The 61,266-nt window shown below is 46.3% G+C and overlaps 1 protein-coding gene across 1 annotated transcript; it reads right to left on the bottom strand.

Moving 5' to 3' along the window:
• Positions 1 to 46,464: 46,464 nt before the first annotated feature.
• On the bottom strand, positions 46,465 to 60,484 carry LOC140128085 (vascular cell adhesion protein 1-like). The gene is made up of 5 exons (XM_072149466.1): positions 60,165 to 60,484; positions 52,740 to 53,000; positions 52,142 to 52,453; positions 47,670 to 47,897; positions 46,465 to 47,587 (listed from the first exon to the last, which is right to left on the bottom strand). Exons 1-5 carry the CDS (start codon positions 60,211 to 60,213, stop codon positions 47,499 to 47,501), a joined length of 939 nt encoding a protein of 312 aa, XP_072005567.1. The 5' UTR covers positions 60,214 to 60,484; the 3' UTR covers positions 46,465 to 47,498.
• Positions 60,485 to 61,266: the final 782 nt, after the last annotated feature.

Below are 61,266 nucleotides of genomic sequence, written 5' to 3'. Positions count from 1 at the left end.
TGTCTTTTACCTCATCATTTTACCTCATGTCTTTTACCTCATGTCTTTTACCTCATCAGCCAGAGATTCCTGTCCATAAAATGGCCACCAATGGAGGGTCATGTGATGTCTATATGTACATGAGCAATTGCCCTGTCAAGACCTTGTGATAGTATTCATGATTATAAGATTAAGATCCTGGCCGGGCTATTGTTCACTGACAGAGATCACATGACCCTCCATCGGCGGCCATTTTATGGACAGGAATCTCTGGTTGATGAGGTAAAAGACATGAGGTAAAATGATGAGGTAAAAGACATGAGGTAAAAGACACGAGGTAAAATGATGAGGTAAAAGACACGAGGTAAAATGATGAGGTAAAAGACACGAGGTAAAAGACAGGAGGTAAAATGATGAGGTAAAAGACAGGAGGTAAAATGATGAGGTAAGAGACACAAGGTAAAATGATGAGGTAAAAGACACGAGGTAAATGATGAGGTAAAAGACATGAGGTAAAATGATGAGGTAAAAGACATGAGGTAAGAGGAGGAGGTAAAAGACATGAGGCTTCACTTGACATATCAAGAAATCAAAACAGAACTATTAATAGATGTATATTGTTAAATATCTCATATCCTACCCCCCACACATTACACCCACATAAACCTCAGTTGGCCTTACCATTGCTCCTGAGGTATCCCCTGTTTACTGTATCTATCTACTCTTTATGGATCACCTGTTGATTTGCACTTACATGGGCCATAGTATTGGGGGGTCGATGGCTGCCCAGGACAATTGGAGTCTAAGGACCTCAGATTGTTTTCCACCTGGCCATAGCTGATCTTATGGGTTTGGGCCTACCCCTTCATACTGTTACAATACCACGTTAATGCTGATTTATGTGCTATCCCTTGTAGTGATGGGAATTACGGCTCTTCTTAGTGAGCTGCATCACGATAAAGAGCCGGCTCTTCTGGCTCAAGAACGGCTCCTTATTATATATGTAATAGGGAGCCACCGGCTCACCACGCTGGTTAGGGGCACGGTTAAGTGAGCCACCGGCTCACCTCACGTCGTTCGCGATCAAGAGCCGACCCATTCGTGAACGACACATCACTAATACCTTGGGCTTGCCCTATTCCAAGATGGCAAACCTGTATCCTCGGAGTCTTACCATGACTGCCCAACAGTCTCTATGGTTGTGCGCTGTTCTATCTCCTATATATCTATACATCCATCCTCCCCCATTCCTGTACATTATCCAGATGCCTCGGTGACTATGTGCTGCCCCCGGCCTCCTCCTCGCTCCTTCTATAAACAGTGTGATCTCATGATCTATTCTCTGCTTTCACTTACTTTCACTTTCATTTCCGTGTACAATCATGAATTCCCGGAAGCCTCCGGAATGTCTCCATCTACTGCTGGTCTATGGGGAATGTTATACTGTGATTGTATATTGATAAAGTGCTGAGAATTTAGTTTAAGAGTCACTCCAACTTAGGAGGGGGTGAGGGATGCACTTTGTAATATTCAAGTCCCTGCAGGGATTTTCCCGCGTTAGGTAAGACGCCTCAGTCCTTTCTTCAAAGTGACCCTGATTTCCTGGAAGAGGAGAGAAGGCTCCATTGTGATGTATACAGACTGGGCAAACGCTGTGGACATAGGGAGGGGGGAGGGGGGTGTACTGCTAACTTTGGAAAACAATGAAAAAGGTTAAAAGAGAGACCAACAATTTTTGTTAATTCTGTTAACATAAAAAAAAACCACTTCCGCAGCCCCTACTCTGTGATCTGTGAGTAAAACCTGTACTAGGCTTCTGTAAAAAAAACTCTTGAACCAGAGGGAAAAGGGGCTGTCAAGCAATTAAATTATGAGATTCTGAGTGTGAGGACATGCCCCCAGTGCACTATGAGAAGGTGTACAAATCTATAATATAAATCCAGATTTCACAGTCCTGCTTCTACTAACAACATACACAAAGGTTTACAAATCTCTGTTAGGAAAGTACCGAACACTGTCGACGGAGAGCACAACAATATGAGGATACAAAGCTTATGTATTTGAAGAATCTACAATTCTAGGATATAAATCTGTATATACATCTCTCTTAGGAAAAACACTGTCTACAGTGAGCACAACAGTGTGAGGACACACAGTTATGCAGTTGAAAAAACTACCATTCTGAGAGATAAAAACATTTCACAGCCCTGCTGCTACTAACAGCATACACTAAGGTATATACAACCCTCTAAAGAAAATACCTAACACTGTCTGCAGAGAGCACAACAGTGTGGGGACAAACACCCTCTGCACTTGGAGAATCTACCATTCAGGGAGATAAATCTCACAAAAACTTCACAGTCCTGCTGCTACTAACAACACAAACACATCTATGAGTACACAGATCTCCAAGGAGAATACATTGCCTAGCTGTGCAATTGTAGTGGAGAAGCTTCCCCTTTAAACCTGTTACATGAAATAGCTGGAGGCACTGATGTGCCAGTAACAGCTGCGGCTCTGCTTGACCTCATCCCCAGCCGGACCAGGATTCTACATATCCGCTAAGATTACTAAGTATTCTGCTGTAATTCCCCCACCATATTGTGACTTATTCATATGACATGGCATAAACCAAAAATACCAGCTGTTCCGCTGGACCCAAGGTGAACGCTATGCTTGAGAAAGCCCATATCACTTCTCTTGCTGCTCGTAAAGTTGCCCTGTTCTCAAAGGCCTGTGGAGTCATCTACCCCGAGATATTGAAGATGGAGCCTCAACAAGTGAAAATAATGCAGAACATTCTCCTGATGAAAACAGAGTTCTCTGATTCTCATCTTGACTCACCAAAATTGGTGCTTGGCCAACACAGTACCAACACAGCCAAGTGGACCTTCTGGATGGGGGCATGCACCTGGTGGTCTCCAGAAAGAGATTTTTGGAAGCCCTCTATTTGAGGGTAGGGAGAGAAAATCTAGGGTTGCAGCATGTTCCTCAGCAGAGTTGTCAGCCAAGAAGGTCCATTGTCTTCAACGAAAAGTTGTCAATTCAGGTGGGTGAAAGACTGACCCCAACTTGGCTTGTTCTAAACACTCAGTCCTGTCCTATGGTCCGTCAACTCCTTCAGTAATTTTAACAGAAGGCAGCATTAGCAGCAAGGGTTTTGAGTCTAAGTATTTTTCTGACACCGAAACCGGTGGGAAAATGACCAGTTTAAGACCTCTCTTTTCTTGAGAAAACTCTTGTAAAGAGAACAGTCAAAATGGAGACCTTGCACATGATGGTGCTTCAGGAGATATACACTGTTGGTGCTTCAGGAGAAAGATGACTATGTAGCCAGCATAGATCTGTTGATGATTGAATCAATGAAGTCCCTTGAGCAGAAGCTCACACCAGGAGCCTACAGAGTAACCTAATATCAACTTGAGACAAGAGGCACAGGACACTAAGAGTATTTTCTTCTACCCTACAGAACTTGAGATGGTACATGAGTCCAGAGACTTTCATGAGACGGAGATCATTAGTTGCCCTTTGCCTAAAGATCTTCACGATGGACATTCTCTTTCTAATGGAGCTCAGAGTAGTAACACTGGTGCTCTCCAGTTGACAAGTTCTCCTGCAGACAAGTTCTCCAGCAAATTAGTAGCACAAGGGTTCTCCTACTGGCTTCAGAATGAAGGCTTAATATCATATTCAAAGTATCCCAGAAATTGATATTTGGGGAGTCCTCAACTCAACTCAACAGCAGATACTTGGTACTTCAGATGATAACAGCCAGGTAGAGTCTTCCATACCTTGATTTGATGACCACAGCCAAAAATGTGGATGTAGTAACCTTCTACTCCCTACATCACTAACACCAAGTCACAGTGATATATGGCCTACTGACCCACTGGTCTTTGGTAGACGAACACTAGAATGGAAGTTCTCTCACCAACACATGTAACTTATTATCAATACAGATGTACCACACCAGCCGCCCTCCTTACTTATCCAGTGTCACGGGTGACCCACGCGATCCATGCCTCAGATCCCGGGTGCACCCGTGCGCTGCCCGGCCCCGGTCTGGTATCATGGCGCGGGTGCCCCTGTGCTCCACCGCTGTTTGCTACTGCCGCTGCCCAGCTCCCCCAGGTCGGTACTTACCTGTCCCAGCTCCTGATGGCTCCAGTCCCTGGCTCCGGTCTTGCTCCTGCTCATCTTTATCCCCCGCGGTGGTCCAGGGAGTCCACTGACTTTAGTCCTAAGGGACTATTCCCATAGACTGTGACATCCAGCTTGTTCAGCTATTTTTTGCTCCTACGTTTGATAAAGGTCACACCGGCGGAAATGTCACACAATAGTAGAATTAATAACTTCTTCCAATATAAATACACTTCAGCATCCCAAGGATCGCCGGAGCTACAATTTATTTCCCATTTGTATTCATTACGTCATAGGAGGATCATAAAATTATTTACCAAAATTTTCTTTTCCTGGAGTTCATGGTCAACACAAACTTCACTCTATTTCTATTGTCTGACCTCTTAGTCTTCTTGTATAGACGCTGATTGGATAATTAATTGTAATATTACTAATATTTGTTATTCTCTTATATAGGGGGTAGTAGAATCACCATTGTTTGTTTTAAGGTCTTTGGGTTTTTAACCTTGTAAGAATTTGAAGGTAATTGAGACGTCCCAGGAACGACTCTATCTCGTCCCACAAGCCTTCATCTTCTCCATTGTGTTTCCTGCCTTATGAACTGAGGAAGGCGCTCACTTCCCTAGTCATGACCTTGTGAGTTCCTAGAGGAGCTGCAGTATACAGGATGGTCATGTAAACCATCATCCTTATACAATCATTGACATAACAAAAAATCCTGCACCGAGAAGGACTTGTTGGAATGGACTTTAATGATGATAACACTGCTGTAGGGTTACAATGGCCTCAGGTCTCTTATCCCCATTCCCAATGTTGCACTTCCAACAAGTGTTTGAGATAAGGTTAAGGTCTGCGAATTGTTGAAGCCATCCCTGAAACTCTACTTTATTGTCATTGAACCATTTCTTCACCTTGATCTATGTCCTGGTGGAACACTATGGGGCACATTTACTTCCCGTCGCTATCCCCGCTGTGCGTTGTCCGACGAGGATTCGGGTCTGCCACGATTCACTAAGATTGTGCGTCCAATTTCCTGCAGGTGTCGCTTCCCCGCTGAGGTCTGCCGGAGTTCACCTTCTGCTTCCCGGTGCATGTGAGTGCTGATCTTGCGACACAATTTGCTTTTTAAATTCTGCGGTTTGTCTGAATCAGTCGGGTTGTTCCGACGGCCAGGCCCTCCGATTTATGTCACATGCAAGCCGGCGCCGATGCGCCACAATCCGATCGCGTGTGCGCCAAAAACCCAGGGCAATTCAGGGCAAAAAAGAAGGGTCTGGGGACCCTTAGTAAAGGAGCCTCTATATTGTGCTTTTTATCATAGTACAGAGTGTACAAAAAAAGTATTTGTAGGATTCCCATATATAGCTCAGCTTTGAGACCATCATCGATCCTGGTCTAGTGTGCAACCCCTTTGGGTGTGAAGCAACCCCATATCATCAGGTTTCATCCACCGAACTTGAAAGGTCCTGGATTCCCCTAGATATTCTTTCAGACCCATTTGCACCCATAAAAGCCCAGTCTCCTGACTTTCATCTCACTCCAATCACTTATTTATAGTCTTCAAATTATCCTGCTGAAGGAGACCCGGCCATAAGAAAGGGAAATCACAAGTTCCCATTCACCAATAGATCCTCACAATGGATGTGTCCTCCTGTAGTTTCCCTCTTATCACTACTAGGGGTGACTGACTCCCCCCATGATCACACCAGCAGGGGGTAATTCATCACTTTGCAGCATAGGCGGGAGTGACGCTCTCGCCATAAGGCATAGGTGTCAAATACATTGACTACAGCCCAAATCTGGCCCGTGGCCTCATGTCATCTGGCCCATCCCCCTGGCAATATACTGCACTAGTCGGGAGCACAGCATGGGGCATTTCCCCCGCTCCCTTGAAGAGGCAGTAGTCTTTTTCTTCTGTAGTGCTGTGTGCAGTAGCTACACGTACTGGCTCTGAAGCCGGTAGACCTGATGATGTCATCGCATCACGTTTGCCGACTTCATCGCCGGTGCATACTGCCAGCGCACACAGGAGTAAGGAAGAATATTGCTGCTTTTTTGTAGGAACGGTGAACACTCTGTGAGGGCACTCTAGCTGCTGTGGAGGCAAACTGGCTGGCATGGGAGAACTCTGTGGGGATGCTCTGGCTGCTGTGGGGCAATCTTTGGGGGCATTCTGGCTGGTGTTGGGGGCACTATGATAATTGTGAAGGCACTGTGGCTGGTGTGGCGGGCATTCTGGCTGATGTGGGGGGCACTCTGGCTGATGTGGGGGCATTCTGGCTGATGTGGGGGGAACTCTGGCTACTGTATAGGGCCACTCTGGCTGCTGTGGGGCAATTTGTGGAGGGCACTCAGGCTGCTGTGGAGCAATCTGTGGAGGGCACTCTGGCTGCTGTGGAGCAATCTGTGGAGGGCACTCTGGCTGCTGTGGAGCAATCTGTAGAGGGCACTCTGGCTGCTGTGGAGCAATCTGTGGAGGGCACTCTGCCTGCTGTGGAGAAATCTGTGGAGGGCACTCTGGCTGCTGTGGAGCAATCTGTGGAGGGCACTCAGGCTGCTGTGGAGCCATCTGTGGAGGGCACTCAGGCTGCTGTGGAGCAATCTGTGGAGGGCACTCTGGCTGCTGTGGAGCAATCTGTGGAGGGCACTCTGGCTGCTGTGGAGAAATCTGTGGAGGGCACTCTGGCTGCTGTGGAGCAATCTGTGGAGGGCACTCTGGCTGCTGTGGAGCAATCTGTGAAGGGCACTCTGGCTGCTGTGGAGAAATCTGTGGAGGGCACTCTGGCTGCTGTGGAGCAATCTGTGGAGGGCACTCTGGCTGCTGTGGAGAAATCTGTGGAGGGCACTCAGGCTGCTGTGGAGCCATCTGTGGAGGGCACTCAGGCTGCTGTGGGGGGCACTTTGACTACCGGCTGCTGTAGGGGCACCTACTTGGCATGGCGGTATTTTTTAGCAAAATGTTCAGCATTGTGGTTACTCACAAATGTCTGATTGTAATGGTAATGCTGTATAAATATCACTATTCAACAGATGGAGTCCATACATTTATACAGTAATAAAATGACATTTATCCCTTTGAGGACAACCTCATCTCAACTACTCCTAAAGGCTAGATGAACAGCAATCAGGGGCGCCCCCCGATCATCAAGGGTCTGCAGGGAAATCTTCCCTACTAGATGATTGACCAATGAGGATCCTGTAACCAAATCATAAATTACTGGAAATTGTGGTGGCTAATTTCTGGGATACTAAAAAAAAATCTGCCCCCTGCTGTCAGGGAGGATAATTTTACTTCTTTAACTAAAGAGTTAAAATCTAAAGCCATTGAACCCTTTAAGAGTCTGGTGTGTGATCCCTGGTCTTGTAGTGATGGATGATGCTATGGAGGAAGAGGATGATGAAAGAAGAAGGAAACATATGGGCTTGGCTCCGGATCGTGTCTGAGATGCCAAGATGAACATGTGTTGCAAGTCCGAATTTTGGCAAAGAAATCAATAATCCCGACCGACCCCCTCGTCTACCCCCGCTCCCCCGCTGACCCGTAATACAGGCAGGAATTTCTAATATAATAACAAGAGGCTCCGCTCCCATGGAGAAGCTGTGGTCTAATAGAGACGTGTGGGTCCCTGGGGCTGTAGCCAACATGACAGGCTTAGATACACCGCTTCAATCTACAGTATCACAGATATTTCACATGAGCGGATAACATACAGTATCACATACGTAGTAATAGCTCCTACACATTAGCTCATCAGACTGTATAGCACATAACTTAGATACACCAGTATCCTACAAGTAAGGTGTATACCGGCTCTGTAGTATCATTCATAGTAAGCTTAGATACACCACCAGTATCCTACAAGTAAGGTGTATAGTGACTCTGTAGTATCATTCGTAGTAAGTTTAGATACACCACCAGTATCCTACAAGTAAGGTGTATAGCGGCTCTGTAGTATCATTCGTAGTAAGCTTAGATACACCAACAGTATCCTACAAGTAAGGTGTATAGCGGCTCTGTAGTATCATTCATAGTAAGCTTAGATACACCACCAGTATCCTACAAGTAAGGTGTATAGCGGCTCTGTAGTATCATTCGTAGTAAGCTTAGATACACCACCAGTATCCTACAAGTAAGGTGCATAGCGGCTCTGTAGTATCATTCATAGTAAGCTTAGATACACCACCAGTATCCTACAAGTAAGGTGCATAGCGGCTCTGTAGTATCATTCATAGTAAGCTTAGATACACCAACAGTATCCTACAAGTAAGATTCATACTGGCTCTGCATTATCACACGTGGTAGGCTTAGATACACCAATAGTATCCTACAAGTAAGATTTATTCTGGCTCTGTAGTATCTTTCATGGTAAGCTTAGATACACCACCAGCATCCTACAAGTAAGGATTATACCAGCTCTGTAGTATCACATGTGGTAAGCTTAGATACACCAATAGTATCCTACAAGTAAGATTCATTCTGTACTCTGATGTTTATTAAGTATAGACACAGGGGGGTAGACTCTTTAAATTTACTCAGTCTACAAATTAAACAATACTAGCGGCTGTCCAGCAATGACAATACATGATGTATGTGCCATCACCTCACAGTCTCCATTTTGATTTTGTCACCCTCATTTATTAGGACTGTCTCAAAATGGTGGCTGTCTCTTTCAGTGTAAGGACGGGGTCTATGACCGGGAGAGATCTGGCCTGAAGATGTCAGCAGCCATTACAGGTATAAGATACAGATTTTGCCTCAGGAGTCAGAACCTTCACATTTGGACTGGATTTTTTTGACAATATTTCCCACACTGAAGATTAACTTCCCATTTCCTCAGTATCTGGCCCATTTGCATCTTAAAAATGTATCTTTGGCCAAAGCTGTGAAGGCCTGTGACTCATGCAGGGTGATCCACAGCTTCCTAATGTCACTCTCTAAAATATCCCTGCTCTCTGCAAAATAACTATATACATCAGCAAGTCTCCCAGAGACACAGTCAGCAAAATGTTTCCTGGCAACAGTTTTTCCATGTAAAAAAGGATTACGGTATATTTATATAACTGGTGCTAGGACGACTGCAGGGATTAACAAACCCAAACCTTAAATCTGGTACTTGACCCTGTACCTTGATAAACCATCCAACCGTTTGGCACTTGACCTTGTACCTTGATCAACCATCCAACCGTTTGGTACTTGACCCTGTACCTTGATCAACCATCCAACCGTTTGGTACTTGACCTTGTACCTTGATAAACCATCCAACCGCCTGGTACTTGACCTTGTACTTTGATCAACCATCCATCCGTCTGGTACTTGACCTTGTACTTTGATCAACCATCCATCCGTCTGGTACTTGACCGTGTACCTAGACTAACCACCCAACCGTCCGGTACTTGACCTTGTACTTTGATAAACCTTCCATCCGCCTGGTACTTGACCTTGTACTTTGATCAACCATCCATCCGTCTGGTACTTGACCGTGTACCTAGACTAACCACCCAACCGTCTGGTACTTGACCGTGTACCTAGACTAACCACCCATCCGTCTGGTACTTGACCGTGTACCTAGACTAACCACCCAACCGTCTAGTACTTGACCGTGTACCTAGACTAACCACCCAACCGTCTGGTACTTGACCGTGTACCTAGACTAACCACCCAACCGTCTGGTACTTGACCGTGTACCTAGATTAACCACCCAACCGTTTGGTACTTGACCGTGTACCTAGATTAACCACCCAACCGTTTGGTACTTGACCGTGTACCTAGACTAACCACCCATCAACAGACCGGGAAACTAAATGTTTGGGTAATGTGGGAAGGCCACAGCGTTTATTAACAACTAAGATAAATTATTAAATAACGTTATAAATTAAAACATTTCCCAACTTGCTAGGCCCGCTTGGCATCTTCAAAATCTTGAGAACCAACTTCGCCCGAAATGGCGGCTGCGTCCCTGCAGCCGGCATGTGGGCATCTTCCAGCGCCTTAGGGCCTGTGTAACTTCCGCCACGGAGCAGCCTCCTCCCTCCTACCACCGGCTGCGACCCCCCACACGGACCAAGGCCATGGACCTCTCAGCCTGCTCCTGCAGGCCGGGAAGGAAAATATTCGAAAATATTCACCTCAATGGAATTGAGATGGACCCCGTCGCATAATAAGAGATGGCGGTTATCCCCCGCAGATTCTCATGCCTATACACCACTCCTCCCAGGGACACCATGTATTTTTGATAATCAGGACTTTCCTTGCTCTCTTTAAAGCAGCTGTGAATAGGATGCCTGACCCATTACCTACTCGAAGACATACCTGCAAAACCCACAAGACTTCCTTCAAGGGACTAGTTATCCGGGGTGAGATGTGCCTTTTTACGCAACACAGGATTATCCTTTACCGACTTTAAGTTACTGCATTTACCCAAAACCAGGGACCGAAACCGCAAAAGCTCGCAACTAGTTATGTAAAGTTTTGGACACTTCCATCTTTCTCTGCACTAAGACACCCGCCCTATCACAGGAGACGTACGTAACCGCCACAACCTCCTATATAGTGTCATTGACCGAGGGACCCTTGGGAAAAGACAGGTGGATTATTAATCTGAACTTTCCGGGCTCCTTTTGGTAACTAAGCCTGGCGGTTCTATAAGGGACCGGCCATCCTACCCGGGGAAACCTCTTCCCGACCTTCTCCAGTGCTAATACTGGATTGAAAGAAATTAAATTGCCGCATTTAACCAACATTGCGGTGGTCTGGTGGTTAACCTGATGCAGTGGATGGGGGGAGAAGTGCCTTTTGTGCTGCCCAGGATTATCCTACTGACATTAACCCCTTAACACCGAAGCCACTTTTCACCTTCCTGACACGGGCCATTTTTTTTTTTTTTTTTTTTTTTAAATCTGCCCAGTGTCACTATAAATGGTTATAACTATGAAACGCTTAAACATATCCAAGTGATTTAAAATTGTTTTCTCGTGACCCCTTGTATTTTATGTTAGCTGAAAATTTTTGGTGATTTGCATTTAATTAGGAGAAAATCAGATATTTGGTGAAAATTTGGAAAATTCTTGATTTTTCGGACTTCAAAATGTTCTACTTCATGGTTTTTTATGCATACTCTTATCTTTGAACGTTAGGTGCGATTTTCCACATTCTCATAAAAAACGCAAAATCCTGCTATTGAGGGACCTGCTCAGGTTACAGGTTACTTTGAGAGGTCTAAATAAAAGTAGAACCCCATAAATTACCCCATTATAGAAACTACACCCCTCAGTGTATGTGAAACAACTTTTATGAAGTTTGTAAACCCTTTAACTGTTTAACAGGGGTTAAAACAAAATAGGATGCAATATTTTTTTTTTTTTTGGGGTAAATTAATGTGTCTCTCAAAAATGTGCAAATTCTCAGTGGATAAAATACCAAAAACGCTCCAAAAAAAAAATTTGATCTCCAATACCTCCCGCGTATAACTATCCCCCATATGTGGTGGCGACCGCTGTATGGGCACCCGCCAGGGCATGGAAGGGAAGCTGCGCCATTCACAGCAGATTATGCATTGACACGAGTTACACTTTACAAATACTTCCTTTTAGTGGGTCATTAGCTTATTGATGGGACTGTATTAACTCTCGAATGTATGGTGAAAGAAAATCGTCAATTTTTGTTTCCTTTCCTTTGTATTTTTCGGGGGTCGTACACCGGACACTAAAAATACTATATTATTTTATTCTATAGGTCACTACGATTACGGTGATACCGAAGAGATTTTATGAAAAATTACATTTGACACGACAATACCAAATATGTGGGGGTTTTCGGCGATTTTATGTTTTGTTATTTTTTATTTAACTAATTTTTTTTTTTTTTTTTTTTTGAACACTTTAATTCTTTTTATTAAAATTGTTTTTATTAAATGTTTGTAAATTTTTTATTTTTTTATTTTTTTTTATCACTTTTACAGGTAAGCCTGATCAAGCGATCCACTGATCGCCTGTTAAAGCTATTCAACACCTTACACAATGTAATACAGATGAGATGCTGCGCATGCTCAGTGTGTTACAGCCGGGTCCTGCCAGAAGGCATGGACCCGGCTCCTGGAAGGAGGATCGCGCAGCCCCGGGGCTGCGATCCATAAAATGTGTTACTCCGTCCTGCGTTAGCTAAATTCCCTAAGCCCACAGGTGTATCCTGACTGCCTTCTAATTGTGTGAGTAGTGATCTAATGGACATGATGACCTCTGTGTTCTTGTATGAGGAGGTAATGGACGTGATGACCTCTGTGTTCTTGTGTGATGACCTCTGTGTTCTTGTGTGATGACCTCTGTGTTCTTGTGTGATGACCTCTGTGTTCTTGTGTGAGGAGGTAATGGCCGACCACGAGGGGAGGCCACTGAACTCACCGGATGAAGTCTTCGCTGGTGGAGCTGACGTGTCCTGATGAGAAGACTGTGCTTTGTCCTGTTCAGATGGTTGGTGATGTTCGGAAGCTGAAGTGATGCGTTGAGGTGGTTGCTTGATGATGTCAGAGCTGCGAGGTGGAGCTTGAGAGTCTTGGCTGCCATGACGGGATGACCTCTGGAACTGCAGTGGCTGTAGATGAGCTGAAGATCTGTCTGCAGATTCCTGGCGAGTTGTAGGATGCTCTGATGTCCACCTGGAGCGCTTGGTCAGGAGGTGAGGGAAGTCTCTGTGCCGTTGTCGGTAGTCTGTGACGTACGCGGGCGTGTGAGTGCGCCGCCCCGCGGCCACTGGAGCCCGGTGATGATGGGCTGCTGTAGTGTCTGCGACGTCCTCCGTGATGATGATGATGGCGGCTGCGGTCTGGTGAGAGGAGCTCAGAGCCAGTATCGGCCGGGACGCAGGCTGGAGATGACGCTGCTGGCGGCTGCTGTGTGGGTGGAGGGTATGTGACAGGGAGAGAGAGAGCCTGGGGCTGGCTGGGGACTAGGCCCGAGGCCTGGGGCTGTCTGGGGAGTAGGCCCGAGGCCTGGGATGGGGCCTGGGGAGTAGGCCCGAGGCCTGGGATGGGGCCTGGGGAGTAGGCCCGAGGCCTGGGATGGGGCCTGGGGAGTAGGCCCGAGGCCTGGGATGGGGCCTGGGGCTGTCTGGGGAGTAGGCCCGGGCCTAGGGCTGTCTGGGGAGTAGGCCCGAGGCCTGGGGCTGTGTGGGGAGTAGGCCCGAGGCCTGGGGCTGGCAGAGGGGTAGGCCCGAGGCCTACGGTCGGCTGAAGGGAAGGCCCGAGGCCTGGAGGCCGGCCCGGGGCTAGCTGGGGTACAGGCCCGAGGCCTGCCGAAGGCCCTGGCTTGGGTGCCGAGGAGGCCTGAAGCCTGCCTCGTGGAGAAAGGGTGTCCGGAGAGCTGCCGGAATAGCTGGGGGAGGGCCGGCCCCGCGACTAAGAGGAGCAGGAGGAGGATAGATGTCGGAGAGGGCGCCTGGGCTCGAAGTAGGCCCGAACCATAGCGTGGCCGGGCGGGAAGGCCGCAGGCTCCGGCTGGTGCCGGAAGAGAGCTGAACGGCGGGGGGAACGGAATCGCGTGCGCAGGGGGGGAGGAGCGGAATCGCGTGCGCGGGGGGGGGGGGGAAGCGGAATCGCGTGCGCGGGGGGGGGGGCGGGTGGGGTCCTCGCTGGCCGCGTGCTGAGGAGGCCGCGCCACGGGGCTGGAAGCCACTTCAGGCTGGGGCCTGGTCTGAAGGTTAGGGGACCGGAACAGGGCGCGGGGGGGGGGGGGCGGCGCTGGCTGAGCGGGCCGAAGAGCTGCGGTGCCGGGCAGGTGAGCGGGGACAGCGCTGGGGTGACTGGCAGGGGAACTGGCAGCAGCGCTGGGATGAAGGGTGGGGGAGCGGGCAGCAGCGCTCGGGTGCCTGGCAGGGGAGCTGGCAGCAGCGCTGGGATGAAGGGTAGAGGACCGGGCAGGAGCGCTGGGATGCTGGGCAGGGGATGCAACGCGCTTACCCTTTGCATTCTTCTCAGCAGGGATCCCACGACGATCCTCTGGGGCAGACGGTGTCCCACGTGGTCCAGGCGACGCCATCTTCTTCTGGCCCGGGCCGCGCTTCCTGGCTGGTGCAGGTGATGATCTTCTTCAGGGGACGTCCTCTATCTTCATCCAGCTGCTCCCGTGGAGGAGGTAAGGAGCACTGGGTGGGTGGTGGTGACAGGGTGGCGGGCCGCCGGGCGGGGGTGGTGGCTGTACCCTCCAGGGTGGAAGCCACTGCAGCGGGTTTCGATCCAGGGAGATGGGTGTCCTCTTCAGGGACGTCCGCTTCTTGAACCGACCCCGCAGCAGGGCGCTGCAGGAGGGTATCCAGCATGGCTGAACCCTGGTCACTTGCTGGATTACTTGTTCTTCTAGGGAAGCCATGCTGGGTATTTGCAGAGGTGTCTCTGACTTCTCGCCTCTTCGGTCCAGGGGGCAGAAGGAAAGAGGCCCCCCCACGTGCTCTCGGACTTTATAAAACCACCGGGCGGGTCCTTACCCGCCTCCAAACACCGCCTCCGGTGACCTCACACGGGAGGGGTAAAGGGGCAAGCCCCACCAGCCTACCAGAAGGCTTGAAACCACCCCCTACAGTCCTCCGCCCCTTCGCTATTTGCTTTGGGGCTTGTTAAGTCCCTCATTTTTTGTTGATGTCACACAGGTGCACGGCTCGTTATATCCCTGGTCATGTGATGTCACACAGGTGCACAGCTCGTTATATCCCTGGTCATGTGATGTCACACAGGTGCACAGCTCGTTATATCCCTGGTCATGTGATGTCACACAGGTGCACGGCTCGTTATATCCCTGGTCATGGGATGTCACACAGGTGCACAGCTCGTTATATCCCTGGTCATGTGATGTCACACAGGTGCACAGCTCATTATAACCCTGGTCATGTGATGTCACACAGGTGCACGGCTCATATATCTCTGGTCATGTGATGTCACACAGGTAGACGGTTTGTTATATCCCTGGTCACAGTCAGCAAAATGTTTCCTGGCAACAGTTTTTCCATGTAAAAAAGGATTACGGTATATTTATATAACTGGTGCTAGGACAGTCCCTCATTTTTTGTTGATGTCACACAGGTGCACGGCTCGTTATATCCCTGGTCATGTGATGTCACACAGGTGCACGGCTCGTTATATCCCTGGTCATGTGATGTCACACAGGTGCACGGCTCGTTATATCCCTGGTCATGTGATGTCACACAGGTGCACGGCTCGTTATATCCCTGGTCATGTGATGTCACACAGGTGCACGGCTCGTTATATCCCTGGTCATGTGATGTCACACAGGTGCACAGCTCATTATAACCCTGGTCATGTGATGTCACACAGGTGCACGGCTCGTTATATCCCTGGTCATGTGATGTCACACAGGTGCACGGCTTGTTATGTCCCTGGTCATGTGATGTCACACAGGTGCACGGCTTGTTATGTCCCTGGTCATGTGATGTCACACAGGTGCACGGCTTGTTATGTCCCTGATCATGTGATGTCACACAGGAGCACGGCTCATTTATCTCTGGTCATGTGATGTCACACAGGTACGGTGTTTGTTATATCCCTGGTCATGTGATGTCACACAGGTGCACGGCTTGTTATGTCCCTGATCATGTGATGTCACACAGGAGCACGGCTCATTTATCTCTGATCATGTGATGTCACACAGGAGCACGGCTCATATATCTCTGGTCATGTGATGTCACACAGGTAGACGGTTTGTTATATCCCTGGTCACAGTCAGCAAAATGTTTCCTGGCAACAGTTTTTCCATGTATAAAAGGATTACGGTATGTCTATATAACTGGTGCTAGGACAGTCCCTCATTTTTTGTTTATGTCACACAGGCGCACGGCTCGTTATATTCCTGGTCAAGTGATGTCACACAGGTGCATGGCTCGTTACATCCCTGGTTATGTGACGTCACACAGGTGCACGGCTCGTTATATCCCTGGTCATGTGATGTCACACAGGTGCATGGCTCGTTACATCCCTGGTTATGTGACGTCACACAGGTGCACAGCTCGTTATATCATCGGTCTTGTAATATCACCAGGTACACAGCTCGTTATATCCCGGGTCATGTGATGTCACACAGGAGCACGGCTCGTTATATCCCTGGTCAGATGATATCACACAGGTGCACGGCTCGCTATATATCCCTGGTCAGATGATATCACACAGGTGCACGACCCAGTAGCCTCCAAAGCAGCTGTCTATAATAGTTGGCTAGGATGCAGGTGTCATGGAAGCCTTGGGTTCAGTTGTAAGCCTCATTCACAACCGCCTGGGCCAGCAGGTAAAAAGCAGCAATAGGGGAGGCCGCATGTGTGGAAGGTATTCCCGTTGTAGGTATTAGATGTAGGTGTCAGATGTAGGTGTCAGATGTAGGTGTCAGATGTAGGTGTCAGATGTAGGCAGATGTGATGTGGGAGGCCTGTGATGTTAGCAGCCGGCGAGGGACACACACAGTGAAGTACAACAACTCATGGTTTCTTTTATTGGCAGGTTCCAAACAGCAACTAGAATGCGGGCGATAACTCCTTTCTTTAGAGGATAGCGGGGCTGTAGATTGGCTGGCAATTAGCTGGTCACTGGGGCCTACCGGTTGTATTTAAAGGGGCATTCCTAGGACTCCATGTGGTCAGTACTGAGGCAATGAGCTTGGCTGTTACAGTCGTATAGAGAAGCTTGATTGTTACGCCCATCTCTGAATGAGGGTGGCTGAGAGTTCACATCAGTTCTCAACCTTCTTACAAGCCTCCTGCAGATTCCTCGGAAGTCTCACTTATCTAACAATGGAATGCAGATATCTCTCTCCACTCCAAACAGTGCAACAGTCTCAGCTCTTTACTGTATAAAGCACAGGCCAGATAACAGTGGTGGAAGTTATTATTGCTTTCATTATTTTTGTCTACACTATTAAAAAAATACAACCCCCTCCTGCAAAAAACAACGCCTTAAGCAGCTCCAGCTATATGAGCACTGAATATAAAAATTAACCGAAAACAAAAAGCCAAAAATGTTTCCAGGAAAGGCACATCCTTAAAGGAACTCTAACACATGGATGCACTGCTTCTGAACAAACCACACTTATATGCTTGCATGTGGCTCCTGAAACTGGATCTGTTCTCCCATTTGGTTGTAATAGCTTAGTTTTTGAGAAAACAGGCTCTTAAAATGATGCAAATGAGCCTTAGGGGCTCCAGGATGTGTCACAAAAGCCCCTTATAGCTCAGTCGTATATGGCAATTCTTCATGCTTCTATTCAGGATGGGAGGTGGGGGCAAGAAACCCTGAATGGAAGTGTGAATAATTAGCAGACGACCGAGCAAGAACGGTCTTCTGTAGCCAGAAGCCCCTGAGGCTCATTTGCATTATTTTAAAAGCCAGTTTTCTCAAAACCGAAGCTATTAGACGTTAAAAGAAAAACTGATCCTGTTGCAGGAGGCACATGTCAGCATGTAAGTGTGCTTGGTCTAGAAGCAATGTGTCTATGTGGTAGTTTCCTTTAAGGGCTTGTATAGTAATATAGTTAGTACAGTTAAAAAAACATTACATAAAGTTCAACTAACCAAGGCAAGGAGCTGAGGGGAAAGGATGTAAAGAAAAACAGCTCTGTATTATATAATAACCATCAATGTTGTTTTAAAGTATGAAGTTATCTAAACCCTTCTTGAAGCTCTCTACTGTCCCTGCTGTGCTCTGCTCCTCAGCTCAGCTATTCCACAGTTTCACAGTTCAGTAAAGAAACCTTGTCTCCTCTAGAGATTAAACTTTTCTCCAGAGATTTTTGAATACCTCATGTATATATCTATATAAATTAACCACATCCCCCTTAGTTGTCACTTTTGGGGGCTCTGGCAACATTCCCCCCTCCAGAACCTTTCTGGTTCATTAGCATAATTTAAAAAGACCTTGATGGTAGATTTACCGTAAATTTTCTATTTTTTGCTTAGCAATTTTCACAAGAGAGATGATCCTGTCACAGAAGACGACCACTATGTATAGCATATGATCTGAATATGATAGAAATCTGCTCTATGTAAATAGGTGATGTATGTTCATATATGGGACCCCCATAAGGTAGTTATCCCTGAACCTCCTTTGTTTTCATCCCTATACAGCAGTGATGGCGAACCTTTTAGAGACAGAGTGCAAAAACTATAACAAAAATCCATATATTTTTACCGTGAAGTGCCAACATTGCATTTTAAGCAGTAACTTATTGCTACCTGTTCTTCAACATCTTTAAATCATATCGGCCCCCTGGGGCCACCAATACAGTTGAGAGAAGAAGGGCAAATTCAGACTATCATTGTATCTTCTCTGCAGGGGCTCCTCTACAGTAAGAATGGGGAGTCCGGCAGGATGACCTACAAAGATCTGTCAGTTCTGTCAACACTGTCTCACTTTTCCCGCAGTTCCAAACAGCCAATGAAGTGTCACTTTAAAATAGCGCTGAGAGCAACATCTGTTAAGTTGTCTGGGACTGCAGGAAGATTTGGTGAATTTGGTCCTGCTTGGTGAACTCTGTCCTGGGGTCGAAGGCCTGAGTGCCCACAGAAAGGGCTCTGAGTGCCACCTCTGGCACCCGTGCCATAGGTTCGCCACCACTGCTATACAGGATCTTTGCTGAAGGACAAATGCAACCAACAGCTGCTGGCCCAAAGGGCACAGAGACAGCGATGAATAACACTGAGGGATTACACAAGAGAATAGTCAGGGACAGTCTGAGGTCACAGCAGGGAGAAAAGTAGAAGAAACAAGAACAAGGCAGGACGATTAGGATCAGGGTTCAAAAAACGAGGATATCAGGTCAGGATCATAATTGGAGATGGGGAATCAGCAGAATCCAACACACTTTACAGCAGAACTAGACGACCCAGGCAGAGGGCATTCTAGGGTATATAGCCCCCGGTGAGCAGGGATTGGCTAGGAACATATAGGTGGTGCACAATGACCCTTGAAGAAGATGGGGAACAAGAGAGAAGGACATATTAGGGAATCGGACTTCCCAAGCATGGCTGTCAACAGGAACCAGGTAGTGGTAGATGCCAATAAGAGCATAACCCATGACTTTATTGGAGGACAGTCCTTGAGGGCAACCAATAAAATGTAGTCCTTGTGGGGATAATGCTTAGACATATTTTATAGGTAGTAAAGACAAAAATGGTCACTTCTCCAAACATCGTATGGCCCTTACTAATCTACTATGCTGTAGAGGACACAGTCCTAGTGGCTTTTGCAGCTGCTTCCTGGCATTGAGTTTCCATGGAAATCCTATCAGTAAACATTAAACAAATGAAGAACAGGTTTTTTTTCTAATAGCCCCTTCCCCAGAATAGATAGAAATGGAATTCCATCTTGTATGTGTAACCCATCATGTCAGGGCAGGACGGGCTGTAGGGTTGTGAAACCTCAGGTTGGAGAACAATGGAATATTTGTGTGCGTTTTCCCGTAAGGTGTTGAGAACCGTACAATTCTGCTGTGTTCTGTACTCTGGATATTCCCATCATCTTTTGTGGAGAGCTGATGAGCTCTGGTTCCTGGAATACCATCTTATAACTTTCACACCCCCACCTAATTGAAGGATCTTCAACATTTCTTAGGAAGCCATCAACCAGCTATGTATAACTTTCTGATTTCCTAGTACAGAGAAATCTCTGGTGGGTCAGAACTTCCCAGTTTGTGATCGTCCTTTACAAAAGGGAAATGTGCGGTAAAGTAAATAATCTCAACAACAATTACAAACTGATGGAGTTGGAGAAGAGGACCCCACCCAGCACAAACTATAACCTTTTGGCTCACGATAAATTGTAGGCTACAACATATCATAACATGTACATCAAATGGACGGGTTTGTACCTACCATACATAGAAATTAGTGTCACGGTTGCCCAAGCGATTCATGTCACGGATTGCGGGCACACCCGTGCCCCTTTCTTTGGCACAGCGCTTACTTATCTCTCCACGATCCTGCTCCCATCTCGGCTAGGCCATGTGCGAGTCCCCGGCGCATGCCGGCACTTGGAGATTTAAAGGGCCAGTGCAACGTTGATGGCGCTGGCCACTTATGGGTTTTCCTTAAAGGTTGGCTGTTTCCATCATTCCCCGCCGGATCTTTGCACTCAGAGAAAGCTTCCTGGTTCCTTGCTACTTGTTCCCGCTGCCTGTTTCTACCTGAATTCCTGTCATTGACCTCGGACCTGACCTGTGACCTTGCATCTCTGCCGCTTGCCCTGACTACGTGCCTGCACCTGACCTCGAGCCTGAACGCTGATTCTGTACCTCCACCTTGGCTGCCACCATGGGCTAGTCACACCTGTGGAACAACCTGGTGGCACCCTGCCGCTGCAAGTCCATCCCGTTTTGCGGTGGGCTCTGGTGAAGACCAGGTGCCACTTAGATTCAGGTCCCAGGTGTCGGCTAGTACCATCTCCCGTGGTGGTCCAGGGGGTCCACTGATCCCGAGCCCAGACAATTGGTCACTTTATATAAGCTGCATACCTAATATTTTAAGACCTCGTCAATGAACATGACTACCTATCCTCCATCTATAAGTCAGTTGAGCTGCGGTAAGTTACTGATGGGCGTGAGGAAAAGTTGCAAGTTAAACTTTTGCCCTGACGCCCATGAGTCTTTGACTATGCCCTTGTGTCCTATGCTTCCCCCGGTTTGATTTCTATATGTGGAATCCATAGAATATACAGAGTTTCCCTATGAAGGGTAAATGCAACCACAGAAATACAAGGAATTCTCTATAATTTATTACTATGCAGCTTAAACATAGGAAACAGAGTTTCCGGATGATGTTATTATCCCGAGGAAAGCAGCTGAGGAACACATGGATTGTTTTCCAAGGCATTTCCGGTAAAGGACTGGGGAGGTCAGCCATTAGCTCATTCAGGATATAATCCCTGGGTCAGTGACTTTCATCAGTTGCTCTAGAGAAGACAACAAAAATATAAGCTGTTATCACACGTAATACGGGAAGCATTTTCACACGCATATGGAACCATATCTGTTCCTTAGAGGAGATGCTCTTGGCTCACTCAGGTTCTTAGAAGTTAAAGTTCATAATCTTTACTAAGCACCAAAATATTCTATAGCAAAACTTAGTGTGAGAAAATACGAGGGAGGTAGACTTGGAAGCGATAGGTCCATGCAACTAGGATTTTCCATGTATCCAACTTCTTGTGATGGCAACGACGTTATAAATGTGCAGGAACCCGCCAAACAACCAGTATCCAAGCCAACATGGAGATACACAGCTGGTAGATGCATTGTGGGTAGCTTGATGAGGATAGAAAGGGCTGGAGATATTGGTGACAAAGTCTGGTTGTGTATGGACCATGGACTATGGATGTATGACATAGGACCACTTGAAGAAATTAGGCATGTGATAAATGCAAGATGATAAAATTAAGGAGAAAGGAAATTGCATGACCTGATTTCAAGAGAAAACAAGAGAAAAAGACTAAGCGAATAAGAGAAAGACTAATAGAAAAACACTAAGAGAAAAACACTACGCGTTTCGACATAGTGTAACTCATGGCCCTGAGTAAGACTATGTCGAAACACAGGCTTCTCCTAGATTTTTACCCACATTTATATTTCTGCTATTTGTTGCCTGTAAGGATTTTAAGGATGAAATAAAGAGTATATTTTTATGCGGAGAACTCTTGTAGATGGATCTATTTTCTCTTGAAATCAAGTCTTGTGTCTACCTGAGAGGCCCAGGTGATCCGTCGCTTGGAGGAAGCTGTGATTCGTCTACGTAGAAAGGTAAGCTGACTTTTTCCACGAAGTTTGTATGTGTAAAGAAAATTAAGATAGGAGCAGGAGAGAAGACTCACCTGAACTTAAAGGGAACCTGTCATCAGCAACTGGCCTCATAAACCAAATGCAGTATATTGTCGAACAGTGTAACTCCTTCTAGTTTTTGGGGTTTTTTATGGTCCAGTATGATGACATCATCAAGAAAATCAATTTTGAAGTGAAATGTAAATTGGTTGTAAAGTAAGTCAAGTAGGTGGAGAATTCAACACTGAAGTCAAGGTGGGGAGCTGTGAATGCTTCCTCCGCAGTGATTGACATCATGCATCGGACTTTAGCAGGTCTACTTAGTGAAGTCTCTGGATGCAGGACATTCAATCACAGTTATAGGGGATTTCTAAGGAAGAAAGAGGTTGACTTCATTGTTAAAAGCTCCGCCTCCGTGACTTTATACAACCAATTTACATCTCACTTCAAAGTTGATTTTCTGGATGATGCCATCACACTGGACCATGAAAGAAACATGATCTGGAAGGTGTTCAGCTGCTTGAGAACATACTGCTAGTGGTTTATTATTTCAATTTCTGCTGACAGGTTCCCTTTAAGGAGATAAGTGGCGCTATGCTAGTATATTAGAAAAAGACCTTAACCACACCATAACCTAGGCCATGATCCTTTTCTAACCTAAACTGACATGGATGTATCTATAAACTCATTCACTACCTACCTCATCAAAATACAGTAGACATTTTACTATCCAAAACCACCAGAGAAGCAACTTCTAACACCTTCAATATCACGACTCAACAAGAAAATAGTCATAAGAAGATCCACTGCACTAGACTACAACAACTTTTAACCCTTCCACTATGTTAGACTACTAAGAAGTCTAGCCCTTGCCCAAAATGGTATATGGTAGTTGTATGAAAGCCTCATCTGATCTGTATGAAGTTATTCAGTATAGACATGATTTTATCTTCGGGATCTAAATAAGGATGTGTCCATCCATGGACAGCAAACAGAGATCAAGAAAATCTTCATGAGCTGAAGCCGAAGTAAACCAGGAGGTTGTAGGACTTTAGAGATTATGTAAGAAATTAAGAAGTGAGTACACCTGGAAATCTCCTGTACGTTTTCTTTGACCTCATATCGTCGTGCTGTTTGGTGCCTGGTCAATGTTCTTGCCAAGATCCTGTCAGCACCTTGTTGGCCATCCAAATTGCCAGTTTCACTCTCTTAGACAAAATTCCCAGAAAAACAACTCACAGAAGTGTCTGGTACAGAAAAACCATTACCTCCTAACCTATTGGGCCATTTTCTGAAGGGGTCATATATGAGGTAGAACATGGGAAGAACATCTACCAGTAGCACCTCTCTTTGTCTGGTGGACCAGGGATGGTTGTCTATTACAATTGATTTCAATGCATGCTGTGTAATACTTAGTTAAGCCTGTAGGGGTGCTGTAGGCAAATAGAACACTTCATCAGATTTATACCAGAGCACCATCTAAACATAGACAACCAACTCATTACATACAGAACCTTAAAGGGGTTCTCAGGAGGTGGAAAAACATGGCTGCAGTCTTCCAAAAACAGCACCACACCCGACCATGGTTACTGCCAGTACTGCAGCACAGCTGTATAGAAATGAATGGAGTTTAGTTTCAATACCACACACTACCCATGGTCAGGTGAGGCGCTGTTTTTGGAAGACTGCAGCCATGTTTTTCCACCTCCTCTTCCGTGCGCCAACGTCTGCGCGGCGGGTACACGTTCGTGTGAATATAGCCTGAGAATGAAAAAAATTGATGTAAAATTTTTGGATCTCATCCCAACATCAGTCGCTGGGTGGGGAATTTTAAAGGTCATAGTCCACCAACGTGAGAAAAGTGCTGCAGTGGACATTACTGAGAACAGAGATCAAGAAAATCTTCATGAACTGAAGCCGAAGTAAACCAGTAAGTTGTAGGACTTTAGAGATTATATAAGAAATTAAGAAGTGAATACACTTGGAAATCCCCTGTACATTTTCTTTGACCTCATATTGTCATGCTGTTTGGTGCCTGGTCAATGTTCTTGCCAAGATCCTGTCAGCACCTTGTTGGCCTTGCAAATTGCCAGTTTCACTCTCCTAGAAAAGATTCCCAGAAAACAACTCACAGAAGATTTCTGGTTCAGAAAAACCATTACCTCCTAACCTATTAGGCCATTTTCTGAAGCCGTCATATATGAGGTAGAACAAGGGTAGAACATCTACAAGTAGCACCTCTCTTTGTCTGGAGGACCAGAGATTGTTGTGCATTACAGTTGATTTTAATGCATGCTGTGTAATACTTAGTTAAGCCTGTAGGGGTGCTGTAGGCAAATAGAACACTTCATCAGATTTATATACATGCAGAGCCTTAAGTAAATGAAGACCTAAGACTGAACTTAAAATTCAGTTAGAGACTAGTGAATTGCTTAGAATTTTTATAGATTTACCAAAATTTGGGATGGTGACAAATCCAAACTTTATTGATTCAGACCTCATAAATTTTAAATTGGCGGCCATCATAGGCAGGCGGGCACACGTTTGTGTGAATATAGCCTAAGAATGAAAAAAAAAAACGGATGTAAAATTTTTGGATCTCATCCCAACATCAGTCCCTGGGTGGGGGAGTCCACCAACGTGAGAAAGTGCTGCACTGGACGTTACTGAGAACTTATTTCACTTAGAAAGAGGAAATTCATGTGGACGAACTTTCTCTTCCTCTTTCAACTTTCATGAAAATGTTTAGGTAAAGTCCAGGGAGGTTACTTTTAATAATGGGCGTCCAGTCATAGTTACATAGGACAATGGGAATAGTATATAGAAAAGGGGGCACAAGAGGTAATGGTCAATAGAAGTCATAATCTGGGGCATATACACACATATATACACTTATATACACACACGTACAGTTCTACACTCATACACACACATTTGTACACTCATATATACATTTGTACACTTACATATACATACAGCATATACAGCTCTTATACACACATACAATATATACACATCATACACACATGTAGTGTATATATATATATATATATATATATATATACACATGTATACATTATTAACACACAATATATACACAAACAGCATAAACACACATACATGCAGTATATACACACAAACAGCATATATGTATACATCTGATACCAAATACACACATACAGTATATAAACACTCACACATACAGTATATATACACCTTATATACACACATACAGCATATATGTATACATCTGATACCAAATACACACATACAGTATATAAACACTCACACATACAGTATACACACACCTTACACCATATACAGCATATACACACCTACAGCAAATTCACATATGCATACAGTACCATATACAGAGATACATAATATATATTCACACACATACTTTATATACACAACATATAACATATACACATCATACAGCATAGTCACATCACATATAAACATACACATATATAACATATACACGTGACACATATACACACCCATATAGAGCATATGCACATCACATATACACATCCACACCTATGTAGATGCTTACTGCAGGGCAGCCTTCTTATCACAGGGGAGTCAGAGGCCCCATATCTGACTTTATGTAGCCCAGAAGCTGCAGACCACATGGGGGAAGTATACGGCAGAATACCATCCATTATTTCTTATCGGAGTTTCCAGCTGGGTTGTATGCTGTGGAAGATGTGCTATGTATATACATATTATGCTGTACAATGTGAAGCATAATATACATATAATGTTTCACATCCTCCATTTTTTAGTGTGGCAAGTCAGGTGGCCGGGCCCCCTTACACTCAGGGTCCTATAGTGGCTGCTATGGCCGTTACTACTGTAGTTACGCCCCTGGTCATGATGTATATGTGTGGGAGGGATGGGGTCATAGTATATAGAGTGGTGTCACAAGTGGTTAAAATGCATAGATATCAGGAAACAAGGAATCATAATATATATGGGCCTTCGTAATAGTCTATAGAAGTGGGGGCACGGGTGTCATTATATATGAGTGGAGGAGCAGGTCATAGTATATAGGAGCAGGGCCACATATGGTAATAGTCTATAGAAGTGGGGGCACGGGTGTCATTATATATGAGTGGAGGAGCAGGTCATAGTATATAGGAGCAGGGCCACATATGGTAATAGTCTATAGAAGTGGGTGTGAAAGGGGTTAATGGGGCTAGGGATCCACCCTCTAGTGAGAACGAGAGATAGTGTCGTCTTTACATCACTGCCGAAAAGCGAGATGTAATAAACACAAATCGTGATCTACTGATCTAGAGGCGGATGGAGAAATTACAATATTTTTTGGGAAAGTCACTTTTGGTTTTATCAGTAATCTGTAGCTAAGGTCTGTACTTTTCATATGAGTTTTATGACAGAAATGTATTGTCATGTGTGAGAAATTCTCACTTCACCGACCACTGTAGATACAAATATTCTGTGGTTTCCTGTGCATTTTCATTCAGCGCTCATATAAAATTCTCTGCTTAGCCGCACACTGTCACATTTCCTGCTGTTCATGATATAGTGTATTTGTAGAGTTTTTAAAGGTGTTTTATAGTGTTTTGTATATGTTACGAGGGTGGGGATGGCTTTTTTCTGTATTATTTTACAATAAAGTTTTATGAAACTTTCTGTCAGCCAATCACAGCACAGGTTCTATTTTCCAAGTGCACTAAATGAAATGAAAGCTGTGCTGTGATTGGTTACTACTTTTAGGTAGTTTTACAAATGTGCTGTGAAAGTCTTTATCATGTCCAGCTAACATGTGTACACAAAATATCCATGGTATAGATTTGTTGTGTCACCGGTGCATGGAATTAAGAGATTCAGATTCCTGCTTCAGTTATAACTTTATGTTGGCCCCATGTCAGCTCTATCTATAAGAAAACCTCTGAAAGATATGGAAGGACCATTTCTTTGAAATCAAACAAAAGTTTCACACAGATTGCAGTCTTTTCAAAATCCACATCAAAATCTGTGAAAAAGGTGGCGGCCATTACCTCCAAACCATCCCAGATCCAGTGGGACAGACCGATGTCCCGCTGTCCCACCCGGTGGGAGGTATTTCCTCATCTCTCCAGCGGCAGCACCCGCTTTTCCTCCTTTCCACCTGCGCTCCAGCGGTCATAGCACCGCATCTCATCTCCATTTCTACTTATACCTTGCAATCCGGGCCTGACGAAGGTCTGATTTTATAAGACCGAAACGTTGCAAAATAATAATTTTTGTTGGATTGCTATACTGTTTATTCTGGATTCAATAAATTCTCCTCAATTTTTGACCTATAAGGACTGCCAAGTTGTGTTTTCTCTCTATATATGGTGTAGTAACCTACTTGTGCACCCATATACTCCGAAACATTGAGTGACGTGTATTTTTTCCAATAAGTGCTGATCACAATTGGAATTTTAAATTCCGCGGTTTGCCCGAATCAGTCGGGTTCTCCGATGACCACGCCCCCGATTTGTGTCACATGAAAGCCGGCGCCGATGAGCCAAAATCCAATCGCGTGCGCCAAAAAGCCCTGTGCAATTCAAGGCAAATCGGAAATATTCGGGAAACCCAACGGAAATGCGTCTGACGGACCCTTTGTAGATGTGCCCCACTGTGATCAAAAAGGGGCTCCAAGCACTAGCATAAATAGGGCCTCAGGTGTGGTCACAGGTCACACACCCTTGGCCCTATATGATGGTTACCGACCGTAACGCACAGGGTTATGGGGCCCAGTAGGATACGAGGACTCATGCTCCGCCCCTTCGGGCCTTGTAGTCGTTATAGCGCATTGTTTCACTTAGAGTGCCCCTTTAAGCACATGTTGTGATGATGGTGTGTTTCCATTTGCAGGCCACGTGAATGTAATGTGTACGTCTTTACTGAGAAACATGTGGGGAAGTCTTTGATGCTGACACATGTGAGCGGCACTTTCCTGTTCTCCTCGCTGTGACCCTTCAGCCTCCATGTGATACACAACAGAGATTCGTCACTTTCACGTGTCAAACTTGGTGACTTGGGATGGAATTACACCACAAGTGGTTCCGTAATTACATCTTCTCCATGACACTTCTCCCTCCATGACAAGACACATTTTAGCCGCCCCCAGTCTGGTTCTTAATATGATGAGGGCTACAAAAATGTGGGTAAGATAAATGGGGGGGAGGGGCAAGAAATCTGGCATAATTCAGGAAGCTACAGAAAGGGGGGGCATTATTAGTGAGGGCTAACAGGAAAGGGGTCTATATAAAGAGGGGGCTAGAGAGAATTGGGCATATTTGATGGGGACATACAGAAAAGGCAGCATTATAAGTGCGGGGGCCATTCACAAGGGGTGGGATATAAGTTGGGACACCTTTTGGGGCCTCTTCTGTCACTGCACCCCCTATTATTGTTATGCTTTGTCTGAGTGTCATGGCAGTGACCCATGGGTGTCAGCACCAGTATCAGATCATTCCTCTCCTCATATCTGGCTCATTCATTTCAGTAGGAGCTGAGCCTGCAGTGCACATAGACCATCAATACAAATACAAGACTCCCATATAGGCATTTTATGTTACAGGGACACAATGTAATTCGTAAAATATGAATATCCATTTTATGACACTCTTTTTATGCATGGGCACAGTACTACTACTCCTATCCTGCATACAGGGGCACAGCACAGTACTACTACTCCTATCCTGCATACATGGGCACAGCACAGTACTACTACTCCTATCCTGTATACAGGGGCACAGCACAGTACTACTACTCCTATCCTGTATATATGGGCACAGCACAGTACTACTACTCCTATCCTGCATACACGGGCACATTACAGTACTACTACTCCTATCCTGTATATATGGACACAGCACTGTACTACTACTCCTATCCTGCATACATGGGCACAGCACAGTACTACTCCTCACGTCCTGCATACATGGGCACAGCACAGTACTACTCCTCCCGTCCTGCATACATGGGCACAGCACAGTACTACTACTCCTATCCTGCATACACGGGCACAGCACAGTACTACTACTCCTATCCTGCATACATGGGCACAGCACAGTACTACTACTCCTATCCTGCATACACGGCAAAGCACAGTACTACTCCTCCCATCCTGCATACATGGGCACAGCACAGTACTACTACTCCTATCCTGCATACATGGGCACAGCACAGTACTACTACTCCTATCCTGTATATATGGACAGAGCACAGTACTACTACTCCTATCCTGCATACATGGGCACAGCACAGTACTACTACTCCTATCCTGCATACAAGGGCACATTACAGTACTACTACTCCTATCCTGTATATATGGACACAGCACTGTACTACTACTCCTATCCTGCATACATGGGCACAGCACAGTACTACTCCTCACGTCCTGCATACATGGGCACAGCACAGTACTACTACTCCCGTCCTACATACATGGGCACAGCACAGTACTACTACTCCTATCCTGCATACACGGGCACAGCACAGTACTACTACTCCTATCCTGCATACATGGGCACAGCACAGTACTACTACTCCTATCCTGCATACACGGCACAGCACAGTACTACTCCTCCCATCCTGCATACATGGGCACAGCACAGTACTACTACTCCTATCCTGCATACATGGGCACAGCACAGTACTACTACTCCTATCCTGTATATATGGACAGAGCACAGTACTATTACTCCTATCCTGCATACATGGGCACAGCACAGTACTACTATTCCTATCCTGTATATATGGGCACAGCACAGTACTACTACTCCTATCCTGTATATATAGGCACAGCACAGTACTACTACTCCTACCCTGTATATATGGGCACAGCACAGTACTACTACTCCTTTACTGTATATATGGGCACAGTACAGTACTGCTACTCCTATCCTGTATATATGGGCACAGCACAGTACTACCACTCCTATCCTGTATATATTGACAGAACACAATACTACTACTCCTATCCTGCATACACGGGCACAGCACAGTACTACTACTCCTATCCTGCATACATGGGTACAGCACAGTACAACTCCTCCCGTCCTGCATACATGGGCACAGCACAGTACTACTACTCCTATCCTGCATACACGGGCACAGCACAGTACTACTACTCCTATCCTGCATACATGGGCACAGCACAGTACTACTACTCCTATCCTGCATACACAGCACAGTACTACTCCTCCCATCCTGCATACATGGGCACAGCACAGTACTACTACTCCTATCCTGCATACATGGGCACAGCAAAGTACTACTACTCCTATCCTGTATATATGGACACAGCACAGTACTACTACTCCTATCCTGTATATATGAGCACAGCACAGTACTACTACTCCTATCCTGTATATATGGGCACAGCGCAGTACTACTACTCCTATCCTGTATATATGGACAGAGCACAGTACTACTACTCCTATCCTGCATACATGGGCACAGCACAGTACTACTATTCCTATCCTGTATATATGGGCACAGCACAGTACTACTACTCCTATCCTGTATATATGGGCACAGTACTACTACTGCTATCCTGCATACATGGGCACAGCACAGTACTGCTACTCCTATCCTGTATATATGAGCACAGCACAGTACTACTACTCCTATCCTGTATATATGGGCACATCACAGTACTACTACTCCTATCCTGTATATATGGGCACAGCACAGCACTACTACTCCTATCCTGTATATATGGGCACAGCACAGTACTACTACTCCTATCCTGTATATATGGGCACAGCACAGTACTACTACTCCTATCCTGTATATATGGGCACAGCACAGTACTACTACTCCTATCCTGCATACAGGGGCACAGCACAGTACTACTACTCCTATCCTGCATACAGGGGCACAGCACAGTACTACTACTCCTATCCTGCATACAGAGGCACAGCACAGTACTACTACTCCTATCCTGCATACAGGGGCACAGCACAGTACTACTACTCCTATCCTGCATATAGGGGCACAGCACAGTACTACTACTCCTATCCTGCATACATGGGCACAGCACAGTACTACTCCTCCCATCCTGCATACATGGGCACGGCACAGTACTACTACTCCTATCCTGCATACACGGGCACATTACAGTACTACTACTCCTATCCTGTATATATGGACACAGCACAGTACTACTACTCCTATCCTGCATACATGGGCACAGCACAGTACTACTCCTCACGTCCTGCATACATGGGCACAGCACAGTACTACTTCTCCCGTCCTGCATACATGGGCACAGCACAGTACTACTACTCCTATCCTGCATACACGGGCACAGCACAGTACTACTACTCCTATCCTGCATACATGGGCACAGCACAGTACTACTACTCCTATCCTGCATACACGACACAGCACAGTACTACTCCTCCCATCCTGCATACATGGGCACAGCACAGTACTACTACTCCTATCCTGCACACATGGGCACAGCACAGTACTACTACTCCTATCCTGTATATATGGACAGAGCACAGTACTACTACTCCTATCCTGCATACATGGGCACAGCACAGTACTACTACTCCTATCCTGCATACAGGGGCACAGCACAGTACTACTACTCCTATCCTGCATACAGAGGCACAGCACATTACTACTACTCCTATCCTGTATATATGGACACAGCACAGTACTACTACTCCTATCCTGTATATATGGACAGAGCACAGTACTACTACTCCTATCCTGCATACATGGGCACTGCACAGTACTACTATTCCTATCCTGTATATATGGGCACAGCACAGTACTACTACTCCTATCCTGTATATATAGGCACAGCACAGTACTACTACTCCTTTCCTGTATATATGGGCACAGTACAGTACTGCTACTCCTATCCTGTATATATGGGCACAGCACAGTACTACCACTCCTATCCTGTATATATGGACAGAGCACAGTACTACTACTACTATCCTGCATACACGGGCACAGCACAGTACTACTACTCCTATCCTGCATACATGGGCACAGCACAGTACTACCACTCCTATCCTGCATACATGGGCACAGCACAGTACTACTACTCCTATCCTGCATACACAGCACAGTACTACTCCTCCCATCCTGCATATATGAGCACAGCACAGTACTACTACTTCTATCCTGTATATATGGGCACAGCACAGTACTACTACTCCTATCCTGTATATATGGACAGAGCACAGTACTACTACTCCTATCCTGCATACATGGGCACAGCATAGTACTACTATTCCTATCCTGTATATATGGGCACAGCACAGTACTACTACTCCTATCCTGCATACATGGGCACAGCATAGTACTACTATTCCTATCCTGTATATATGGGCACAGCACAGTACTACTACTTCTATCCTGTATATATGGGCACAGTACTACTACTCCTATCCTGTATATATGGGTACAGTACTACTACTCCTATCCTGCATACATGGGCACAGCACAGTACTGCTACTCCTATCCTGTATATATGAGCACAGCACAGTACTACTACTCCTATACTGTATATATGGGCACATCACAGTACTACTACTCCTGTCCTGTATATATGGGCACAGCACATTACTACTACTCCTATCCTGTATATATGGGCACATCACAGAACTACTACTCCTATCCTGTATATATGGACACAGCACAGTACTACTACTCCTATCCTGTATATATGGGCACAGCACAGTACTACTACTCCTATCCTGTATATATGAGCACAGCACAGTACTACTACTCCTATCCTGCATACACAGCACAGTACTACTACTCCCATCCTGCATACATGGGCACAGCACAGTACTACTACTCCTATCCTGCATACATGGGCACAGCACAGTACTACTACTCCTATCCTGTATATATGGACACAGCACAGTACTACTACTCCTATCCTGTATATATGAGCACAGCACAGTACTACTACTCCTATCCTGTATATATGGGCACAGCACAGTACTACTACTCCTATCCTGTAAATATGGACAGAGCACAGTACTACTACTCCTATCCTGCATACATGGGCACAGCACAGTACTACTATTCCTATCCTGTATATATGGGCACAGCACAGTACTACTACTCCTATCCTGTATACATGGGCACAGCACAGTACTACTACTCCTATCCTGTATATATGAGCACAGCACAGCACTACTATTCCTATCCTGTATATATGGGCACAGCACAGTACTATCACTCCTATCCTGTATATATGGACACAGCACAGTACTACTACTCCTATCCTGTATATATGGGCACAGTACTACTACTCCTATCCTGTATATATGGGTACAGTACTACTACTCCTATCCTGTATATATGGGTACAGTACTACTACTCCTATCCTGTATATATGGGCACATCACAGAACTACTACTCCTATCCTGTATATATGGGCACAGCACAGTACTACTACTCCTATCCTGTATATATGGGCACAGCACAGTACTACTACTCCTATCCTGTATATATGAGCACAGCACAGTACTACTACTCCTATCCTGCATACACAGCACAGTACTACTACTCCCATCCTGCATACATGGGCACAGCACAGTACTACTACTCCTATCCTGCATACATGGGCACAGCACAGTACTACTACTCCTATCCTGTATATATGGACACAGCACAGTACTACTACTCCTATCCTGTATATATGAGCACAGCACAGTACTACTACTCCTATCCTGTATATATGGGCACAGCACAGTACTACTACTCCTATCCTGTAAATATGGACAGAGCACAGTACTACTACTCCTATCCTGCATACATGGGCACAGCACAGTACTACTATTCCTATCCTGTATATATGGGCACAGCACAGTACTACTACTCCTATCCTGTATATATGAGCACAGCACAGTACTACTACTCCTATCCTGCATACACAGCACAGTACTACTACTCCCATCCTGCATACATGGGCACAGCACAGTACTACTACTCCTATCCTGCATACATGGGCACAGCACAGTACTACTACTCCTATCCTGTATATATGGACACAGCACAGTACTACTACTCCTATCCTGTATATATGAGCACAGCACAGTACTACTACTCCTATCCTGTATATATGGGCACAGCACAGTACTACTACTCCTATCCTGTAAATATGGACAGAGCACAGTACTACTACTCCTATCCTGCATACATGGGCACAGCACAGTACTACTATTCCTATCCTGTATATATGGGCACAGCACAGTACTACTACTCCTATCCTGTATATATGGGCACAGTACTACTACTCCTATCCTGTATATATGGGTACAGTACTACTACTCCTATCCTGCATACATGGGCACAGCACAGTACTGCTACTCCTATCCTGTATATATGAGCACAGCACAGTACTACTACTCCTACCCTGTATATATGGGCACATCACAGTACTACTACTCCTATCCTGTATATATGGGCACAGCACATTACTACTACTCCTATCCTGTATATATGGGCACAGCACAGTAATACTACTCCTATCCTGTATATATGGGCACAGCACAGTACTACTACTCCTATCCTGCATACAGGGGCACAGCACAGTACTACTACTCCTATCCTGCATACAGGGGCACAACACAGTACTACTACTCCTATCCTGCATACAGAGGCACAGCACAGTACTACTACTCCTATCCTGCATACAGGGGCACAGCACAGTACTACTACTCCTATCCTGCATATAGGGGCACAGCACAGTACTACTACTCCTATCCTTCATACATGGGCACAGCACAGTACTACTCCTCCCATCCTGCATACATGGGCACAGCACAGTACTACTACTCCTATCCTGCATACACGGGCACATTACAGTACTACTACTCCTATCCTGTATATATGGACACAGCACAGTACTACTACTCCTATCCTGCATACATGGGCACAGCACAGTACTACTCCTCACGTCCTGCATACATGGGCACAGCACAGTACTACTACTCCTATCCTGCATACTCGGGCACAGCACAGTACTACTACTCCTATCCTGCATACATGGGCACAGCACAGTACTACTACTCCTATCCTGCACACAAGGCACAGCACAGTACTACTCCTCCCATCCTGCATACATGGGCACAGCACAGTACTACTACTCCTATCCTGCATACATGGGCACAGCACAGTACTACTACTCCTATCCTGTATATATGGACAGAGCACAGTACTACTACTCCTATCCTGCGTACATGGGCACAGCACAGTACTACTATTCCTATCCTGTATATATGGGCACAGCACAGTACTACTACTCCTATCCTGTATATATAGGCACAGCACAGTACTACTACTCCTATCCTGTATATATGGTTACAGCACAGTACTACTACTCCTACCCTGTATATATGGGCACAGCACAGTACTGCTACTCCTATCCTGTATATATGGGCACAGCACAGTACTACCACTCCTATCCTGTATATATGGACAGAGCACAGTACTACTACTCCTATCCTGCATACACGGGCACAGCACAGTACTACTACTCCTATCCTGCATACATGGGCACAGCACAGTACTACTCCTCCCGTCCTGCATACATGGGCACAGCACAGTACTACTCCTCCCATCCTGCATACATGGGCACAGCGTAGTACTACTACTCCTATCCTGCATACACGGGCACAGCACAGTACTACTACTCCTATCCTGCATACGTGGGCACAGCACAGTACTACTACTCCTATCCTGCATACACAGCACAGTACTACTCCTCCCATCCTGCATACATGGGCACAGCACAGTACTACTACTCCTATCCTGCATACATGGGCACAGCACAGTACTACTACTCCTATCCTGTATATATGGACACAGCACAGTACTACTACTCCTATCCTGTATATATGAGCACAGCACAGTACTACTACTCCTATCCTGTATATATGGGCACAGCACAGTACTACTACTCCTATCCTGTATATATGGACAGAGCACAGTACTACTACCCCTATCCTGCATACATGGGCACAGCACAGTACTACTATTCCTATCCTGTATATATGGGCACAGCACAGTACTACTACTCCTATCCTGTATATATGGGGACAGTACTACTACTCCTATCCTGTATATATGGGTACAGTACTACTACTCCTATCCTGCATACATGGGCACAGCACAGTACTGCTACTCCTATCCTGTATATATGAGCACAGCACAGTACTACTACTCCTATCCTGTATATATGGGCACATCACAGTACTACTACTCCTATCCTGTATATATGGGCACAGCACATTACTACTACTCCTATCCTGTATATATGGGCACCGCACAGTACTACTACTCCTATCCTGTATATATGAGCACAGCACAGTACTACTACTCCTATCCTGTAAATATGGGCACATCACAGTACTACTACTCCTATCCTGTATATATGGGCACAGCACAGTACTACTACTCCTATCCTGTATATATGGGCACAGAACAGTACTACTACCCCTATCCTGTATATATGGCCACAGCACAGTACTACCACTCCTATCCTGTATATATGGACACAGCACAGTACTACTACTCCTATCCTGCATACATGGGCACAGCACAGTACTACTACTCCTATCCTGTATATATGAGCACAGCACAGTACTACTACTCCTATCCTGTATATATGGACACAGCACAGTACTACTACTCCTATCCTGTATATATGGGCACAGCACAGTACTACTATTCCTATCCTGTATATATGGGCACAGCACAGTACTACCACTCCTATCCTGTATATATGGACACAGCACAGTACTACTACTCCTATCCTGTATATATGGGCACAGCACAGTACTACTACTCCTATCCTGCATACATGGGCACAGCACAGTACTGCTACTCCTATCCTGTATATATGAGCACAGCACAGTACTACTACTCCTATCCTGTATATATCGGCACAGCACAGTACTACTACTCCTATCCTGTATATATGGGCAAAGCACAGTACTACTACTCCTATCCTGTATATATGGGCACAGCACAGTACTACTACTCCTATCCTGTATATATGGGCACAATACAGTACTACTACCCCTATCCTGTATATATGGCCACAGCACAGTACCACCACTCCTATCCTGTATATTTGGACACAGCACAGTACTACTACTCCTATCCTGTATATATGGACACAGCACAGTACTACTACTCCTATCCTGCATACATGGGCACAGCACAGTTCTACTACTCCTATCCTGTATATATGGGCACAGCACAGTACTACTACTCCTATCCTGTATATATGGACACAGCACAGTACTACTACTCCTATCCTGCATACATGGGCACAGCACAGTACTACTACTCCCATCCTGAATACATGGGCAAAGCACATTACTACTCCTCCTATCCTGTATATATGGACACAGCACAGTACTACTACTCCTATCCTGTATATATGGGCACAGCACAGTACTACTACTCCTATCCTGTATATGGGCATAGCACAGTACTACTACTCCTATCCTGTATATATGGACAGAGCACAGTACTACTACTCCTATCCTGTATATATGGGAACAGCACAGTACTACTACTCCTATCCTGTATATATGGGCACAGCACAGTACTACTACTCCTATCCTGTATATTACAGTACTATTACTCTTATTATGTAAAGATGTTTTTCAGTGGGGGGATTGTAGGGTCCCACCCTGTGACCTTTGCCCTGAGTGTTACCACAGCCGTGGTCTCCGGAGACAAGTGTCTTGTGGCGGTCATGTTTTACCTCACCTTCATTACAGTTCATTACCGTCAGGATAACAATTGGAGGAAGGGCTGTGCTCGAGGAGGGACCATATGATTTCTTACAAGAGATTCATCAAAAGATAGCTACTACATAGCAGCTTGTACTCCAGTGTCCCTATGACAACACTTCCTGGCCTATGTGGAATCCATATCACCAGCCGTATCACTGCATACCTCCTCACACTGTATGTAGATGTGGACGGAGATGTGGAGAGTGGTTTAGACTTGAAGAAATCAGGGAGTGTTGTCATGGGGACATAAAAAAGATCTGATGGAAATATAGATTCATGGCATCAACTGTAGTCTTAAAGGGATTGTCCAGACGTCAGATAATCAATATCAAATTGTGTACTGGAGGCCCGACATACAGGGACTCCCACTGCGGGGTCAATACAGGGAACAGAGCCCTGGTGTGTGTTATATCCCAGGAAGATAGAAACACATTATGAGTGGGGGTCCCAAGTGTCAGACCCCCACTGATATCTACCAATTAACTGGTTGATATCAAAAAGATGGAAAATCCCTTTAACCCCTACGGGACACAGCATCTTTTGGCCTAAAGGACGCGGCCCCATTTTTCAAATCTGGCCTGTGTCACTATAAGTGGTTATAGCGTGGGAACGCTGTGAGATATCCAGGGGATTTTGAGATTGTTTTCTCGTGACACATTGTACTTCAAATTAGTTTAAAAATTTGGATGAAATCTTTTGCGTTTAGTTATGAAAAAAAACAAAATTTGGCAAAAATGTTGAAAAATTCTTTATTTTCAACGTTCTAAATTCTCTACTTTTGATTCAGAAAGTCATAGCACCCAAATAAATTCATAACTTACATTTCCCAAATGTCTGCTTTATGTTGCCATGGTTTTTTCAGATTCCACATATTTTACTAGAATGTTATGAAGCTCAGAATTTGGGAGCCATTTTTCACATTTTTTGTAAAATCGCCAAAACCTGTATTTAGATGGACCTGCACAGTTTCTAATTGACACTGAGAGGCCTAAATAATAGCGAGACTCGTAAATTACCCCATTGTGGAAACTACACCCCTCAACGTATGAAAAACCACTTTTAAGAAGTTTGTTAACCCTTTACGTGTTTTATAGGGGTTAAAACAAAATGGAGGTGGAGTCTGCAAATTGTAAGATTTTTTCACAATACACTCATTTTGGGTGGAAAATTAAACATTTGTAATGGATAAAATGAAAAAAGGCTCCACAAAGTTTGATACGCAATTTCTCCCGAGTACACCGATACCCTACATGTGGTGGTAACCTGCTGTATGGGCGCACGGCCGGGCATAGAAGGGAAGGAGGCGCCATCCAGATCAGATTTGCTATGTCACATTGTACAGGCTATAATTTTTTTCTTTTTTTTATTGAGGACCTATAGGGGCTTATTTCTTTTGCCACATGAGATGCACTTTTCTAATACATAATTTTGGGGCATCTATAGCTAATTGGTGAGATTTAATTAACTCTTTGTTGGTGGAGGAAATGAAAATCATCAATTTTTAGGAAAATTTTTATGTGTTTTTTTTTTTGGCCGTTAACCATACCATGAAAATAGTATATTATTTTTATTCTATGGGTCGCCACATTTATGAAAATACTTCATTTATATATATTTTTTTATTTTTTCCCATTTTTACTGAATAAAAAGTAATTTGGCAAAATTGTTGTTAATTTTAGCATCACCGACTTACATATGCATAACTTTTTTATTTTTCACCTCAAAAATCTGTTTAAGGGCTTATTTTTTGCAAGAATGATAGCTCTTTTTAGTGGTCTTATTTTAGATTGCGTAACTTTTTAAAATCACTTTTTTAGAGCATTTTTAAAGGGCATTAATAAAAAATCATCTTTATCAGAGAGAGTTTTTTTAGGTTGTTTTTTACGGGGTTCACTTTGCGGATCTAATAACGATTCTGTTTTATTATACAGATTGTTACGGACGCAGGGATACCAAATATGTGGGGGTTTTGTGTATTTTATTCAATTGTACTGAATAAAAACTAATTTGGAGAAAATCTTATTCATTTTAGCATCACCATCTTTTTATATGCATAACTTTTTTATTTTTTGGCAGACAAATCTTGTTAGGGGCTTATTTTTTGCGAGAACAGTTGTTCTTTTTAGTGGGCTTATTTTGGAGTGCATAACATTTTTTAAATCACTTTTTAGAGCATTTTTTATAGGGTATTAATTAAAAATTATCTTTTTTCGGAACGTTTTTTGCGTTTTTTTCCTCAGGCGTTTACCGTGCGGGTCCAGTAACAATTCTGTTTTATTATGCAGATTGTTACGGACGCGGCAATACCAAATATGCGGGGTTTTTTTGTGTTTTTATGTTTTTTATACTTTATTAAGTTTTTTTATGGGAAAGTGACATTTTAGGGGCTTATATTTTTATGTATTAATTTTTTATTTATTATAATGTGTAGTGTTAACTGTTTTTGCATATTTTTAATTATACATACTTGAACTTAAACCAGTGATGCTCTGATCACTGGTTTAAGTTCAATACACTGCTCTACAATACTATTTTATTGTAGAGCAGTGTAAACTGTCTGAGCAAGCTTGCGCATGCTCAGACAGTTTACAGCCAGACCCGGAAGGGGTCTGGCTGCCATGGAGACCGGGCAGCTCCGGGGCACATGCCAGTCCTCGGAGCTGCCCGGCAGAGGATCGGATCCCCCGGTAAGCGGCACGGGGGATCCGATCCACAGCGCTTACACCCTTACACGCCGCGGTCATGTTTGACCGCGGCGTGTAAGGGGTTAACACCCGCGATCGGAGCCGGCTCCGATCGCGGGTGTTAGCGCAGGCTGTCAGCTGTACTAGACAGCTGACAGCCGCTGCTTCTGGTACCGGCTCCGTTCGTGAGCCGGTGCCAGAAGCAGGACGTTATAGAACGTCCCCGTGCGCTAAGCATCTAGCCCCGGGGACGTACTATAACGTCCTGGTGCGCCTAGGGGTTAAAGAGAATCTGTCAACGTATTTGCACATATACAGCCAGTGACAGGTTCCTATAGAGCCTTATGGCTCTTTACTGGTCACAGTTCATGTCATGTGACCAGAGTGACATAATCTTAGGTCCTTTAGCCTTTTAACAATAGCAAACTGTACCCCATGTATGTATCTGACCATATGAAGTCACAGTAGCCTCCATGGACTTCTACTCCTCTCCATCCTGCATGGAGGCTGCTGTGATTTCATGTAATCACATACATGTGCAACACCCTCGCCGATGCAATGGCGAAGGAGTGCTTGCGAATAAGCCCCACAGCATGTCATCACATCACACAGGGGACATTGCAGTGGTTAATCCTGCCTGGCAATGCAGAAGTTAATCTGTGTATGATGTAAGAGTCTATTATCCAATGATCTGTGTTACATCCTGTCCTCTGTAAGCTGAGATGTGATTGGAGGAGCAGCCACCACCTGACCAGAGGAGTTACAAAACCCCTGGCCAGGAATGTTCTAGAGAGTAGTCTCTCCCAGGAGGGAGAAGAGACCAGTTCCAGTCGGACCCTCTGGGTCTGCAGGGCACAAGACCAGAACAGCTAGAGACTAGTTTAGCCTAGCTCAGATGAGAAGAAGCAGACTGGGTTACCCCAGTCCAGACTCTATTCAGCCAGCATACCAGATAAGAGCAGGAAGAGCCTAGCCCCTGCCTCTGAAGAGTGGAGCTAATAGATTAGAGTTAGTGAGGAAAGGGGTATCATCCTACCTTCAAGGGTGATACCTGAAGCACTCCAGGACAAGCTGAAGCTTCCTATTAGGACACAGCTACCTCCCAGCCTGCCCTCTGCATCCAGGCTGGCGATCTACCTCCTGAGGCTCCCTCCAAAAGCATCTCCGCACTCCACCATCTTGTTAAAGGCACGTTGCTGAAGTTCCTGTCGGTTCCAATAAAGAACTGTAAGTGTTTCTGTTCAACCTCTGCCTCCGTCTGGTCCCTGCTACTACAGCTGCCATCATCACGAGCACCCTGTCCACCACACAGAGACTAATACTCTACACACCAAAGGGTTGCCCCAGGGAGATCCGCTATAGCAGTCTCTCCCTCATCATTTCTTGCCAACACCACCCTGCTGGAGAGCTGCCAGGCTGTAGGACAGCCCTCCGGTTCCCCATACCAAGCACCGTGACACAAGCGTGCTTAGGCCGCAACCGCCAGCCACTCAGGTACTGCGGGCCCAGGCTGTCTCCAGGCCCCAAGAAAAGGCTAGGCCCCGGTGGGGGATGTTGCACATGGTTTACAGTTTGCTATTAGTAGAAGGCTAAAGGACCTGCGATGATGTCACTCTGGTCACATGTCATGAATGTAACACAAGGCACAGTGTAAAAAGACTGACACAATATTTCCCATCTGTACATAGAGCTTTATAGGTCTGTAGTTGAATATGAGCAGACGGTCCCTTAGTACAAGGAAGCAGAGCAGGGATTTGAAGAGACACAGAGCTGTCAGTCAGAATAATGGGGCGTGGCTCACTGCCAGCCTGAGACAGAGAAGAGTCAGAGATACCAGACATGAGTCAGAAAGGCTAATTTGCATATCAGAAAAAAAGTCTGTAATTAAGGTACAGGGCCCCACTGGCAGCTAATTTTAAGTGATATGGGGAGGACTTGTAACCCTTTATCAGCGGGCATTGTTACTCAGGGTGGTCAAAATCTGGTGACGGTTCCTCTTTACAGGGGAGGGTATGACAACCGCTTACATATGGGAACCATCAGTCAGATGGGGGGGTCCAGCACTAATCTTGTCTTGTGATGTTCCACACTTTGTCCCCCTTCTGTCCTGACTGAAAATAGACCCAGGTATCATTTACATGGGACAAGCGCCTCCTCATTATACCGCTATAACGCTATACCGCATAGCATCCTTATCCATAAGTGATGTGGTGAGGTCTCATCTATAGGTATCATCACAATCACCTACCTGACAGCTGTAAGGGAAAGGTCTGGATGGAAATAAGAAACTGACAGCAAGCAGAGATCTCAATCATGGGGAAAGGCAGAGAGAATATTAGAACATTGTTGGACCTTTCATTGGGTATCAAGCGTAATATTCTATTACGGTAGAATATATGACTCTATATAATATTACCTGCTGGTATTGTATGAGCACAGCGCCACCTGCTGGTATTGAATGAGCACAGCGCCACCTGCTGGTATTGTATGAGCACAGCGCCACCTGCTGGTATTGTATGAGCACAGCGCCACCTGCTGGTATTGTATGAGCACAGAAGGAACAGCGCCACCTGCTGGTATTGTATGAGCACAGAAGGAACAGCGCCACCTGCTGGTATTGTATGAGCACAGAAGGAACAGCGCCACCTGCTGGTATTGTATGAGCACAGAAGGAACAGCGCCACCTGCTGGTATTGTATGAGCACAGAAGGAACAGCGCCACCTGCTGGTATTGTATGAGCACAGCGCCACCTGCTGGTAATGTATGAGCACAGACGGAACAGCGTCACCTTCTGATATTGTATGAGTACAGCGCCACCTGCTGGTATTGTATAAGCACAGCGCCACCTGCTGGTATTGTATAAGCACAGCGCCACCTGCTGGTATTGTATGAGCACAGCGCCACCTGCAGGTATTGTATGAGCACAGACGGAACAGCGTCACCTTCTGATATTGTATGATCACAGAAGGAACAGCACCACCTGCTGGTATTGTATGAGCACAGCGCCACCTGCAGGTATTGTATGAGCACAGACGGAACAGCGTCACCTTCTGATATTGTATGATCACAGCGCCACCTGCTGGTATTGTATGAGCACAGCACCACCTGCTGGTATTGTATGAGCACAGAAGGAACAGCGCCACCTGCTGGTATTGTATGAGCACAGAAGGAACAGCGCCACCTGCTGGTATTGTATGAGCACAGCACCACCTGCTGGTATTGTATGAGCACAGAAGGAACAGCGCCACCTTCTGATATTGTATGATCACAGCGCCACCTGCTGGTATTGTATGAGCACAGCGCCACCTGCTGGTATTGTATGAGCACAGACGGAACAGCGTCACCTTCTGATATTGTATGATCACAGCGCCACCTGCTGGTATTGTATGAGCACAGCGCCACCTGCTAGTATTGTATGAGCACAGAAGGAACAGCGCCACCTGCTGGTATTGTATGAGCACAGAAGGAACAGCGCCACCTGCTGGTATTGTATGAGCACAGAAGGCACAGCGCCACCTGCTGGTATTGTATGAGCACAGCGCCACCTGCTGGTATTGTATGAGCACAGAAGGAACAGCGCCACCTGCTGGTATTGTATGATCACAGCGCCACCTGCTGGTATTGTATGAGCACAGCGCCACCTGCTGGTATTGTATGAGCACAGAAGGAACAGCACCACCTGCTGGTATTGTATGAGCACAGCGCCACCTGCTGGTATTGTATGAACACAGCGCCACCTGCTGGTATTGTATGAACACAGCGCCACCTGCTGGTATTGTATGAGCAAAGAAGGAACAGCGCCACCTGCTGGTATTGTATAAGCACAGCGCCACCTGCTGGTATTGTATGAGCACAGCGCCACCTGCTAGCATTGTATGAGCACAGAAGGAACAGCACCACCTGCTGGTATTGTATGAGCACAGAAGGAACAGCGCCACCTGCTGGTATTGTATGAGCACAGCACCACCTGCTGGTATTGTATGGGCACAGCTCCACCTGCTGGTATTGTATGAGCACAGAAGGCACAGCGCCACCTGCTGGTAATGTATGAGCACAGAAGGAACAGCACCACCTGCTGGTATTGTATGAGAACAGCGCCACCTGCTGGTATTGTATGAGAACAACGCCACCTGCTGGTATTGTATGAGCACAGAAGGCACAACACCATCTGCAGGTATTGCATGAGCACAGCGCCACCTGCTGGTATTGTATGAGCACAGAAGGAACAGCGCCACCTGCTGGTATTGTATGAGCACAGAAGGCACAGCGCCACCTGCTGGTATTGTATGATCACAGCGCCACCTGCTGGTATTGTATGAGCACAGCGCCACCTGCTGGTATTGTATGAGCACAGAAGGCACAGCGCCACCTGCTGGTATTGTATGAGCACAGAAGGCACAGCGCCACCTGCTGGTATTGTATGAGCACAGCGCCACCTGCTGGTATTGTATGGGCACAGCTCCACCTGCTGGTATTGTATGGGCACAGCGCCATCTGCTGGTATTGTATGGGCACAGCGCCACCTGCTGGTGTTGTATGAGCACAGAAGGAACAGCACCACCTGCTGGTATTGTATGAGCACAGCACCACCTGCTGGTATTGTATGGGCACAGCTCCACCTGCTGGTATTGTATGGGCACAGCTCCGCCTGCTGGTATTGTATGAGCACAGCGCCACCTGCTGGTATTGTATGAGCACAGAAGGAACAGCGCCACCTGCTGGTATTGTATGAGCACAGAAGGCACAGCGCCACCTGCTGGTATTGTATGAGCACAGAAGGCACAGCGCCACCTGCTGGTATTGTATGAGCACAGCGCCACCTGCTGGTATTGTATGAGCACAGAAGGCACAGCGCCACCTGCTGGTATTGTATGAGCACAGCGCCCCCTGCTGGTATTGTATGAGCACAGAAGGCACAGCGCCACCTGCGGGCAGTGAGTTACTCAATGGGAGAGATTTATCATGAAGGAAACTTAGAAAATAAGTTATGCTGGAGGCTGCGCTGGTGGACTTTGTGCCAACTTTAGGAAATGTGGTGCAATGTTTGATCAATGTGACTGTGACTTTGCAATCATTTTTGAAAAATCCCTTAAACATCGGTGTAAAAGGCATGTAAAAATAATTGCAAGTTTTGTTATTTTATGCCTTTCTCGCAACTATCGTAGGGCTTACTTCTCATACTGTTCTCACTGTTGTCAAATTATATTCCAACATTAGTATCATAGCGCTGGAGTCCTGGATTCAAGTCCCACCCAGGGTAACATCTGCAAAGAGTTTGTATGTTTTCTCTGTGTTTGCGTGGGTTGCCTCCGGGTCCTCCGGTTTCCTCCCACACTCCAAACCATACTGGTAGGTTGTTTAGATTGTGAGCCCCATTGGGGACAGGGACCAATTTGGCAAGTTTGGCGCTACGTAATCTGTGTGCGCTATATAAATAAAGAATTGGATGGGGTACACCAGACTAACATATGTACAACTTGTATCTTACACCAGACAATGACATGGTATGTTACACTGGACTTAGATCCCTATCACTAGGATGTTACACTGGACTTAGATCCCTATCACTAGGATGTTACACTGGACTTAGATCCCTATCACTAGGATGTTGCACTGGACTTAGATCCCTATCACTAGGATGTTACACTGAACTTAGATCCCTATCACTGGTAGGTTTCACCAGACATAATATCTCATCACTGGCTGCTGTATCTAATCTTCCGTGTTAGAAGATGTATTGTCAGTATGTTGATAAAATACATATAGATTTCATTATGAGGTTAAAACAGATCTTTGGCATAGTGTCCCTATTTTTTGGACCATGGCAATGGGCCCCAATGTAAGCATTTGCCCTGGGGCCCCTGAGTCACTACTTGCACCCCTGTGTACTTCTCTTTGGTGCTCTCCTTTGAAGATCTGTCTGCAAGTTTGCACCTGTTACCGGACACCTTAATCCATAGAAAAAGCTGTGTCCATCCTGCTTCACTGCTGCTCTTCCTTATATATCTTTATCTATGGATCTGCTTGCTATATGTGAGTGTGTGAATAGGTGCAGAATAAAACACAACTTAAATAATTTACAGAGACCATTTTACTGTATAAACATTTACTATAAGAAATATACAGTATATAATGTACACAGATAGGTGTCCACCATCAATGAGGCAAGTTGAGCCTGTTACCTCAGGCGGCATCATCTGCAGCAAGATGTGGGGCAGCATCAAGGGAGCGGTCACCTGCTATACAGCAGGACCTAACACCTAAATACCGTATAGGGAGAATCCACTTACTAAAAAGAAAAAAAAAATCACCCAATGTGACAGATTATACCTAAAAGAAGTGTAATGCACAGACAATACAGAATTCTATATATCTTTGATATAAAACAATTTTAAACATTTTTAATTACAGTGTAACCAGTGTTAGACTCCGGATCAGGATTTTGAACCCCTTTGATAAAAGCGTTTTTGGTGCCTACATCCAATCCACCAAATTGTGTTGGTTTCTGTTGGAACTCTTGGGTCTCTTTACTATGTTGGAGGATGGGCCCACCAGAGGATCCAATGATTCTCTGGTGGGCCAGTCCATCCCTTGATATAACTGCAGCACATAGACATGTGGATTACTATGTGCGCTGATACATGTCTTGACTGTAAAGTATGGACCTCTATTAAGTCTATATAAGACCCTTAAAGGGGGCATCCAATAATATTGTTAATTAATTGTCTCACCGGTAATTTTCCGAAATCATTAAGATTTTTGTTAGCCGGAATCTTGATCGCAAAAAGAAAACATATAAAATATCTCTCTGGTGTATGAAAAGTTGTGTTGACTCAGAGCAGCAGAGGCTTTGGAACATCTGGAATCTGATTGGCTGTAATGAGTAACTGCTTCCAGTGTTTGAAAAAACAACCAATCAGGTCACTTCTCCTATAATGATGTAACCTGATTGGCTGTCACAATCCTCTTTCTCTATTCGCCAGCATGTTTTCCAGGTAGATGGCAGTGAGCACAACATGGCGGCTTACATGAAGATCCATTTTCACTTTGGGGAATTTCGATCTCAGTCTTAATATTTGACTTGAGGGTTGCTGATCATTGGAGTTTCTACAAAACATCCCATACGGAGGTTATTATGGCAGTAAGGATAACGACGATGACTTCTGCCCCGACTTTCGATCCGATATTCCCATCATCTGTGACAGGAAACAGAAATATGGATCAATTCTTACCGATAGTATAACATCTCATATCTGATATTTCCATCCCGAGACTTACATTCCACGGTGACAAACTTTGCAGCATTTCCATACTGGTTTGTGGCGAGACACGTGTAATTCCCGGTCATGTTTCCAGTTACGGCCTCCATGTTCTTTATATGTCGTCCAAACGCCTTACATTCTACTGTCGGTGGTGGATTCCCATCGGCCAGACACGAAACTTGCTTCTTTTCCTTTCCCAGAAGCAAAGTTGAGGGGCACAAACGTTCACTGAACTTTGGTGGGGCTGAAATGGAGAAAGAAACATGAAATATCACATATTATGGATGGACAACAAGTCACATGACCATGGCAGCCAATCTCTATTGGTGGCATCTTATCTGTCCAATCGGCTTCTACGTAGGGGATGACAGATGTTGCTAGATGATGCTGGATCCCTTCTCCACAGACGATGGAAACAGTAGTAATCAAGAGGATGGAAAGAAAAGTCTAGAATAATCAATTGTATCTGCATCTTTAAAGAGAACCCGTCATGCAAAATAACCCCCCTAAACTAAATATATTTTCATAAACTGCCATTAGAGAGCATTGCCTCTATCCCTTCATTGTCCCTCTACATGCCTGTAAACCTAAGCAATGAGGTCCTAAAGCTGTATGCAAATGACCTGTGAAATGTCCAATGTAGCATTAGCATATTCAAGCTGTCCACTCTATTCATGAGTGGGAGGCACAGCCACACCCCTAGTGCATGACTGACAGCCTGTATAATGATGTGAGGCTGTATAATGATGTGCTTCCTGGTGCTGGTGGCCACGCCCCCTGCAGCCTGTGTGTGTTTAGGAGAGATACAGCAGCTCCAGGCAGCCATGTTACAGCAGAACATGTCAGGTACTTGTGTAGCTGATGTCTGTGTCTCTCACGTGTGTATTAGGAGGATGCAGCATGTCAGCAGATGCAGCACACACACTAGCCATGCTTTACTATACATTACACACAGACATGAGCAGGGGGAGGAGAGGGGAGGGGTAACAGGGGTGACATCACTGCCTCTGACCATGTGACCAGCCTCATTTACATGATAAAAAATATGTGATTTTACAATGAATAATGTATGAAATAACTAGATAAAGGCTGGGATGGGATCCTTGTGAGCTGCTCCACAGGTAGAGGTGACAGGACAAGAGACACAGACCTGATGACAGGTGTCCTTTAAGGTGGAGATACGATTGATGATGAGAGTTGCACAGCAGGGTTTCTTTCCTTTGCAGGTACCTCTCTCACTCATTCTAAAGCGAGTGGGGAAACTATGGGGACTCTCTATAAAATAATATTTATTTACAGCTTAGTTACATAAATTTTTTTATAGTAAAAATTTGGACCCAAAAGATTATAAAATAAAAATCATGTATTTCTCACAAAAATGCCACACAAATCTTAAAGGGAACCTGTCTCCAGGGACCTAATTTTCACTAAAGACAGGTTGCAGTATCCCATTACACCTGCATTGCACATATGCCTTTCTGCCTTTTCTATGCATTACAATATAATTGTGTGTTATAACTTGCACCCTGATAGAATATTCTGTGTAGTCCCAGGGGTTGAGCTTTGGTTTGCATACATTTCAAAAAACAACATGTGACTTGTCTGTTTTGCAGACTGCTCAGCTCAAGGCCCCCACCTTTGTGCTCCTCTATAGCTCCTCTCTCCTGCTCCTTCACAGAGCTCACAGTGTGGTGAGCTGACATCAGTGGGAGAGGGAGGAGCTGTACAGAATCACAAAGATGGGGGGGGGGGGGTTTAGGGCTGAGGAGTCTGCAGCACAGACAATTCACATGTTGTTTTTTGAAATGTATCCAAACCAAAGCCCAACCCCTGTGACTACACAAAGGATTGTCAGGGTGCAAGATAAGTTATAACACACAATTATATTGTAATGCAAATGCTTAGAGTAAGCTTAACAGTATGTTGCTAAGCAGCTGAACACCTTGCAGATCATGTTTAATTCATGATCCAGTGTGGTGGCATCATACAGAAAATCAACTTTGAATTTAGATGTAAATTGGTTGTATAAAGTCAAGGAGGCGGAGACTTTAACACTGAAGTCAAGCTCTCTCTTCCTCATAAAGCCACCTTAACTGTAATTGTTGGTCCTACATCCAGAGACATCACTAACCAGATCTCCTGAAGTCCGATGCATGATTTCAGTCACAGAGGAGGAGGTGTTCAGAGCTCCCCTCCTTGACTTCAATGTTAAACTCTCCGCCTCCTTGACTTTATACCACCAATTTACATCGCACTTCAAAGTAGATTGTATAGATCAGTGGTGGCGAACCTATGGCACTGGTGCCAGAGGTAGCACTCGGAGCCCTTTCTGTGGGCACTCAGGCCACCACCAAAGATGACTCCAGGTATCTTCCTGCAGTCCCAGACATCCCAGGACTTGCTGTGCACTGAGGTAATTTAAAGTGACAGCGCTACCTGGGACTACTGGAGGAGTGGGAAGGTGTGGACAGATCTGGATGATTATTGTAGCTCCTGCTCTGGCCCTGACAATTCCTCCTCTGGAAGGGAAGCTACAATGATCACCCAAATTTCTACTATTTCCTGCTTTATTGGTGTCCTCAGGTGCTGGTATCAATGAAAACTGTGACAGAGAAGGGAGTTTAAATCACTAATTAAATTTCTGTGTTGGCACTTTGTGATAAATAAGTGGGTCTTGGTTGTAGTTTGGGCACTCGGCCTCTAAAAGGTTCGCCATCACTGGTATAGATCATGCCATCACGCTGGGCATTTTTTGATGAGAATAAGAAGATTCTTATTTTATAATCTTTTGGGTCCGAATTTTTACTAATTTTAGGCTTAGAATGGTTAAAAAATTTTCTGCGGCTGTATGGACCTAAACTGTGAGCCTTAAATACTCGCACGGCCGTGTTAATAGGAGTTAATAGTTTATAGTTAAGCAGTCAATGTTTCTTATTCCTGATGATCCCAATAAACATACGTTGACCTAACAGTAAAACTATTATCCAGGGAGACCACCCACTAAGTCGCAGCCCCCTAGGGTCACCCGATATACAGGGTTCATGAAACTGATCCCCAAACTTTACCCAAACCGAAAGAGAAAACTAAATGTAACATCTGGAATGTGAGAGGTGTAATCCTCCTGAACACGATAACACGGCACATCCTTGTACCGCGCGTTGTGAAACTATTTCCTGCATTTCCTGTAAGCGGCGAGGAATTCACAATCCTGTACAAACCGGAAACAGGGTTCATACCCTCCCTGTATTTTCATCATGATCATGTTAGTTTCCACTGTGATTTAGCTGATCATACTGACTTATTATGGAAATCTAAGGCTCAGAATGGTTAGGATCTGATATATATATATATATATATATATATATATATATATATATATATATATATACATGGTGGTTGTGGGTAAAAATCTAATATCATTGGGGCAGCTCGGTTGCTCAGTGGTTAGCATTACAGCCTTGCAGCGCTGGAGACGTGGGTTCAAGTCATGGTCAACATCTGCAAAGAGTTTGTATGTTCACTCCATGTTTGTGAGGGTTTCCTCCGGGTCCTCCGGTTTCCTCCTACACTCCAAAAACATACTGGTAGGTTGATTAGATTGTGAGCCCCATTAGGGCAAGTTCTGTGCAGCGCTGCGTAATCTGTGTGCCCTATATAAATAAAGGAATTATTATTATCATTGTTGATCTATTTTGCATTAGTAGCTAACTCCTTAATATGCTGCCATTAGGTTATGAATAATTCCAGAATTAATGGGGTTCTGTTTTTTAACAGTCCTGAATTGTAGGTGTTTTTACATCAAACATCCCCACAGTCATATGATAAAATTCTTTCTTCTAACAGTTCCCACTAGGGGGAGCTCACTGGAGTTCAATGTAACCTCCATCCAACAGGGGAGGACGTTGGACAAAATAATAAAATAATAAATTCAAATACTAAAATGCCCCCTTTTTGGCCGATTTTTTTGGCCATTAAGAGACTTTCTAAGTGTTAGAACCTCCCAAGTGCTAATTTAGGGCAAACTTTTATAGTGTGTAGAAAAATTTGATATAATTACATTACAGCACAGCTGTAGCCTATAGGGAGAAGAGGTAGGTCCTAGGAAATGGGCCTTGGGTTATATTAGGGCCTTTCCCCTACAGGAAATCTATAATAATACTTGTACAAGTGTAGCCATTGTTATAGGATGGCCTGTATCTATTGTCTAGTATCAATAGTAACTCATGGACCGCTGGCCACCACACGTGATGGAAAATGAAGGCCGAACATGTGTGATGCCCTGCTTTAATAAAAAACCCAGAATGTTCATCAAGTGATTCAGCAGTCCTGCTACTTACTTTAATACTGTGTGCAAAGTCTCTGTATAACTTTGTTCACGTGTCTGCTCTGATGAACAGGAGGAGCTGCAGCAGGAGATTATGGCTCATCCTGCTCCCTCCCCCACCCTTCTCCCTAAGTCTGTCAGTGACTCAGAAAGAAACAACTTACCGTAGGTCTGTACAGTAATGTCTGGGGACTTGGTCCTCTTTTGCTCTCGGCCGAGTTGTAGGATGGCCTCACAGGAGAAGTTCATGTTGTTGTCACCGCGACTAGCAGTAAATGTATATACACGACCCACAGTCCTTCTGTGCAACACGTGGGGTCCTCCATATGACTTGCTGTCAATGACATCTCCTCCTCTGGTGATATTGATGGTAAGAAGCTCCTGAGGAGCCACATCATGAACCGTACAGGTGATCGTAGACTCTTCTCCCTCCTTTAGAAGAGGCTGCATGTCTATAGTGACGTTGGAAGGCAGAGCTGGAAGGACGATGTTAAGCAAATGATTATTCAGTCATTTTACAGGTTTTTTTTAATGTACTATAAATGTGTGAAAAATGTAGGACACACCCGGCTTCACGCGCTCCCACCAACGCCTCACTGTGACCGAGATGACCTCTTCAGTTGAAATATAGCAGAATAATACTTCCCATGGTGTACCACTGGGATTTTTGTTGACTTCTGAACTCTAGTCTAACACTGGGACAATCCCTTCAACACATAAAGTAACATTTTCCATGTTTTTGGTATATATTGCACTACTTACCGTACGCCATGACCGTGATGGGACGTTTTATATCGTCTATGTCTGGTGAGAGGTAGCAGTACATTGTTGAGATCTCCCAGTCATCGACAACTACTTCTCTTGCCACCCAATTGGACCCCTTCGCATTGTCTTTCGTAAATAATCTACTTTCAAAGTATGTTTTGGGATTGGGTGTAGAGCAATTCAGCCAGACAGAATCTCCAAATAGGGCAAACAACTCGGAGTTTATGGCTTTAAACTCCACCGCGTCATCAGACCTCGCTGTGAGAGAAATCGCAAGGCATTGGTTACATGATGTTTACAGTAGACATGTCCCCCCAGTATATAGGTAGCCAGCACACTGCAGCCCTTGCCTCCCCACCCAGTATATAGGTGGCCAGCACACTGCAGCCCCTGCCTCCCCCCAGTATATAGGTAGTCAGCACACTGCAGCCCCTGCCTCCCCCCAGTATATAGGTAGTCAGCACACCGCAGCCCCTGCCTCCCCCCAGTATATAGGTAGCCAGTACACTGCAGCCCTTGCCTCCCCACCAAGTATATAGGTAGTCAGCACACTGCAGCCCTTGCCTCCCCACCCAGTATATAGGTAGTCAGCACACTGTAGAACCCTGCCCCCCCCAGTACATAGGTAGTCAGCACACTGCAGCCCCTGGATCCCCACCCAGTATATAGGTAGTCAGCACACTGCAGCCCCTGGATCCCCACCCAGTATATAGGTAGTCAGCACACTGCAGTCCCTGCCTCCCCCAGTATATAGGTATCCAGCACACTGCAGCCCTTGCCTCCCCCAGTATATAGGTAGCCAGCACACTGCACCCTTTGCCTCCCCCAGTATATAGGTAGCCAGCACACTGCAGCCCCTTCCTCCCCCCAGTATATAGGTAGCCAGCACACTGCAGCCCTTGCCTCCCCATTCAGTATATAGGTGGCCAGCACACTGCAGCCCCTGCCTCCCCACCAAGTATATAGGTAGTCAGCACACTGCAGCCCTTGCCTCCCTACCCAGTATATAGGTAGTCAGCACACTGTAGAACCCTGCCCCCCCCCCCAGTACATAGGTAGTCAGCACACTGCAGCCCCTGGATCCCCACCCAGTATATAGGTAGTCAGCACACTGCAGTCCCTGCCTCCCCCAGTATATAGGTAGCCAGCACACTGCAGCCCTTGCCTCCCCCAGTATATAGGTAGCCAGCACACTGCACCCTTTGCCTCCCCCAGTATATAGGTAGCCAGCACACTGCAGCCCCTTCCTCCCCCCAGTATATAGGTAGCCAGCACACTGCAGCCCTTGCCTCCCCATTCAGTATATAGGTGGCCAGCACACTGCAGCCCCTGCCTCCCCCAGTATATAGGTAGCCAGCAACTGCAGTCCTTGCATCCCCACCTAGTATATAGGTGGCCAGCACACTGCAGCCCCTGCCTCCCTCCACTATATAGGTGGCCAGCATACTGCAGTCCCTGTCTCCCCACCCAGTATATAGGTAGTTAGCACACTGCAGCCCCTGCCTCCCCCAGTATATAGGTAGCCAGCATACTGCAGCCCCTGCCTCCCCAACCAGTATATAGGTAGCAAGCACACTGCAGCCCCTGCCTCCCCCCAGTATATAGGTAGCCAGCACACTACAGCACCTGCCTCCCCCCAGTATATAGGTAGCCAGCACACTGCAGAACCTGCCTTCCCCCCAGTATATAGGTAGCCAGCAACTGCAGTCCTTGCATCCCCACCCAGTTTATAGGTAATCAGCACACTGCAGCCCCTGCCTCCCCCCATTATATAGGTAGACAGCACACTGCAGCCCCACTCTCCACCCAGTATATAGGTAGCCAGCACACTGCAGCCCCACTCTACATCCAGTATATAGGTAGTCAGCACACTGTAGCCCCTGCCCCCCCCCCCAGTACATAGGTAGTCAGCACACTGCAGCCCCTGGATCCCCACCCAGTATATAGGTAGTCAGCACACTGCAGTCCCTGCCTCCCCCAGTATATAGGTAGCCAGCACACTGCAGCCCCTTCTTCCCCCCAGTATATAGGTAGCCAGCACACTGCAGCTCTTGCCTCCCCATCCAGTATATAGGTGGCCAACACACTGCAGCCCCTGCCTCCCCCAGTATATAGGTAGCCAGCAACTGCAGTCCTTGCATCCCCACCTAGTATATAGGTAGTCAGCACACTGCAGCCCCTGCCTCCCCCACTATATAGGTGGCCAGCATACTGCAGTCCCTGTCTCCCCACCGAGTATATAGGTAGTTAGCACACTGCAGCCCCTGCCTCCCCCACTATATAGGTGGCCAGCATACTGCAGTCCCTGTCTCCCCACCCAGTATATAGGTAGTTAGCACACTGCAGCCCCTGCCTCCCCCCGTATATAGGTAGCCAGCATACTGCAGCCCCTGCCTCCCCACCCAGTATATAGGTAGCAAGCACACTGCAGCCCCTGCCTCCCCCCAGTATATAGGTAGCCAGCACACTACAGCACCTGCCTCCCCCCAGTATATAGGTAGCCAGCACACTGCAGCACCTGCCTTCCCCCCAGTATATAGGTAGCCAGCAACTGCAGTCCTTGCATCCCCACCCAGTATATAGGTAATCAGCACACTGCAGCCCCTGCCTTCCCCATTATATAGGTAGCCAGCACACTGCAGCCCCACTCTCCACCCAGTATATAGGTAGCCAGCACACTGCAGCCCCACTCTACATCCAGTATATAGGTAGTCAGCACACTGTAGCCCCTGCCCCCCCCCCCAGTACATAGGTAGTCAGCACACTGCAGCCCCTGGATCCCCACCCAGTATATAGGTAGTCAGCACACTGCAGTCCCTGCCTCCCCCAGTATATAGGTAGCCAGCACACTGCAGCCCCTTCTTCCCCCCAGTATATAGGTAGCCAGCACACTGCAGCCCTTGCCTCCCCATCCAGTATATAGGTGGCCAGCACACTGCAGCCCCTGCCTCCCCCAGTATATAGGTAGCCAGCAACTGCAGTCCTTGCATCCCCACCTAGTATATAGGTAGTCAGCACACTGCAGCCCCTGCCTCCCTCCACTATATAGGTGGCCAGCATACTGCAGTCCCTGTCTCCCCACCGAGTATATAGGTAGTTAGCACACTGCAGCCCCTGCCTCCCCCACTATATAGGTGGCCAGCATACTGCAGTCCCTGTCTCCCCACCCAGTATATAGGTAGTTAGCACACTGCAGCCCCTGCCTCCCCCCGTATATAGGTAGCCAGCATACTGCAGCCCCTGCCTCCCCACCCAGTATATAGGTAGCAAGCACACTGCAGCCCCTGCCTCCCCCCATTATATAGGTAGACAGCACACTACAGCACCTGCCTCCCCCCAGTATATAGGTAGCCAGCAACTGCAGTCCCTGTCTCCCCACCCAGTATATAGGTAGTTAGCACACTGCAGCCCCTGCCTCCCCCATTATATAGGTAGCCAGCACACTGCAGCCTCACTCTCCACCCAGTATATAGGTAGCCAGCACACTGCAGCCCAACTCTACATCCAGTATATAGGTAGTCAGCACACTGTAGCCCCTGCCCCCCCCCCCAGTATATAGGTAGTCAGCACACTGCAGTCCCTGCCTCCCCCAGTATTTAGGTAGCCAGCACACTGCAGCACCTGTCTCCCCCCAGTATATAGGTAGCCAGCAACTGCAGTCCTTGCATCCCCACCCAGTATATAGGTAGTCAACACACTGCAGCCCCTGCCTCCCTCCACTATATAGGTGGCTAGCACACTGCAGTCCCTGTCTCCCCAGTATATACGTAGTTAGCACACTGCAGCCCCTGCCTCCCCCAGTATATAGGTAGCCAGCATACTGCAGCTCCTGCCTCCCCACCCAGTATATAGGTAGCCAGTACACTGCAGCCCCACTCTCCACCTAGTATATAGGTAGCCAGCACACTGCAGCTCCAGTCTCCACCCAGTATATAGGTAGCTAGCACACTGCAGCACCTGCCTCCCCCCAGTATATAGGTAGCCAGCATACTGTAGCCCCTGCTTCCCCACCCAGTATATAGGTAGCCAGCAACTGCAGTCCCTGTCTCCCCACCCAGTATATAGGTAGTTAGCACACTGCAGCCCCTGCCTCCCCCATTATATAGGTAGCCAGCACACTGCAGCCTCACTCTCCACCCAGTATATAGGTAGCCAGCACACTGCAGCCCAACTCTACATCCAGTATATAGGTAGTCAGCACACTGTAGCCCCTGCCCCCCCCCAGTATATAGGTAGTCAGCACACTGCAGTCCCTGCCTCCCCCAGTATTTAGGTAGCCAGCACACTGCAGCACCTGTCTCCCCCCAGTATATAGGTAGCCAGCAACTGCAGTCCTTGCATCCCCACCCAGTATATAGGTAGTCAGCACACTGCAGCCCCTGCCTCCCTCCACTATATAGGTGGCTAGCACACTGCAGTCCCTGTCTCCCCACCCAGTATATACGTAGTTAGCACACTGCAGCCCCTGCCTCCCCCAGTATATAGGTAGCCAGCATACTGCAGCTCCTGCCTCCCCACCCAGTATATAGGTAGCCAGCACACTGCAGCCCCACTCTCCACCTAGTATATAGGTAGCCAGCACACTGCAGCTCCAGTCTCCACCCAGTATATAGGTAGCTAGCACACTGCAGCACCTGCCTCCCCCCAGTATATAGGTAGCCAGCATACTGTAGCCCCTGCTTCCCCACCCAGTATATAGGTAGCCAGCATACTGCAGCCCCTGTCTCGCCCCCCAGTATATAGGTAGCCAGCATACTGCAGCCGCTGTCTCGCCCCCAAGTATATAGGTAGCCAGCACACTGCAGCCCATGGATCCCCACGCAGTATATAGGTAGCCAGCAGACTGCAGCCCCACTCTCCACCCAGTATATAGGTAGCCAGCACACTGCAGCCCCTGCCTCCCCACCCAGTATATAGGTAGTCAGCACACTGCAGCCCCACTCTCCACTCAATATATAGGTACCCAGCACACTGCAGCCCCTGCCTCCCCCCAGTATATAGGTAGTCAGCACACTGCAGCCCTTGCCTCCCCACCCAGTATATGGGTAGTCAGCACACTGCAGCCCCTGCCTCCCCCCAGTATATAGGTAGTCAGCACACTGCAGCCCCTGCCTCCCCCCAGTATATAGGTAGCCAGCACACTGCAGCCCCTGTCTCCCCAAGCAGTATATAGGTAGCCAGCACACTGCAGCCCCTGCCTCCCCACCCAGTATATAGGTAGTCAGCAAACTGCACCCCCTGCACCCCCGGTACATAGGTAATCAGCACTCTGCAGCCCTTGCCTCCCCACCCAGTTTATAGGTAGCTAGCACACTGCAGCCCCACTCTCCACCCAGGATATAGGTAGCCAGCACACTGCAGCCCCCCTCTCCACCCAGTATATAGGTAGCCAGCACACTGCAGCCCCTGCCCCCCAGTACATAGATAGTCAGCACACTGCAGCCCTTGCTTACCCACCCGGTATATAGGTATCCAGCATACTGCAACCCCTGCCTTCCCCCAGTATATAGGTAACCAGCACACTGCACCCCTTGCCTAACTACCCAGTATATAGGTAGCCAGCACATTGCACCCCTTGCCTAACTACCCAGTATATAGGTAGCGAGCATACTACAGTACCCCTCTCCACCCAGTATATAGGTAGCCAGCATACTGCAGCCCCCCTCTCCACCCAGTATATAGGTAGCCAGCATACTGCAGCCGCTCTCTCCACCCAGAATATAGGTAGCCAGCATACTGCAGCCGCTCTCTCCACCCAGTATATAGGTAGCCAGCATACTGCAGCCCCCCTCTCCACCCAGTATATAGGTAGCCAGCATACTGCAGCCGCTCTCTCCACCCAGAATATAGGTAGCCAGCATACTGCAGCCGCTCTCTCCACCCAGTATATAGGTAGCCAGCATACTGCAGCCCCCCTCTCCACCCAGTATATAGGTAGCCAGCATACTGCAGCCGCTCTCTCCACCCAGAATATAGGTAGCCAGCACACTGCAGCCCCTGCCTCCCCACCCAGTATATAGGTAGCCCGCACAATGAAGCCCCTGCCTCCCCCCAGTATATAGTTAGCCACCATACCAATTTACCAATATACTTTCTAGAAAACCCTGAGGAATTGCTACAGAAAATATATTGGTAATTTGTATAACTTACTTCCTTACACATGTCTTATTAATTATTTCAGGACTTATCAGTGAGCAAATACTGATCTGCACCAGAAAAATAACAGCATACAGGGCAACATATTTTTCCCACAACATCAAATAAATACCACCACATACAACAACATATCTCCCAAATAAATCAAGCAGCTCAAAACTACCTCTCCAACAATGCCAAGTAAATACTGATATGCAGCACAATAACCTCCCCAACAACGCCAAATAAATAGCAACATGCTGTAAAATATACCTCCAAATAATGCAAAATAAATACTGCCATGCAGCACAAAATACCTCCCCAACAATGCCAAATAAATACTGATATGCAGCTCAATATACCTCCCCAACAATGCCAAATAAATAGCAAGGCTGTAAAATATACCTTGCGCAAATTACAGGTCCCGGCTCCTGCTCCGTCCCTGCGCGCTCCGTGCGTGTGTTCCTGACTCCTAGGGCGCGGCTTCTGCAGATTTAAAGGGTCAGCGCGCCACTAATTGGCGCTGGCCTTTCTAGGTACTATATAACCCTGCCTCTTCCTGTGACCCCTGCCGGATCTTTGTGCCTAGTGCCCTAGAGAAAGCTTTGTCTATGCCTTGTGCTGTTGTGCTGTTTCCGTTGTGACCCTGGTTCCATTTCTGACTTCGCTCCTTTGTCGCTTGCCCTGACCTGTTGCTACGTCACCGACTCCGATCCTGTGCTGCCCGTCCTGACCTCCTGCCTGTCCCCGACTACGAGATTGCCTGCCGTTTCTGTACCTCGACCTTGGCTGCCACTGCGGACAAGTCACGCCTGTGGAGCAACCTGGTGGTACCACGCTGCAGCAAGTCCAACCCGCCTTGTGGCGGGCTCTGGTGAAAACCGGGTACCACTTAGACTCTGGTCCCAGGTAGTGGCTTATGTCATCATCCGCGGTGGTTCAGAAGATCCACAACCTCTAAGCCTGACAGATAGATGCTGTTAAGTAAGAATGCTTTCACAAATATAGATGTTAGATTGAAATTCTAAAGTAATGTAATATGCATCAGGACAATGAGCCAAAATATACAGCCTTTCATTATGTACAATTTTGCCCCCACAGAGACCTGATCTCCACATCGTCTCTTTGGGACCACATATAGCAAACAAGCCTATATCTGCTTACTTCCCCAATATATCTGGAACAACCTTCCTGTTAAGTTACTTAAAAAATTAAATAGGAAGATAGATGATGGATAGATAGATAAATCGATAGATAGATCAGAATAAGGCAAGGAATAAGTCCTACCTTGGTGCAGCAGTATAACAGTATACAGGGTGAGCAGTATCCGGGACATCTTCTTGGTAGCCGTGAGGTTAATCCCTAACGGTGGGTACAGAGATGATGAGGAGACTGGCACAGCCTGGTAATGTCCTCGGTATATGCTTTTTGTAGTCTTATGCTTCTCCCCCTCCTGACTGTCTCATCTCCTCCTGATAACACTCAGCTCTCCCCTGGTGCGTCTCCCTCTGCAGAGGATCCCTGTGTCAGCCCCTAACACTGAGCTCCGGGCGAGGGGCGGTATATATATATACATGTAGGAAATCGCAGAGAAACCTTACAGGAAATCTTAGGCAATCTTAGAAAGTATGAGCCCCACCCCTTGTCAGACACGAAACAGAAACTTTCACAAAGTGTCTAAACCATGTAAAAGAAGTAGTGAAGGCATCAGTAAGCAGCGGAGTATAACGCAGAATAACGGAGCAGACGCCGGCGGACGATCGTACAGATTCGGACTGAGTGCGGGATTTAACTTTCAAAGTGTGTAGGAGGGGCTCTTGAAGACCCCTAAAACATCTAGAAACTAGAACACTCTCATAGGAGCCTTGTAGGGAGCCTGTCAGGAGTATTTGGGGCACTAAACCATGAAAATGTTCTGCTTTCAATGTTACCAGTAGTGGCCAAAAACATTATAGAGTTTACCAAAAAATCCTCCTCTATTGGGGTCATATTCATTCGCAGGGGCATAACTACAGCAACATCAGCTATAGCAGCTGCTATGGGGCCCGGAGTGTCAGGGGGCCCCGACATCTGACCTGGCACACTAAAGAATGGAAGACTGCCTGGCCGTCACTACTTGAGACTCTACTTGAAGCTCTGGGACCTCAGGAGTAATCTGTACTGGGATGCCCACCTATCATACTGGTATCATACAGCCTTTGGCAATGGCAGAAACCTCAACTGTGCGTTTCGGGCGGCAGGGGGCGCATGGCCATCCGAAATGTAAATTTAGTTTGAAACTCTTCACTACAATGTGAAGGGCCGTGAAGTAGGAGAAGATCTCATCGTCTCCCTCCTCTTCCTCCTCCCGTCGGTCCTGCTGGAGGGGAGCAATGTTCCCTATTGGGTT

This window comes from Engystomops pustulosus, chromosome 4 (assembly GCF_040894005.1).
Source record: "Engystomops pustulosus chromosome 4, aEngPut4.maternal, whole genome shotgun sequence".
Lineage (NCBI taxonomy): Eukaryota > Metazoa > Chordata > Amphibia > Anura > Leptodactylidae > Engystomops > Engystomops pustulosus.
This window is presented reverse-complemented; position numbering and strand designations above follow the sequence as displayed.

What these genes read in the sequence shown, in the direction of transcription:
- LOC140128085 (XM_072149466.1), bottom strand. Translation starts at nt 60,213, where the DNA reads ATGTCCCGGATACTGCTCACCCTGTATACTGTTATACTGCTGCACCAA. An exon ending in CATCACGGTCATGGCGTACG is followed by an intron (nt 52,454 to 52,739) that starts GTAAGTAGTGCA and finishes TCGTCCTTCCAG; the next exon opens with CTCTGCCTTCCAACGTCACT. An exon ending in AAAGTTTGTCACCGTGGAAT is followed by an intron (nt 47,588 to 47,669) that starts GTAAGTCTCGGG and finishes TTCCTGTCACAG; the next exon opens with ATGATGGGAATATCGGATCG.